This window comes from Tripterygium wilfordii, chromosome 23, assembly GCF_013401445.1.
Source record: "Tripterygium wilfordii isolate XIE 37 chromosome 23, ASM1340144v1, whole genome shotgun sequence".
NCBI lineage: Eukaryota > Viridiplantae > Streptophyta > Magnoliopsida > Celastrales > Celastraceae > Tripterygium > Tripterygium wilfordii.
The window spans coordinates 8,917,100-8,989,188 of NC_052254.1; the positions used below are offsets into that span (position 1 = coordinate 8,917,100).

The window sequence follows — 72,089 nt, forward strand, 5'->3', positions numbered from 1 at the left end:
ATATTCAAATAGTGATAAAGATAATAACTTAAAATATGGTTAAGGATTAGATTTTTAAATACAATTATTATCTTTGTTAAATTAATACAATCAATCATTAAATAATTACAAGATTATTTATCTAGTGATAAAAAATAATTTTAGATAATTGCTAGAGGTTCTATCAAATGGTTTTTAATTAATTATAGAAACTTATACATTTATTTATGGTTATGGACCAAAAATGAAGACATGACAAAAGGATGCAAAAAATTCAAATATTTTTTACAATTCATGTAAGGCCATCTTAATTTAATATTATCCATATTAATTTAAATCGTGACCAAAAAATCATCAAATTACTAAATTATTATTTAAATAGTGAAAAAATATAATCAAACTATTTATTTAGCTTCTTTGAAACTACCACCAAGAGTTGGTGGTCTATTAGTCAGTTAATCTTCTTCATTATATGCTAATATCAAATACATATTGATTGATTTTGTAGCTTATAAATAAGGTTTCATGTAATAGTTTTAAAATAGAAAAGCATCTAAAATCTATAAATTAAGATGACCTTAGATGAAAATATTCTTAGTTAAATAATTTGTTAACCAAGTTCTATTTGAACTTGGTTAAGTTGTCATGTGTGTATAATTTAAACTTATTTATAAGACTATTTCAGTTACACATCGAAGCCATGTGTGTGTATAAGGTTAACAAATTATACGAATTATAATATTTATGTTGTAGATATGTGGGTGTTTATGGTATACTACGAACTGAAATGTACAGTAAGGAAATAATATAATTTAAGTATAAAAGAATTATCACGTCTCCAACACCATCAGCTTTGGCGGAAGAAGCGTTTCCCATGTATAGATTCTTATTCACTATGTGACGGTATGGGGAGAACATCTCCTTGCTACACACATGGCGAGTAGCTCTAGTATCCACCCATGATACAAAGAACATATTTGGTGTTCGTTAACTGCTATTTGATACATGGCAAAAAAAATATCAAAAAAATAAGAATGGTTATGTATTCGTAACTTTGATTCTTACCTTGATACTCATTAACTTTATATTAGGCCCTTGAATGCTTGCAGACATATTCGAGTTAAACTCTTCAACAAACTCATCCCACAACATACAAATCAGTTGATTTTTCCTATAACAAATGATGTAAAGGGCATGTTAAAGAATTTAATAATAGAATTAAAAAAAGTTTATAATTATGTGTTTATTATGTTATACTTACTCCAAGTCTTCCAAGACAATCTCCAATCACTTAATAATTTTTTCATTATTGTCTTGTACATTTGAATTTTTCATTATTGTACCCAACTATAAAATTGGTCATAGCGTAGTCATAACCTTCAATCAATATATCCTTGAACCTTCCAAGTCAAAATATTTTTTTAGAGGCATGAATTCTTCCACCCTATTAAGAATAACCAAATCAAATATCAAAATGATTATTAATTTGTAATAAATTAAAAGATTTGGACAGAGACTACCTTTTCATCCATAAGAATCGTCTCAATTGTGTTTGTTTGATCAGGTCTCGTAAAGTTTGGGACCATCCACAACCGTATAATGCGAACCTTCAATTTCCAATCATACCTATCATGAGTGATATCATCAATCAAGTCAAACCTTTGAGTCATTCCTAACATACAATACATAAGAAATGAAAGAAAATAGAGACAATGAGGAGATGTTTAATGAATGTGTATACCTCACAATTTAAAGAAAATATTATCATATTCAAAATTTAAAAGAAAATATTATCATAAGATTTTTAAATATTTTAAAATTTAGATTGGAAAAATTATTTAAAAGACAATATTATCTACGCATTAAATTAACATCACAAAAAATATTTCATCAAATTTATATAAATTTTCAAAATATCTATGATTTGATTATTATTAGTTTGGACATGATTTGAACTCTTCAATATCAATATCAAAATACTTTAATACTAATATTTTAAATTTCAAAAATATTTTGATATTAATGAAAATTATGTTCAAATATGGATAGAGTGATAAGGGTAATAACTAAAAAATATAATTTAGTATTAAAATTTCAAAAATATATTTTTTTGGTTTATATTATCTATGAATGCAATGGATTATATAAAAAATTGAAATGTCTTCTACTTTTATATGTTGTATTTATATTTAATCTTAATTAAAAAGAATTTGTGAGTTATGTCGAATTTGGATATGATTTGAACTTTTCAATATAAATATTTAAAATACTTTACTAACTAATATTTAAAATTTGAGGTGAAAATTTTTTATAGAGATAAAGATAATCATAAAGGTTATTTTGTAGAATTTAAAAAATAACTATTATAATGAACGATGAAAATATGATTAAGTATTAAAATACTAAACATGTGAGATTAAAAAGTTGGAAGTTAGGAATATTTCTCCTGAAATTCCACATCACTCATTTACAAAATAATTTTGTTGACTTTTTAATGTCACGAAAGCATTTTTACTGCCCGAAAGTTGGCAAATCTGCTCAAGTTATTAGATTGGAAAAAATTTGAACAACCAGGTTACGTTTGGTTGGCATAGGGAATGTGAATGGTAATGAGAATGAGAATGAGAGTGACCATTGCAATGATACATTTGATTGTATCAAGGAATGATGAATTACAACGTTTTGTATGCAAAATATTTGTTGGAATGGAATAGGAATGAATTATGTTTTGACTGAACTACCCTTATCTCTTCATAAATTTTAAAATATTATATGATTAAAAAATTTATATTATATCATATTATATTTTAAAATATAAATATATATAATAATATTTTAAAACATAATATTAAATTATTTTTTTAATATATATTCTAATAAGTATAATTATAATATTATTTTCGGTATGTAACATATATGTGAGAATGGAATGACAATGAAATATTTGTTGACCATAATACCCTTATGTTTTAGTGAGATGTTTTATTAATGGGGGTATAATAATAAAATTACAATGGTTGACCATTCTCATGGGAATGAGAATGACCATTCATAGGGGAGGTGCGAATGACAATTACCATCGACAAGAGAATGATCATTCCCATGGAATGACCATTAGAATGCTCCAAAAACCAACCAAACATATGGGTGGTAATAAAGTGGTGTAATGTCCATTACCATTCCTTGGTCAAAGGGGCAATCAAACATAAACTCACTTAAGAGCAACCACAATGATAAAATTTGTTGGGCCAACAAAAATGTATTAAATTTTGTGTTTTGTTGATTTGATTGTATTGGAAGATGTGTTTTGCTGATGTGGCTGTATTGAGAGATGCGTTTTTGCTCATGTGGTTGTATTGAGATTATGTGCTTTGGTGTAATTTGTTCGGGACAACATGGAGGAATGAAATGTTATTGGCCTCTATGTTGGGTGAGAAGGGATAATGTATAAAAATTTATGTTTTGCTGATGTGACTATATTGAAAGATGTGTTTTGTTGATGTGGCTGTATTGTGATACGTGTTTGGCTTGATTTTTTGTATACTAGAGATACAATTTTTGATGGCCCAGTAAATATACCCTATTACATTTGCTCTTAGAGCAATTGCAATGATATTTTTTGCTGGGGCCAACAAAATGTATTGAGATATGAGTTTTGTTGATGTGGTTGGGCCAATAAAATGTATTGGTACAATGATGTAATTTTGATGGTCCATAAAGTATATTTTTTTACAATACTTTTAGTAAAGAGAGGATGAGATTGGTAGAGAGAGAATGAAATTGGTAGAGAGAATGTGTAAAGTGAGTCCCAAATATGATAAAAGGAAGCCAGCATATGGGCAAGACAAGTTCCATGCTACACCACTTGGCCCAACAAAAATAACCCAATAAAATGTCACTATTGTATCCATTTATTCATCTATGCCCCAGCAAATTTCCCTTTTTCTCCATCCATTCCCTAGCTAATTGCTACTGTTGCAATTGTTGCTCTTAGAGCAATTGCAATGGTAAAAATTTAGGGGGGCGTGGATGCTCAAAAAATAACATTTGATGGGCATGGATAAATTGATGAATACAATAATGAGATTTTGCTAGTTTATTTTTGTTGTGGCATGTCGAGAGGAGGGGACATTGGTTTGACCACATGTTTGGTCTCCATGTGGGTCCTGCCACTAACACACTCACATTTTTACACAAAATCAATATTGGGTTATACCTCTATTAGAGCACTTGCAATGGTTGCCCATTTTTGGGGACAAAAAAAGACCTTGGGACATGTGCATTTGTGATGTGATAAGGGAATGAAATTGAAACTCTACAATGGTTTGTATCTAGTGGCTTCATTTATGCCCATATCTTGGAGGCAAAATTAACTGTCAAAGTTGTTAACAAGATAAACCATATACAAGCCTTTTGTTTTATTTGGCACAATACACTCCAAAATGATACATGCCAAAAACCATTGCTGTCAATTTTTTTTTTATTTTTTTATGGCACAAGCCGATAGTGTTTTATACATGTGTATCACATGTACACAGTATATACTTTATAACTCTATATTTATATAACTCTCATGCATGAATCACATGTACACAATAGTGTTATACAATTATATATTTTTTGACTAACATTATTCATCAATGCATATGTAAGTTTATGAGCTGTAGGTTCATGGGAGAATCAACTGAATACAATTATATGCACGGACCCGTATATATGTATACACATATACAAACTCATGTTCATGTTTAGCAACTTTTTTTAACACACCAAACTCTCACACTTCCCTTCATTTAACAAAAAAATGGCGAACAACTCCTCTAGGAGACGATTTCGACTAGCCCAGTGGAGACGCAAGGACCAAGACGTCGATGAAAGTGATGAAGGATTGGAAGTGTTGCATGAACATGTGCTTCAAGTTCATCAACATATCAGCGAAATGCTTCCCGCACTTATGGTTGCCGCAACAATTCAACCTAGGTCACGCATCACAATCCACAGAAATTGTGAAACATCTCACGAAGATCTTGTGCATGATTACTTTGCACCTGATGAAAATTATCCACCACATTATTTTAGGTGAAGATTGCCTATGCGTCGGGAGTAATTTCTAAGGATTGAAGCTGATCTAGCAAGAAATGATACATATTTTCAGCGTCTACCTTATTGCATAGGACGACTTGATTTTTCAACCATTCAGAAAATGACAACAACCTTTCGGTTATTGGCATACGATGGTCCAGTGGATAGAGGGGATGAATTCATAAAGATTGGGGAGTGCATTGCAAAAGAAACATTGATTAAATTTTGCAAGAACATTGTATAACTTTACACGAAGCAATATTTAAGAACACCAAATATGTATGACACTCAACGACTTATGAACGAAAATGCACAATGTAGTTTTTTAGGAATGCTGGGCTCCCTCGATTGCATGCACTGGGAATGGCGAGGATGCCCAGTAGGATGGCAAGGACAATTCATAGGTCAAGTTAGTACATCTACTTTGATTTTATAAGTTGTGGCCTCTTATGATTTACAGATTTGGCATGCTTTTTTTGATATGGCTGGATCACATAACGATCTAACTATTCTGCGTCATTCACATATTTTTAATTAATTCATCAGAGGCCGCATGCCCAACGTGCATTTCACAGTCAATGGCCATGTTCATCATACCTCTTACTATCTAATAGATGGAATATACCCACAATATATGACACTCATGCAATCTATTCCGGTTGGCATTGAAGGTGTGGATTGGACTTGAGAAGGGAATGTGGTGGGCTGACATTGATTACTAATTGGGGTAGGTGTTGGTGATGATTGTGCTACAATCGGGGGATTTAGAGAATATTGTTGATAGTGTAGCCAACTCTGTATCATGGATAAGTTGCTAGCAAACACCATTGGGTCTGTGCCCAATTGAACCATTTGGAAAATGGAATTCCAAATTGGGGTTGGGTCTGTTGCTGGCTGGTTTGGAGGAGTTTGAGAATTGGAATCCTTATTGTTGTTCATATTAAATCAAGAGAAGAATACTCAGGTCTTGGTTGACACAAGAAGGATGGAAAATTAAACCTAATTTGAAGGAGACTTACAGCAATTGAAGAAATAGTGTGATGAGCTTACTTGGCAAGGCAATGAAAATGGAAGAGCTGCGTGACCAGAACGGTGGATGGCAGTCGTTCTCTTGTTGATGTCAGATTCGTCGAAGCTGGAGAGCTATGGCGTCGTTTGGGGTGTTCGCGATTCAATGTTTGAGGAGAAGTAGTTCTAGGCTTGAAGCATGTGGGCCAGTTTTGATGAAAAGCAAGCCAACATGGGAGTAATCCAAACACCCTTCCCCCATGCTTGGCCCATCATATTTGAGACAACAAAAGCCTATTGTTGTATTGCAAGGTGAGTCCATGGCCCAACAAATTCCTAATATCTAGGATCCATGGGCCAATAAATCATGCCCATTGCATGTGCTCTTACACAAAAAGTAAAGCTAACAAATTTACACCATTATACCAATATATTTTGTTGGCCCAACCACATCAACAAAACACCTTTTTCAATACATTTTGTTAACAAAAAATTACCATTGTGATTGATCTTACTAAGTTATAACAACATTCCATTACTAATTTGAAATTTGAAAAATCTTTCAACGAGCAAAAAAGGTACTAATTCGGTAACCTACCAACTAGCGACCCCATCCAAAGGAACAAGAAAAAAAGCAAAAGAAAAGAAGTTATTGTGTGAGTGGTGACCTTTTTGTTTTTGTTTTTCTAGTAGTATATTGGGTGTAGTGTCCCTATGATGAATACCCGTCACACAGGACGAGGGCCCAAGTCTAGCATCACAAGTTTGAGCCTAACTCTATATTGAAAACCCAGGTTGATAATACGAGGTTTATCCTCACTTATAAGCTAGACTCCAAATCCACCATCTTTCAATGTGGGATTCTCATCAATCCTCCCCCTGAGAGTATGCACGTCCTCGTGCGTGGTTAGGGCTAGACCATTTCGACTGTCGACCCACTTATTGCCCCAAATCTGTGAGCCATGATCACATAGCCTTGCCAATAGTGGATTATGGCTTTCCAATTTATTTGAATTTTTCTCTTTTCCAACCCGCCCATAATGGATTTGACCCATTGTCTGCTAACCCAACTCGATAAGGAATGGGCTCTGGGCTAGGCCCGCCTACGATAGTATGAGCCCACGGGCCTACACGCAAGCAAATGCACTCTCAATGAAAGCACCAATGATGAATACCCACCATGTGGGATGGGTGTCCAAGTCTAACATCACAAAGATAACAATATGAGGTTTTTCCTCCCTTAAGGCATCTCCAACAGAGGTCGTAAACCAGTTCGTAAATGGGTAACGGACGATATGCATACCCATTTCGCCATTTTCGTCAAGCCAACAGAGGTCGCAAACCGATTCGGAAATTTGCGACCCCATTTCTGGTTCCCATATTTACGACTCTGGCAAGGAGAGCGACGAAGGTCGTAAACCAGCGTGGGTGTTGATAACCGTTGAGCAACGACTATGAATAGTGCCAAAAACCAGGTATAAATGTTAACATCTAAGTTATGATCGCTATTCGTCACCCACACTACCATTTCTCTCGCTCCCACTTCGCTAACCTTTTATCTAGTAAGCTCATTTTTTGTTCGTATGAAGCTAGGGTTCAATTTTGAGACTGTGGATTTTGTTATTCTCTTATTTTTTTTTTCCAAATTCGCGAAGGAATAGTTTGAAATTTGGGTAATTTTATTGTGTCATGTACTTGTGTGTGTTTACTTTAGATTCTGAAAGTTAATTTCTGTTTATTTCATAACATTGTTGATTTTGATTCTGTGTTTATAAATTATGTAGCTGATGACATTAGTTTTCGGTTGAACTACTTCTGTTGATGGATTGGTTCAACTCAAAACTTAAGAGATAGTGGGTGTGACCTAATATTTGATTGTTTAGTAGCTTTAAGAATTAGGGCTCTGAACGTAGTTTGGGTTCTATAGATGAATATTAGTCCGTTTAATATTTTTGATGGGTAATTGTTGTGATGCTTCAAAGCTTGGGTTCATCTTTTTGTGGTAAGCGTAAGAATTCTATAGATGATGTGCATGCTAGTTTGGTAGTTCGGGTTCTATACCGAATCAGTGCATGAATTTTGTTTTGTAAGCGCAAAACTTTCCCAATGTGTAATTGTTGATCTTCTCATTGAATGTAAAAGCCATTATTTTATGTAATATTCAAACTTATTTTATTTATTTGAATAAAATATATTTAGCATTTAAAATCGGAAAAGACATATTGGCATCAGTGTCTTTTATTCTATATAGTATATGAATTGGTGTGTAGAGTCTACGCTTGCACACGGAAGATCAATTCATAAGTTCCTATCGAATATAAGTAAGCGATCACAGCTAAGACGAAATTGGATAAACCGTCGGCTTGGCTGTGGTATAGTATTTCAGTATACCTATCTTGGTTACAGAGAGCGGCAAAGCTTGAACTTACTATACCAGTACACTCGGAGTGTATTGATCGGGACTCTTGATTGATTTGATTTCCTATTTTAACTATGTCTCCTATTTTAATTGCATGTATGATTGTAATTAAATGTCATGCTATATTAGGATTCCTATTTATTTACGGATGTTATCTAAACATGGAAATTAAAATATTAATCACCTGAAAATAAAATATTAAGTGCGAGAAGGGTTACACATCACCATACGGTCTCTATCATTGGTTCAAAGAAAGATATGTAATAATAAAATTCGGAAAGTTGAGATATTAAATGTGACTATGGTATTATTTTGGGAAAATCCGTTTTTAACTTAAGATTTTTTTTCGGAACCAAAGTGTGTAATTCCGACCCATGCATTTAAGTATTCTAATTTATGATTAACAATGCAATGTCTAGAAAGTTCTGTCAAGGATTGATGTTACTTAATTGCGCGTTGTTTTTCATAAAGCCCCCTCTTTCCTGAGAACTACCTGGTTGTTAGATTTGTTAATTGTTAAATTGAAAACCTATGGTGCTACGATAACGGTTTCACTTCATGGAGAAAATCCGTAACGAATCTCTGTTTTGAGCGGTGATACCAAAATGTGTAAATTCCGGTCAAAACATTTTTTAAGATATCTCAATTCCAGGAGTTTTGGAATTATGGAAATATTTTTTAAGTTTGCATTATTGGTAAGAAAATTTAATGGAGATGTAATTGAAAATATGTGTTGGCTTAGGCCTTCCTCCCTAGGGGTGCTCACGGTCCGGTTAACCGGACCATTAGGGTCAAACCATAACCAATCCGGAAAGTATGGTTTTGTATTTTATGAATCCAAAACCAGACCAAAACCGTCAAAACCGTTAACTACGGTTAACCGAACTATCCGGATCGGTTTGGGTTCGGTTATGGATTTACGATAAGCAATTCTGACTCTTCACTTTGCAACCTGCTAATGAAGTTTTTTTCTTTCCATTCTAGCTATAAGAATCTGTTGTAACAATATCAAATCAATAATGAGGCACAATGGCACATGATCAATAATATGCAACCTGATCCAGCAGTCTGTATAACTAATTAACTATAATATTACTTACTATTACTAACTACAATATATCCCTGATCCTTACTTAACAATTCATGAAAATCTCAAAAAAAATATCTTGTCAATATATCCTAAGTTCCAGGCTATCATAATATATATTACATCATGCATTCCTGCCACAATACCATATAATATTATAATCCATCATGAACATCACATACTACATAGTAGTACATACCAAGTCCAAACTACAAAATCCAAACTTGAAGATTCAAAGAGACAAACATTGCCTCCCTCCACTGTCAGAATATTGGTAAGCCAATAACATAGCCATAGAGTTTGCCAAAGTTAAAGTTTAAAAATTGAAACATAACATATTAAGTACTATTAATAAAATAAAAAGTAAACAAAAGCAAGATAAATCTACTGCTACCAAGGATTGATTGCCTGATGCCTCCATGATTGCCAATACCAAACTTAACCAGCCATGCATGACCTGTCAACATGCAAGAAATGATGAAATAAAATAAGCTGGTTTTCTACAGCAAACAAAGGAAGTGTAGGTGTCAGATGCCAAAATCCAAATCAGAAGACATATTAATTATTATTCCATTATTCATTTTGAAGCACTTGTTGTTGGTGAAAGTGTGGTGCCACTAAAAATGCCTCCAGATATTTGCAATGCTTCCATTTCTATAAGTCCATAGCATTTTAAAAAGTTAGGAATACTGAGAATATATTTTTATAATTCATTGCATTACATTTTAGTACAACATTAGGAGATTAGAACAAACCTTTTTCTATTTGCTCGCACCATTCATATAATTCAATTGAATCTTCGGTGGGTTCCTTGTAAAAGTCGAAAGGTTCGCATCGGATCCAGTCATTGCAACAAATGAGTGCCTCCATTGTTTTTGGAGTCAAACAAGCCCGAAAAGGATTAACAACCCGCTTTCCAGCACTAAATGCCGATTCTGAAGGCACACTTGACATCGGAGCAACAAATATATCCCTAGCAATCTTGGATAGGATTGGATACCTTGGCTGGTTTTCTTTCCACCAATCCAACAAATTAAATCCAAGATTTTTAGGGTTCTCGGCCGCCTCCAACAAATACTTATCAACTTCATTTCTAATTTGAACCCCATCTCTCTCTTTTCTTCTTCTCATAAACAACTCCAAATTTGCATCTCCCTCCTCTTCATTTACATTCCCTTCATTCTCATTAGTAACCTCCATACTCCATTGAGCAACTCCCGGATTATCCTTTTTGTGATCTTCATACATGTTGAATAAGAGAGTTTTCACTCTAACCACCAATCCTTCAATCATAGCAGGTTCATCCACCAAAAATTCAAATCCCCATTGGACTAGGTCCATTTTGTAACGAGGACCAAGGACTATAGCCACAACCACAATGTAATATCCTGGTCTAATTTTACACTATTCATAGTATCTTCTCGTGGTGGTTGAGGTGGAGGGAACCTCTGTGTTGGTGAACCGGTATTTGAAGGAGTAAAAATTAAATTGTGATAAAATTATAAAAATATTTTAATACATGGGGAATTTTAAAAGAAAATTTTTAGAGTAAAAATTACTTAAATCGGATTTAAATTTGATTTGTTATGAATTTTTGAAGTTAATTGTAACAATTTAGTTGGGGGTGTTTTTGACAGGTGGGTGGTTTTGATAAGTCAAAGATATTATAAAAGAAAAATTAAAATAAAACAATTCTTACGCGTTTTTTTTTCTCTCTTCTTCCTTTTCTCTCTCCGTGCATTCTCTTTACTATTCATTTTCTGAGTCCGACTACGGTGAGCGACACCACCGGTATCAAAAGAAGCGTATTGACGAGATGAGTATAACCCAACTTGAATCACGTTGATCGGAGTTGTGGTTAGGGAGATATCGGAGTTTGAAGTTCCGATTTCCTCGGATTTCTTTTGGTCGATCCGGCCGATTCCGGCGACGGTTTGACGTGTTTCAGGTACCTATGAGTTTATCTCATCGAGTTCTTCAATTTGATATAAGATTTGACAGGTTTGGGTGGTCGGATCGCCGGCGATGGGGTTAAATGAGTTTCCGGCGAGTTGACCGAGTCAGGCCGAGTTGACTCGGTTGACCGGCGAGTTGACTCGGCTGGGTACTATTTGACCCGGTTGGGTACTATTTGACCCGGTTCGGTACTATTTGACCGGTTACTATTTGGCTGTTGACTTTGACCGTTACTATTTGGACGTTGACCATAGTTGACCGACCGTATTTTTACAATATTTTCATATATCATGTTTTTCGGTGTAGACGGTGGTCATGATTGAGATTCAAAGCGGGTTAACTTTTGGAGTTAGGGGTTTGTCAAGGACGCGTGCTTGGTTTTCGCACTCTGATTTCCAAGTAGGGGTTTCCTTACTCTTGCATGTGACTTTAGAGTTCCGGTTTACGGACTCTGGTGATATTATGGTTTTGTCGATTTCCGGGGGTGGAAATACGACCTGTTTGCATGTTGATTTATATTCCCTGTTATATATATCACTGTTGGTATGTTTTCTGAGAGTGAGGTGATTGGAGGTGTTGGATGTGGATGTGGCTGTGGATGTGGATGTGGATGTGGATGTGGATGTGGATGTGGATGTGGATGTGGATTGTGGGCCCATATAGGAGCTCAAATGATCAGATATGGTTTTCTGATGGATGATATATGTACATATACAGACCGGATATATATACCGGTGGACCGTCTGAGATGGGGTGCATCACAGGGGACGCCCTCTGGTGTAGGCTATGCTATCGGGATACCCGATCCTCATCCAGTTTCGGTGTGGACCTGGACTGGGAGACACCCTACGGGGATTAGGGTGGGTCCAGGGGTGTGATGGATTATTGGAGATTGATGTGGTGGTTACAGTGTTGGATAGCCTTATCGGCTACCATTTCACTTGATTGGATTGGTGTATGGATTTCTGGAGACCAGTGTGGGTGGTTCCAGTGTTGTTTAGCCTTATCGGCTATTGTGCTATTTTGTTGACTTACTGATGGATGTATATTTACTGTATTGCATACTATGCACTATATTTTTTGGATTTATTATTATTATTTATGGATATTGGCGTTTCCTCTCTACGCCCTACTAAGCTTTGTGGCTCACCCCTCTTCTTTATCCCCTTTCAGGTGAGTTGGATGTAGGTGATGGCGGTCAGCAGCGGGATGCGTGAGCTTGTGTGTAGCCTTGGGCTGACTCTTTAGTGGGTGTGGGAACTTTTTGTATTGTATTTGTATATACTATACGATTTGGTATCAGGTAGATATATTTTATTATTCTGCTGTTGTATATGTACATAGGTGGATGTACTTTGTGGATATTATGGTAGTTCTTATTATTATTATTATTATTATGTCTGTTGGGTTTAGTTGTAGATTTGGGATCTGGTTGGGATTTGGTTCGGGGGATGGGGTGTCCCCTGCCGGTCACGTTCCTGTGGTATAGGTATACTTCGGTATATCTTAGGAGAGAGGGGCGTGACAGTTTGGTATCGGAGCTGTAGGTTTAGAAACTTACAGTGGTTAGGTTACCTAGGTTATCTTGTTGGCTACACATCATGCGCTTCCCGGCTGACCTGGTGAGTTTTTACATTTTGGTGTTTCCTGCTTTAGATTTATGTATAAGTGTGTTATATTTTCCAGATATGGTTGACACATGTAGTACTCGGGTGTGAGGGTATGGACGGGGGTAGAGAAGAACTTGAGGCGGATGAGCCTCAGGGAGTAGATGAGGTGGGTATGCCTGAGGTGGCTCCATTAGAGTGGGGGCGAGGACGGAGAGGTAGGGGTGCGAGACGTGGTAGGGGTGGAAGACGTGGGAGAAGTAGGGGCAGGCGGCGAGTGAATATAGATCCAGTAGATGATATTGGGGAGGATCAGGAGGGATATCTAGCACCACAAGGGGTAGAGGCTGTAGTTACTACTTTATGACAGGAGGTTTGGGATGTTACTGAGTTGGTACGAGCTCTTGGGCAGACTGTTACAAGACTTGTGACACAGATTACTGCTCCAGTCCCAACTGCATTACAGGCTCCTGTTGAGGTTCCAGAGCAGGTTCTGACTTTGGGTGAGTTACAGGAGGGTGTAGGACGGATTGTGGAGGCACAAGTAGCTCCTTTGGCGATTGATACGTCGATCAAAGAGCTAGCCGAGTTACGGAAGACGAATCCTCTGGTATATAGGGGAGTGATAGATCCAGTGGCAGTAGAGGAGTGGGTTCGCCAGTTACGCAGGAAGATGACTTCCTTACGGATTCCTGAGGAGAGGAGGGCTTTATTAGCTGCTGAGTTTCTGGAGGGGGAGGCTTTTACATGGTGGGAGGTGATGACAGTTAGTCGGGGCAGAGAGGGCATGCCCTGGGCAGAGTTTGAGACTGCTTTTCTGGCACAGTATGTACCACAGACAGTGCGCGTTGCTAAAGCTAAAGAGTTTATTGAGTTGATTCAGTCTCCGGATATGACAGTGACACAGTATCAGGCTCGTTTTGAGGAGTTAGGGCGATATGGGGAGGAGTATATTTGCACAGAGGAAAAGAAGATACTGAGATTTAGGAGAGGGTTGTCACCAAAGATTTCACCTCATTTGGCGGCCTAGACTATCACCACCTATCGCGAGTGTATTGATAAAGCACTCGGAGTGGAGAGGACTCTAGTGGAGATTAAGGATTACTGGGAGATTCACAAGAGGAAGCTTGAGAGTTCTGCATCTGCTTCTGGCGAGAGCAGTCAGCATAGACAGAGGATTGAGACTCGGGGGCAGCAGCAGAGTCGGGGGGCAACAGCAGAGCCAGGGGCAGGGTTATCAGAGTCGGGGACAGGGTTATTTGGGACCTAGGTAGGGTCCTAGACAGGTTCAGCAGTGGCAGAGACCAGTTCAGCAGGGGCAGAGACAGGGTCAGCAGAGGCAGAGATTGGATCAGCAGGGTCAGGTTACGAGACGGTATCAGCAGTCCCAGCATTGTTATGCTTATGGTCAGGTGGGCCATATGAGTTGGGATTGTCCTAGGGTAAACAATCTGTTATGTTTCCAGTGTGGATTGCCAGGACATATCAGGAGAGATTGTCCACAGGGTGGAGGATTTACACCGCCAGTATCTGGAGGTCAGAGAGCTCCAGCTCCAGCACCAGTTCCTATACAGAGGGGTCCTGCAGGACGGGGTAGGCCACTAGTTCTGCAGCAGCAGCAGCAGGTTCAGAGAGGTGGAGTGTATGCACTTAGGCCTGATGTGGTTCCAGCAGAGCGAGATCACTTGGGAGGTAGGTTTCTCTTATTCAGTTCTTGGGCACGTGTTTTGTTTGACACTGGTGCTACACATTCATTTATTTCTGCATCATTTGCTGAGACATTGGGTTTGGAGATTACGGGAGTGGCGAGGAGATTTATAGTTGATTCACCACTAGGACCAGGTACCGTGATTAGTGGTATCTGTAGGGACTGTGTATTTAGCTTCTCAGACCATAAGTTTAGAGCGGATCTGTTTGTGATGTCATTTACTGATTTTGATGTTATTCTTGGATTGGATTGGTTGACTGAGTATGAGACGATTATAGAGTGTGCTGAGAGGAGGATTACACTGACCACACCTACGGGGAGGGTTAGATTTCGTGGGACGAGATTGCTTCCGTGTCCACATTTTCTAGATAATCCTCAGTACACCGATTGTGTTATAGCGGGTTTGATTACTTCAGTGTCTAAGGAGGATTCTTCGAACCCTATACCGGTTGTGGAGATTATATGGATGTTTTTCCCGATGATTTACCAGGGTTGCCACCGCAGAGGGAGATTGAGTTTGTGATTGAGTTGTACCCGGGTACAGATCCGATTTCTATACCACCGTATAGGATGGCACCAGCAGAGCTGAAGGAGTTAGACACTTAGTTGACAGATTTACAGAAGTGGGGTTGTATCGGACCCAGCATTTCACCTTGGGGAGCACCTGTTTTGTTTGTGAAAAAGAAGGATGGTACGATGCGTATGTGTGTGGACTACCGACAGTTGAACAGGGTGACTGTAAAGAACAAATATCCATTGTCGAGTATTAATGATTTGTTTGATCAGTTGAGAGGTAGTCATTATTACTCCAAGATTGATCTCAGATCGGGGTACCATCAGTTGAGGATCAGAGAGGAGGATATTTCAAAGACAGCATTTCGCACACGGTTTGGCCATTATGAGTACTTGGTTATGCCATTTGGGTTAACCAATGCACCTGCAGCGTTTATGGATTTGATGCACAGGGTGTTTAGACCGTATCTGGATCAGTTTGTGATTGTGTTCATTGATGATATATTGGTTTATTCAGCCACTGAGGAGGATCACATTAGACACTTGGAGATTGTGTTGCGGACGCTCAGAGAGCATAGATTGTATGCCAAGCTGAGTAAATGTGAATTTTGGGTGACTCAGGTGAGATTTTTAGGGCATGTGATTTCTCAGGAGGGTATAGCGGTGGATCCAGTGAAAGTAGAGGCAGTGGTGGCATGGAGGAGACCGAAGAATGTAGGAGAGATTCGTAGTTTCCTGGGATTAGCAGGTTACTATCGGCGTTTTATTGAGGAGTTCTCACGGATTGCAGCACCGATGACACAGTTGACTCGGAAGGATACTCCATTTGTGTGGACAGATGTGTGTGAGCAGGCTTTCCAGGAGTTGAAGACTCGACTCACTTCACCTCCAGTGTTGGTGATACCTGACAGGGGTATTGGTTATCAGGTATATTGTGATGCTTCAGGAGTTGGTTTGGGTTGTGTGTTGATGCAGCAGGAGGGAGTGGTTGAGTATGCTTCACGTTTGTTGAAGCCGCACGAGAGGAATTATCCTGTGCATGATTTGGAGTTGGCTGCAGTAGTGTTCGCATTTAAGCAGTGGAGATATTATCTTTATGGAGAGAGGTTTGAGGTATTCTCGGATCACAGGAGTCTTCGGTACTTGTTTACTCAGAGAGATTTAAACCAAAGACAGCGTAGATGGATGGAGTATCTTGAGGACTTTGATTTTACCTTACAGTATCATCCAGGCAAGGCCAATGTGGTGGCTAACGCCTTGAGTAGGAGATTGATTGCAGCTCGGTTGGCTATTCAGGAGTTTGGGTTGGTGGATAAACTTAGTCAGTATCGACTAGATGTGGAGGAGCGTAGAGATGTACTGAGTTTACGGAGTTTGATTGCTCGTCCGACCCTGGTACAGAGGGTGTTGGATGCATAGTTGGGGGATGCATTATTTGATGACATTGAGGATATGGAGGGATGGGTTAGAGGCACTGATGGTGGAGTCAGATTCAGGGGCAGATTAGTGGTTCTAGAGGACACTGAGTTACGCGAGGAGATACTTCAGGAGGCACATTACTCACGATTTGCGATGCATCCTGGTGAGTTTGATTGCTCGTCCGACCCTGGTACAGAGGGTGTTGGATGCATAGTTGGGGGATGCATTATTTGATGACATTAAGGATATGGAGGGATGGGTTAGAGGCACTGATGGTGGAGTCAGATTCAGGGGCAGATTAGTGGTTCCAGAGGACACTGAGTTACGCGAGGAGATACTTCAGAGGCACATTACTCACGATTTGCGATGCATCCTGGTGCTACTAAGATGTATCGAGATTTACGGAGGCAGTATTGGTGGAGTGGCATGAAGAGAGATGTGGCACAGACTGTGACTCGATGTCTTACCTGTCAGCAGGTAAAGGCAGAGCATCGATGACCTGCTGGATTATTGCAACCGCTTCCATTACCTGAATGGAAGTGGGAGCATATCACTATGGATTTTGTGATGGGTTTACCTATGACTCCGCGGAGACATGATGCGGTTTGGGTTGTTGTGGATCGGTTGACAAAGACAGCTCATTTTATGCCTATATGTACGAGAGATAGTCCGATTGCATGGGGTACCGTTGAGTATTGTATCTGATCGAGATCCCAGATTTACTTCACGGTTTTGGGGCAGTTTTCAGGATACTCTGGGGACGAAACTGAACTTCGGTACAGCTTTTCATCCTCAGACGGATGGGCAGAGTGAGCAGACTATTCAGATTCTGGAGGATATGCTTCGGGCTTGTGCGATAGACTTTCGAGGAGATTGGGAGACTCATATTTCTTTAGTGGAGTTTGTGTACAACAATAGCTATCAAAGTAGTATTCAGATGGCACCGTTTGAGGCATTATATGGGAGACCTTGTAGATCACCGTTGTGTTGGTCAGAGGTTGGAGATAGACCATTATTGGGTCCAGAGATGGTGCAGCAGACTACTGAGGTGGTGACAGTGATTCGACAGCGGCTTCTGACAGCTCAGTCACGTCAGAAGAGTTACGCGGATAGGAGACGTAGACCTCTAGAGTTTCAGGTGGGGGATCATGTTTTCCTGAGGGTTAGTCCTCGTAGAGGAGTACAGAGGTTTGGGAGAGCGGGGAAGTTAGCCCCTAGATTTATAGGGCCATTTGAGATTTTGGAAAGGGTGGGGACGGTAGCTTATCGATTAGCATTACCCCCACAGTTGTCAGGAGTACATGGGTATTTCATGTGTCTATCTTACGGAGGTACCATAGGGACCCTTCTCATATATTAGATTGGTCTACCTTGGAGATTGGTGAGGACGCTACTTTTGAGACACGTCCTATTAGGATTGCGGATAGACAGGAGAGGCGACTACGGTCGAAGACCATACCCTTGGTTAAGGTGATATGGCAACATTATGGAGTGGAGGAGACGACTTGGGAGTTGGAGTCGGATATGCAGACTAGATTTCCGGATTTATTTACTACCTACGTATGATTTAATTTCGGGGACGAAATTTTCTTAAGGGGGGAAGGATGTAATATCCTGGTCTAATTTTACACTATTCATAGTATCTTCTCGTGGTGGTTGAGGTGGAGGGAACCTCTGTGTTGGTGAACCGGTATTTGAAGGAGTAAAAATTAAATTGTGATAAAATTATAAAAATATTTTAATACATGGGGAATTTTAAAAGAAAATTTTTAGAGTAAAAATTACTTAAATCGGATTTAAATTTGATTTGTTATGAATTTTTGAAGTTAATTGTAACAATTTAGTTGGGGGTGTTTTTGACAGGTGGATGGTTTTGGTAAGTCAAAGATATTATAAAAGAAAAATTAAAATAAAACAATTCTTACGCGTTTTTTTTTCTCTCTTCTTCCTTTTCTCTCTCCGTGCATTCTCTTTACTATTCATTTTCTGAATCCGACTACGGTGAGCGACACCACCGGTATCAAAAGAAGCGTATTGACGAGACGAGTATAACCCAACTTGAATCACGTTGATCGGAGTTGTGGTTAGGGAGATATCGGAGTTTGAAGTTCCGATTTCCTCGGATTTCTTTTGGTCGATCCGGCCGATTCCGGCGACGGTTTGACGTGTTTCAGGTACCTATGAGTTTATCTCATCGAGTTCTTCAATTTGATATAAGATTTGACAGGTTTGGGTGGTCGGATCGCCGGCGATGGGGTTAAATGGGTTTCCGGCGAGTTGACCGAGTCAAGCCGAGTTGACTCGGTTGACCGGTGAGTTGACTCGGTTGGGTACTATTTGACCCGGTTCGGTACTATTTGACCCGGTTAATATTTGGAAGTTGACTTTGACCGTTACTATTTGGACGTTGACCATAGTTGACTGACCGTATTTTTACAGTATTTTCATATATCGTGTTTTTTGGTGTAGACGATGGTCACGATTGAGATTCGAAGCGGGTTAACTTTTGGAGTTAGGGGTTTGTCAAGGACGCGTGCTTGGTTTTAGCACTCTGATTTCCAGGTAGGGGTTTCCTTACTCTTGCATGTGACTTTAGAGTTCCGGTTTACGGACTCTGGTGATATTATGGTTTTGTCGGTTTCCGGGGGTGGAAATACGACCTGTTTGCATGTTGATTTATATTCCCTGTTATATATATCACTGTTGGTATGTTTTCTGAGAGTGAGGTGATTGGAGGTGTTGGATGTGGATGTGGTTGTGGCTGTGGATGTGGATATGGATGTGGATGTGGATGTGGATGTGGATTGTGGGCCCATATAGGAGCTCAAATGATCAGATATGGTTTTCTGATGGATGATATATGTACATATACAGACCGGATATATATACCGGTGGACCGTCTGAGATGGGGTGCATCACAGGGGACGCCCTCTGGTGTAGGCTATGCTATCGGGATACCCGATCCTCATCCAGTTTCGGTGTGGACTTGGACTGGGAGACACCCTACGGGGATTAGGGTGGGTCCAGGGGTGTGATGGATTATTGGAGATTGATGTGGTGGTTACAGTGTTGGATAGCCTTATCGGCTACCATTTCACTTGATTGGATTGGTGTATGGATTTCTGGAGACCAGTGTGGGTGGTTCCAGTGTTGTTTAGCCTTATCGGCTATTGTGCTATTTTGTTGACTTACTGATGGATGTATATTTACTGTATTGCATACTATGCATTACATTTTTTGGATTTATTATTATTATTTATGGATATTGGCGTTTCCTCTCTACGCCCTACTGAGCTTTGTGGCTCACCCCTCTTCTTTATCCCCTTTCAGGTGAGTTGGATGTAGGTGATGGCGGTCAGCAGCGGGATGCGTGAGCTGGTGTGTAGCCTTGGGCTGACTCTTTAGTGGGTGTGGGAACTTTTTGTATTGTATTTGTATATACTATACGGTTTGGTATCGGGTAGATATATTTTATTATTCTGCTGTTGTATATGTACATAGGTGGATGTACTTTGTGGATATTATGGTAGTTCTTATTATTATTATTATTATGTCTGTTGGGTTTAGTTGTAGATTTGGGATCTGGTTCGGGGGATGGGGTGTCCCCTGCCGGTCACGTTCCTGTGGTATAGGTATACTTCGGTATATCTTAGGAGAGAGGGGCGTGACACATAACTTGGTTGACATCTTTGATATTACCCCAATACTTGTCAAACTTTGCTTTCATTGAAGTTGCAACCTTCTTTAAGAATTCATCTTCACTTCTCATTGCTTTTTTCAAAGCATCAGCCATCATATAAATTTCACGGAAAGCACATTAGCTGTCACCGTTTTGTAGGAACTAAGCTTTAAAGTTGCATCATAGAATTTTTTTAAGAACTTGACAAAAGCTCTAGCATAAGACCAATCCGAAGCACTAGGAGGCATTAGTTTCCTCCTTACATCATCAACCCTTCTTCTCTTACCAAGCTGATTCTCATCATCATTATCATTACTATCAAAATAACGCACATAATCAGTGGTCTCCTCCTCCAGTCTCTCAAATGCCCTTTGCACTTTTAAAGCTGCCTCTAACATCAGATAAATTGAATTCCACCTAGTTTTGCACTCTAAAGGCATAAGACCTTTGCTATCAATCTTCTCCAACACTAAACATTGTCGAAACTTTTCCAACCTAGAAGGAGAGGATCTTGTATACTTACAAGCCTTACGAATACTCTTAATTGAGCTATGCATCTCACTCAACCCATCGGAAACAATTAGATTGATGATATGTGCACAACACCTCATGTGTAAAAAATCCCCTTCAAATTGTAAAGTTTTCCAATGCCTCAATTGTCTTGTAACATACCTAATAGCACCGTCATTAGCCGATGCATTGTCAACCGTGATGGTGAACACTCTTTCTATACCCCAATCACTTAAACACCTCTCAATAAGTCTCCCAATGGCATCACCTTTGTGGTTGGTAATTTGACAAAAGTTTAGAATTCTTTTATGCAACTTCCAATCGTCATCAATGAAATGGGCCGTTAGAGCCATGTAATTGACGTTTTGAATGGAAGTCCATGTGTCAGTAGTCAGAGAGACTCTTTGGTTGTTAGCCGAAAGGATACTTTTGAAAGTAGCCTTACGATCTCGATAAACACTCCAAACTTTCCTAGCAACCGTCGAACGAGACGGTGGATCAAATCTAGGTTGGACCTCTTTCATAAATCGTGTAAACCCTATCCCTTCCACAAACCTAAACGGGAGCTCATCAATTATAATCATCTCCACACATGCTAGAATACTCCTCTCCTTGCTAAATGAATGTGCAACTAGGTTACCTTTACCCTCAAATGAAAGGGTTTTTTGGCTTTTGTCCTCTTTAATTGGAGAATTAGGACAATAATGAAGCAAATGAGTCCTCAAGGTGGAAGTCCCATTTACTATTGTGTTACATGCATAATCATGCTTACAATGATTGCAAACTGCCCTTTTCCCCTTCCCCTTTACCATCATTGTCTCAAAATGATCCCATACAATAGATTTTTTCTTACCAGGACGTGGAGAGAGTGTCCCTGCAGCTACAACTTCTCTTTCAGTTCCTGATAGTTCTGCTTGTGTTACTGCAGCTCCTGGTTCTGTTTGTGAACTAATCTCCTGATTCTCCTCCATACTAGTAATCATCAAACACTGCATAAAAGTATTTCAAACACTATATAAACTACTGCCTGTTGATGTAAATTATCGACAATCGAATTGTGGAGAATGAATGGGCAAATACAAGACAAAACAGAGAAATTTTATGTGGTTCGACTTTTAGCTTGGATCCACAGTGCAGAATGATATGGTATTTTTATTTATCACTTGTGAATACAATGCGAGTAAGAAATCCCCCTCCGAATCTGAATCCCCTTCCACCCTCCTAATGAACTCCTTTTATGCTTTTCTTGAGCAGTTACCAGCAGTTGTGGTAGTTAGAGAAGTTCATAGCAGTTTGGAGGAGTTTACGGTAGTTTGGAGTAGTTTGTAGCAGTTTCGGCTGTCATCATTTAACGAAGAACTGCCTTATCTTCGGCTTCGTCCCTTAGTTATTGGTTCGGCCTTATTTGCATTGGCTTTGTACTGCCTTGATAAGACCAAGTCCTTTTTGGACTGTAAGTTCTGGTCTGTTTTATTATTGTTGGGCTTCAGGGCCCTAGCCTCTGTTGGGCTTTTATTATTGTTGGGCTTCGGGGCCCTAGCCTCTATTGGGCTTTTATTATTGTTGTTGGGTTGAACATGACCCATATAATTTGTTGAGGTTGACTTTGACCCCTACACTTTGCCCCCTATTTTTAAGTTTGATTTAAACTTAAAAATATTTTGCTTGGGGTTGTGTCTTCTTCATAGCCCTTCGTCTCATCATCTCTGTTTGTAGTTTTTGCATTTTTTGTCTGTTGAAGTATTTCTGCAATTGCAATTTCAGAGCAATGAGATTAACAATAAGAATATCTTTGTCAAAATAAAACATAAATACTTCATACATGGGAATAAATATGCAATGGTATAACTCTTAACGAGCCCAGGTACGAATAACATCATTTATGATATTCATTGCATTCCCAACATGGGCCGCAAGATCTAAAAGAGATTCTTGTAATCGATAAATGTTTTGATTTCGAGAATGACCCCAAGCGTTATCGCGAACTCTGTTCAGCGCATCTCTGGCCACTCGAAGCACATCCGTATAAGATTGGTTTCGTTCATACTCGTTTTGCAGATTCCTTTCGGCTTCTTCAAGAAGTCCTCTTAATCCTTCGATGGAGTTTTGAGGATTTTCTTTGTACAATTCTTCAGATACTACAAATATTTCAACGACTGAATCGTCTGGTTCGTCGTTGTTTCAAGATGTGGAACCTTCTACCTTTTTTGAAGATGAAGGGTTTTCGTTTCTTGCCTGTTTTGAAGGAATGAGATTCTCTTTCTCATCCAATACTCTTTTTGCAGAAGTGGGGTCAGAAGAACTCATCTTGCTGAGTGTTTGAGATATTTTTGGAAGGAAACAGGAATGTCTTCTCCTTCTTATCGTCGTGTATTTAAAGATGAAAGGTTCACGTTCAAAGAAGCGTTATTCCTGAAAAACGTGGGGAAGCTAAACGGTTGCACCGTTTTTTAGAGACCATGGTGTCTTTTCGTATTTCGAAATAAACAATTCAAATATCCCGCCTTGGAAATAAAATGGAATTTCGTAGAAATTTTCCTGAAATAAAATTTGGAAAAAAGGAAAATGGACAGGAATTTTATTCTAGGGTATAAAGAACACTGTCTATTCCATCTACAGCAGAACCAAGTTGTACTGTGATCTCAGTGATTGCTTCGTGCAATTTATCTGGATCATGACTACTTGCTTGTCGGCCCCATGACATGTATCGAACGCCTTGTATGGCGTATTTTGAGACCATAAGTTGTCTTCTGTAGTCTTGAACTTTGTCAGTTGCTTTCTTAAGTCTCCTTTTGGTTTCCGTCAGAGCTTTTTGTAGAGATTCGATGGTTTTCTGGTGATCGTCCTCATATACATCTTCTCTTATAGGGGAGAGGTTGAATCTAGGATCATTTCCATCTTCATCTTCTTTAGAAGTAGAACCCTCATTGGTTCTAGATCTTTTTGCAGGTGGAGAGTTAGGAGTATCCATCCTTGAAGATTTCTTGAGGAAAATATTGGTTTCTGCTGATTCTTTCTTTTGAATATTTATACGAATGGAATATGAAGGAAGTTACCCTTTCCTTGGAAGTTGTAACAGATAACGGGGAAATGGACAGTTGCGACATTACTCCACGTCTTTTCTTGAGGAGTTGGAACGCCTTTTGGTTTGCTCGAGGGTTAACTGATCAGAATTGATATTTATTGGAGTTGAATTATTTTTGGAATTTTTGGGAAGCTTCGTCTTCCTCTAATAAAGCTTCGACTTTTACCGGTAAGATTTTTGCTTCACCTAAAGGTTTCATCTTTGACAGAAATTGAATATTTGGAATGTAAAGAGGAGATTCTTGGTTTGTCTAAGAACTTTATCTTTGGCAGAGATAAACATGGAATAGTATTTATAAATAGTTAAAATTGCTCAAGCTTTTAAGGTCTTGGCCATAAGGCATGATGCATTCTAACTAGATTATTCTTCATAAAATGATTGATGTTTTGTAAAGCTTGTCGTAGCTTTTCAGGATTATCTTCCATAGCAGCATTTTCTGACATGTCTCGAAGCCGATAAAGTGACCTCCCACCCAATTTGTAGGCTCGGGTAAGCTCTATTATCCTTCTTTCTGCTTCATGGAGATCTTTATCCAAAAGTATCAGCAGATCTTACAGATCGGAGACGTGTTGATAAGGATCATACCCGTCTGGGTATAGCTTCAACTGTTTAAATTCTTCTGCCACTTCAGATGGTCCTTCATCTGACTTGGTTGGTTTGGACATTACTTTTCGGTACTTAGGCTCGATAGGAAGCTTGGAGGAACTCATGACTGTAGAGGTTTTTTGTTTTGAAAGTGGTGTTTCTTTGGGTTTTCTCTAGTATATTTATAGGAAAAAGAGCGCAACTTTAGAAGTTGAATCGTATTTCGATTCTAACAAGCCTTTTAGTGATATGATGTAGCGCCGCCATTTTCGCCACTTATCGAGAAGTTACTTTTGATCGAACGACTTTGATTAATTCGTGGAAGAACGATTTCCGAGGAGTTTTAACTTTTGAATTTCGAATTTACTATTTAGTCCTTGGGGGTTTTTTAATGGGTTTACTGTAACCACCCACTATCTTAAAACTTCCAAGACACGGTTTGACTTTCGGTATGTTTCTTGACTTTTTCTTTTTCGAATTTTCGATTATGGCTTGGCTTGGTTCCTCTGAAGAATTCATCGATAGATTTGAGTGAGAGAATGAAAGAGACGAATCTAATTTCGGTCCTTCAATCATTCCAAATGAAAGTCCGGCTGTTATAGATACTCAGGATGAGTTTCCTGAAGGTGATATACCAGAAAAAGAACTAGGAGATCAATCCACTAATCTTAGGGTTTCGTCTTACTCTGAATCTGAAGGAGTATCGGGTCAAAGGATGATTAGTTCATCTAAGGTTAGCTTTTTACCAACTACTCGTTCAAACAGTAAGACTCAAAAAGTTTTGGAGGATGAGGTTATTGTAGACAAGGATCCTGCTTCTGTATTAACGGAAGAGGATTTAGATAGTATTAGGGTTGAATTCAAAATTCCACAGGAAATAGAAATGCGAATTCCTGGTTCTAGCGAATCAGCTTCTTATGAATTTCCTGGATGGACTGTAGTATATGCTATATCATTAAGGTGTGGATTAAGGTTTCCTTTAGGACCTTTAGTTAAGTCTGTGTTAAAATTTTTTGGAGCTGCCCCCTGTCAACTTATGCCTAATTCTTGGCGTATTTTGCCATCTCTAGAAGCTTTAAGTGCAAAATACGGTCTTACTTTTGGTCTTCACGAATTTCTTACTGCTTACTCTTGGCAAGAAAACAAAAAGGATGTAGGTAGATATATGTTGTCGAAGAAGGATAAGGAAAATTAGATTGTTGGGACGACGTCCAGTGATCATAACTGGCAAAAGAGATATTTCTTGGTAAAAAAGGAAATTCTTTTGGAAGATGACGATGCTATTCCTAGTTCTTGTACAATTCACGGTATACCTAAGATAACTATTACTAAGGAGGCTCAGAGGAATTGCCAGTTATTTTTAAAGTCAGTTCCTCGTTCTGAAAGAGATTGGAAATTCGTTTCCGCAAAGTATCTTTTTGAAAGTAAGTTGATGAAATATTTACGATTTTGATTTTGTTTCTTATTCCTTCTAATTTCTTTTCAATTTTTCATAGGACCCCATATGGCTCCAAGAGTAATCGTTCCTTTGAGTCTTAAGGAGATTGCTGAAAAGAAGAAAGTCCAGAAAAGTTCTAAGGAGAAGAGGACGAAGAGAAAACATGAATCTATCTTGGGACTTCACAGTGAGTTAGGAACAATTGCTGAAGTAACTGAGACTTCTGAAGTTCCTGAGGGTGACATAGATGATGATTCCACACTTATAAGGAAAAAGAAAATCAGGGTATCGTCTCCTTCTCCAGTAGGTGAAAGTGCAGGATTGAGCAAGGAGGCCAATGACATCATTCAGGTTCCTGATGATGAAGTGAGAGAGGAGACCGTGAGAAGAGAAGGAAAAGATCTTGTTCATCCGGTTTCACCTCTGAGAGCTCTAATTGAAAAGGAGTTGAGATTATCGGGTGCTGATCTTCCATTTGATCTCCCGGCGAGGAGTTTCGAAATGTCGATCCCTAACATCCCCCTTCATTCGAGGTCTGCCGAGTTATTTCATGATTTACACAAATTGGCTTATCCCCTTAGTTTCACTCCTCCTAAGTTGAATCATGAGGATGCTTCTCTTTATAGCATTTCTCATGCTTTTCAGGTATTTTCAAAATTCAATCTCTTTGTATTTCTATGTTAGCTTAAAAGTAATCTTCGTCTTCTTCTTTCAGGCTTTGTCAGTTCAGCTTTACATTGATAAAGAAGTCAAAAAGTTAAGTGAGGAAGTAAAGAGTCTTCGACTTTCCAGTGGATTATTACAAGCCGATATTAAAAAATTTTCGGAGGCCGAAGGGCAGGAGAAAAAATTAAGGATGGAGGCCGAAGCTCAATTGGAAAAAACGAAGAATGCTGCTGCTGAAGCTTTAAAGAAAGCTGAAGATAAATTTGATGAATTGGATAGAAGGCACATTGCTTTGAAAACTAACTTTACAGATCAGGGTAGACAATTGTCCAACATAATGCAGCAACAAAAAGATACGGAGGAGGAACTTTCAGCTTTCAAGATCAAATTTCAAGAAAATGAGATATTATTGAAGGATTTGCAAGAAGTTGATTCTAAGCTGAAAGATTGTGAAATTGAGCTAAGTGCTTCTATCGAGAAAGCAAATCGGCTATCGGATGAACTGACAGAATCAAAGGAAGATGTCGATTTCTACAAGGGAGAATGTGCTCTTGCTGCTGGAAAGGAAAGAATCAAAGCTTTGGGAGAAGTAATGATGCACTACAAGGCTGGAACTTTAAATGAGGAAGAAGTTGATCGAATGATCAAAGAATATGAAGACTTCAAAGTTATCGATGCAACGCAAACTTGTGCCTCTGAAGCCGAAGACGACGTTTAAGCTTATATTTCAACTTTTGTAATCCTTTATCTTCCCTGTTAGTCTTAAATACGATCTTAACTCTTTTGTATTTCTTATTAATTGAGATTAATTGAAATTTTAACTATCTGCTTAAAATTTTAACTATGATGCAAACAAAATGCAAATAAAATTGTGCTTAAATAAAGAGTTAAATGTACATGACCTCTTAGGAGATTAGAGGGCATCAATCTTCTTCGCTTTGACCTTCGTCCAAACTCTGACAATCTATCCAATATGCTGATAGATCTTGCACCATTGTCGACGATCTCTATGACTCTGTACGGTCCTTCCCACGTGGCCCCCAGTTTTCCAGAATTCAATTGCTGTGTGTTCTGGAAAACTTTGCGTGAAACCCAGTCACCAATATCAAAAGCTCGTGAGTTGACTGTTTTGTTGTAATATTTTGCGATCCGATGCTTGTAAGCTGCTGTTCTAACAGATGAAAGATTTCGTCGTTCCTCAAGCATATCTAATTCTTCAATGAGAACGATTTTATTTTCTTCATCTTTATTCCATTCAAATCGTGCTGTGGGAAGGCCAACTTCAACTGGTAGCACTGCTTCAGTTCCATAAGTGAAAGAAAATGGAGTTTCACCTGTTGAAGTTCTCACTGTCGTTCGATATGACCACAAAACTCCTGGAAGTTCATCTGCCCATGCTCCCTTTGCGTTTTCCAGTCTCTTCTTCAAAGTGTTGACTATCGTTTTGTTTGTAGCTTCCGCTTGGCCATTGTTGGGTCTAAATTAACCTTACTAGCAAGTGTACTAGTCGGCGACTACAGCACAATGATGAGCAAGGGTCGAATCCACAGGGACGGTGTTATATCTAATCCAAATGTATATTTGTATGTACGTATGGACAATGCAAACAAAAGTAAAGTTCAACTCAAGATTGTTTGGTTGGGTAATTAAACTAAGACAAGCAAATAGCAAAGTGTTTTTGGTATTTTCTTAGAATAAAGATGCAACTAATGCAAGTGAGATGAATGAGATGAACACCAAGGCTTTGGAATCCCCCTTGGGAAATGACTTGCAATGACACAAATTCACACACATATTTGCTAATTCGGGCATAACGAATCCGTACCTAAGTCGGTTTTAGCGCACTTAAGCCAAATCTCCCTAAAATCGATTACTAGCCATCTTATTGGTCTAGGTCGGATATTCCTAAATACATTCTAGCCATCTTATTGGTCTAAACATGCATAGGAATTCATGGAGTTCTATGGAGATTAGAATTCATACAAATTGTCACCTAATTAAAGGGAGACACATTCCTAATCAAATGTTTCAAGAAGCATAATCTACTTGACATATTATTGTCTAAGCAAATTCTCCAAACAATTTCATCCAAAAACCTAAAGTGTTGGCCAAACACTACAAGCATGAAGAAATTGCAATCAAACATAGAAACACAAGATTTATACCCAAATCAACTCATATATATGTAAATCAAGTCATAAACAAAGTCATCAAACCCAAGGCTTCAACCTAGCCTTGGCAAAAGAAGTTTAGTTACACATAATGAGAGAAAAACACAAGAGGAGAGATGAGAAAATCATGAATAAACCCAATTAGTTGAGTAAATCCAAGTTGAGCTGAAGAATCTCTCCTCCTAGCTCCAAGAGTCGCCTTCCCCCTCTGGTTTCGCTCTCCAGAAAATCAGTTTTAGGTAAAAAAGTCCCCGCAGCTCGGACAAATCGCGACTTAAAACACCCCAGAAAATTGCTTTTTGCGCCTAGGCGCGTTGTTTTCACGCCTAGGCGTACCACGCCTAGGCACACGCCTAGGCACACGCCTAGGCGTACGCCTAGGCGCAATCCTAGGCGTGCACAACTTCAAATTCAAGTCCAACTCTCTGGCTGGGCGTGCAGGAGTGATCCTGGGCGTGCACAATTTGTGCGCCTAGGCGCGCCACGCCTAGGCGCGTTACCCCTAGGCACATGATTCAAATGACCATAACTTCTCCATATGACCTCCGATTTGCATGATTTTAGATTCTACGGAAAGCTTGAGATGTCTAGTTTCCAATGACTTGTTTTGCGCTCGATTCCAATAACGTGACAGAAAGTTATGACTATTTGAACACACGAAGGTCGGTGGACATTTTCTTCAATTCAGCCCTTTTTCCGTCGCTTTTCATCCAAACCGCAATCAACCTATCAAAATACAAATCAACACATAAATACACTCATTATTTATCAAAAGAAAGCTTAAGAGGGGGATATTTCTACCAAAAACAATAGGTATTATCATACCTATCAGCCATTCGATTGTGGATGCCTTGGTGATACGAAGCAAAGCTTTATCTTCCACGTGTTACAAAAATCTTGAAGTTTATGGCTTATGAACTGAGATCCATTGTCACAAACGATTTCATAAGGAATTCCAAATCTGCAAATGATGTTTCTCCAAATGAAGCTTTTAACTTCTTTATCCCTAACTTGTTTATAAGCTTCTGCTTCCACCCATTTTGTGAAGTAGTCTGTTAAAATTAATAAGAACACTCTTTGTCCCGATGCTGGAGGAAGCTTTCCAACGATATCCATTCCCCATCTCATGAATGGCCATGCTGATGAAATTGGGACCAGCTTCGTTGGTGGTTGATGCGAAATTTGTGAAAATCTCTAACATTTATCACATTTCACCACATATTTGGCTGCATCGCCACGGAGCATAGGCCAATAATAACCTGTTTGCATGACTTTACTAGCTAAGCTTCGGCCACCTGAATGGTTTCCGCAGACACCTTCATGTAATTCTGCTAAGGCATATTGTGCTTCTTCCTGAGATAAACATCGTAGCAATACTCCTTGGTATGATCTTTTGTAAAGAATGCCATTAGCTATCGTGTAACGTGATGCTTTTCGTTGTAGGGCTCTGGCCTCATTCTTGTCTTGTGGTAACACATCATCCTGTAGATATTGTATGAATGCTGTCCTCCAGTCATCATTGTCTTCAGTAATAGCAAATGATTGTTCCACCGTGGAAGTTTTGCTTATTGCCGATGATTCCAAATAAATCAATAGGACATTCTGAGTTATTTGCACTTGACTTGCTGATCCCAGATTTGCCAATGCATCTGCTTGTTGGTTTTCTTCTCTGGGAATTTGATGAATCCGGAATTCTTTGAATTCAAGTTGCAACTTCCGCACTATTTCCAGATAATCGTTCATTCTTTCATCTTTTGCTTGATATTCTCCATTTAATTGATTGACGATCAACTGGGAATCTGAAGTCACGTGAACACATTGAACTTTTAATTCTTTTGCTAGTTTCAGTCCCTCAATCAGAGCTTCATATTCTGCTTCGTTGTTTGTCGCATGAAATCCGCAATGTACAGCTTGAGGGAATTGATCTCCTTGTGGTGAGATTAAGATGATACCTAGGCCGCTTCCCTTTGCATTACTTGAACCATCAACAAATAATTGCCAAATAGCGTCATCGTCTTCTTTGTTTTGATGCAATTCTTTGTAAACACCATCCATCATTCCCGGACTAAATTCAGTAATGAAGTCTGCGAGAATTTGGGCTTTGATTGCTGTTCGAGGTTGATATTCGATATCATGTTCGGTCAATTCAATTGCCCACTTCGTTAAACGTCCGGATAATTTTGGTTTATGGAGCATCGTTTTGATCGGGAAGCTCGTCACCACCGTGATAGGATGACTTTGAAAATAAGGACGAAGCTTTCTTGCTGCAGTGATGAGTGCTAAAAAAGCTTTTCCATTAAAGGATACCTTGTTTCAGCATCTAGCAAACTTCGACTAACATAATATACCGGATGCCGCTGGCTGTTTTCTTCTCTTAGCAGTATTGCACTAATCGCAAATTCAGAAACTGCTAAATAAAGATAGAGTATCTCACCGGTTTTTGGCTTCGCAAGAATTGGAGGATTGGTCAGATATTCCTTCAATTTCTTTAATGTCGTCTCACATTCACCTGTCCACTCGAAGCTAGCTGATTTTTCCAAAGCCGTGAATAGATGATGACATCTTTCAGATGATTTGGTGATGAATCTGTTTAACGCTGCAATCTTTCCCGCTAGCCGTTGTACGTCTCGTATTTTTGTGGGAGAAGGAATATCAAGTATCGCCTGGATTTGATCAGGATTTGCTTCAATACCTCCTTGTGTAACAATGAATCTCAGAAATTTTCCTGCTTTGACCCCAAAAACGCACTTGAGAGGATTTAACTTCATCTGATGAACATCAAGAATTTCAAATGCTTGTTTGAGGTGTTCAACATGATCTTCGGCCTTCAGAGTCTTTACTAACATATCATCGATGTATACCTCCATCGTTTTTCCAAGTAGGCTTGCGAACATACGATTGACCAGCCGTTGATATGTCGCTCCTGCGTTTTTCAATCGAAATGGCATCACTTTATAACAATACATACCACGTTCGGTTATGAATGCAGTTTTCTCTTGATCTCCTGGATGCATCAAGATTTGAATATATCCGGAGAATGCATCCATAAAGCTGAGTAGTTCATGCCCTGTTGTCGCATCCACAAGCACATCGATATGAGGAAGTGGAAAAAATCTTTCAAACAAGCTTTATTCAGATCTGTGAAGTCGATACAGACTCTCCACTCTCCACTCTTCTTTTTTACCACAACCACATTTGCTAGCCAGTCTGGGTACTGAACTTCGCGGACGAATCCAATATCTAGCAGCTTTTGAATTTCCTCATTGATGACTTAATTTCTTTCTGGAGCTAATCTTCGTCTTTTCTGCCTTACTGGAAGGAAATTATCATCGACCTGCAATTGATGAGTGATGATATTCGGATCGATTCCAATCATATCTGCATGTGTCCAAGCGAAAGTATGTTTATGATTTTGCAGGAATCGGATCAAATTTTCTCGCAGTTGATGATCCAAGTTGGCTCCAATCTGAATCTTCTGATCTGGATAATCCGGATGAATGATGACTTCTTCTATCTCCTTATGAGCCAGCTCTTCTTGATTACTTAGAATCGGCCCTCGCTGTAATTGCTATAAAGCTTTGGTTTTTCCTTTCAATGCTTGTTCATAGCAACTTCTTGCTTGACGTTGATCCCCATATATTTCTTGTATTCCATCTCTTGTTGGGAATCGTATCACTTGATGATAAGTTGATGGCACAGCCCTCATTGCATGAATCCAAGGTCGTCCAAGTATCGCATTATATGGAGATTGACAATCTAATATATTAAATCGAACCTGGAGATTTATTCCCTTGGCATATACTTGCAATGGAATAGAGCCGATGGTGTATTGTTGTTCCCCGCTGAAGCCGATGAGTGGTACAGGACCTCTGATTATATCTGCTTCTGAAAGTCTCATTGCTTGGAGTGTGGACATGAACAGTAAATTTGCTGAACTGCCATCATCAATCATGATTCTTTATACTTCACAATTGGCAATTTGCAAAGTTACTACCAGGGCATCATCATGTGGATTGAGTAGCTTCGTTATCTCATCATCTGTGAAGCTGATAACTTGTCTCGTGAATTGTATCATCGGCTTATCATTCCATACCTCAGAATTTTCTGCCTGCTTGACATGTTTCTTTGCCGATGAATGTGTAATTCCGCTAATCTCCGATCCACCAAATATTACGTTAATCGTCTTCTCTGGTGGTAGTGGCTTTTGTTCCTCTTCTCGTTTTTCAGCTTGGGACATCGCCGCTTTTCCTCTTTCGGATAGTAAATCCCAAAGATAACCTTTCTTAAGCAATTGAGTTACTTCTTTTTTGAGGGTGAAACAGTCGTCTGTTGTATGCCCGTAATCGTTATGAAACTCACACCATTTGGAAGTATCCCTTTGATCTAGCGGTTTACGTAATTTGTCGGGCCATCTAACAGCATCTCCCATTTTCTTCAGCACTGATAGGATTTCATTTGGTGGAATTACCAAATTGTATTCAGGAGATCGAGGTTTCTTCTTAAAATCGATCGGTTTAAGATCTTTACGAGGATATCGCGGAGCTTCTGATCTTGTTTGCTTTTGCTCAGATTTCTTCGACTGCTCTGTTAGTCGCTCTGGAAGCCTTCCTTCATCTTCTTCCCATTTAATTTGAACGCTTGCTCTTGCCTGAACTTCTTGAAAAGACTTACATGGATAACGGGTAAACTTTTCGTATAATTTGCTTCCAGGAAGAAGAGCCATGCGAAATGCATTGATCGCAATTTCATCTAAGCATCCTGGAATTTCTAGTTTTTCTTTATTGAATCTCGTCAAGAATAACCGTAGAGATTCTCCTTGCTTTTGTCGCAGTCGATATAGATCATCTGATGTTGGAATTATTTTCCTACTGCTTGCAAATTGTTCAACAAATGCATCGGCCAATTGTGCGAATGAAGCGATCTGGAAGATTAAGATACCACTTCAAAGGAGGTCCCACCAAGGTTGAACTAAATCCTCGGCACATGCATGCTTCATGCTTGTTGAATGGGTATGATACCAGAGTCAATCGTTGACTATACTGATCCACATGATCTTCTGGATCAGTGGTACCATCATAAGGTTTAATATGTGGTATGATGAATTTCTTTGGGAGCTCTTCCATGGCAATGGCATGAACAAAGGGAGATTTGAGGAAAGTATGATTTTTCTTTATAGGTGGTGGCATGCCCGGTATCCCGAAGAAGGCTGATTCCATTTCTTCTAGTCTTTTATCGACACTTCACTGCGTTTCAATTTCTGGCAATGTTGTAGTTATGTTTGACCAAGCACCAATTGTTGGGACAGCCGAAGATGACGTTGGTATAGGAAACAGTGGTGCCATGGATCGTGTCGTTGGCCTCAGAAATTGAGTTGATGTCTATGCCAATGATGATTCTGTCTGATGCACAAATCCTGGCAAGGGAACACTTGCGTTGGGAATTTGCGTTGTTTGTCCATCATTGAGTCGAACAGAAGTACTTGGGACAGTACTTGCAGGGACGGTTCTGGTTACATGTGGACTTGAAGGTTGATTCATAAGATCAAGTAGCTTTTGATTTTCTCTTCGAACAATCAAGTTTTCTTGCTCCAACTGTTGGACCCTTCTTTCATGTTCGTCGAAGCGTTGAATCAAAGCTTTCATCTTCTCGCTTACAGCATCATCTCGTGAATCTTCTGCGTTTGTCATTGTGATGATACTAGTTGCCCCCTATCTGGCGCGCCAAATTGTTGATGTAAATTATCGACAATCGAATTGTGGAGAATGAATGGGCAAATACAAGACAAAACAGAGAAATTTTACGTGGTTCAGCTTTTAGCCTAGGTCCACGGTGCAGAATGATATGGTATTTTTATTTATCACTTGTGAATACAGTGTGAGTAAGAAATCCCCCTCCGAATTCGAATCCCCTTCCACCCTCCTAATGAACTCCTTTTATGCTTTTCTTGAGCAGTTACCAGCAGTTGTGGCAGTTAGAGAAGTTCATAGCAGTTTGGAGGAGTTTACGGTAGTTTGGAGTAGTTTGCAGTAGTTTCGGCTGTCACCATTTAACGAGGAACTGCCTTATCTTCGGCTTCGTCCCTTAGTTATTGGTTCGGCCTTATTTGCATCGGCTTTGTACTGCCTTGATAAGACCAAGTCCTTTTTGGACTGTAAGTTCTGGTCTGTTTTATTATTGTTGGGCTTCGGGGCCCTAGCCTCTGTTGGGCTTTTATTATTGTTGTTGGGTTGAACATGACCCATATAATTTGTTGAGGTTGACTTTGACCCCTACACTGCCACTGCATGAAAATATTTCAAACACTGCATAACACTACCGAAGTACTGGCAGTGCATAAAATACTACATAATAAAACTATTGCCAATGCAACAAAGCATTTCAAACACTGTATAAAAGTACTACTAGTGCCATCCATAAAAGTATAAATAAAACACTGCATCAAATATCAAAATATTGGCAAGGAATTATACATTCTCAAAAGTCAAAATACCTCCAGCAATAATGATTGCTAATACTAATAAGTAGTAAGCATCAAATGCAAGGAAGTACTGCTAATACATTTCATGTTTATAAAGCAGACTTTCAAAAAAATAATCTAAGTACTCAACCATAAAAGCATCTAGTGTCAACTACTGACTGCCTAAAAGGCCAAAACTCAAAACATGATATAAAATATTGTACATATCCTACTTTTACAATGAAAATTTTATACCAGCTCAAAAGCAAATTCAACATTCTTTTGCTCCAACCAGAATAGCAAAATAGCTTGACTGATTAGTGACTACCTATATTTTTTTCTCTTGAAACCACCAATAAAAATGAACTAATATATGATATGATTAGGAAAGAAAACCAAGCACTAGTCTGCAGCATTGAACATTCAAACACTAAGAAAATGAAATAGCACCCAGAAAACCCAGTCAAACACCAACAAAGGCACTCTGAAATTAGAATCAAGCAAATCTAAGCCTAAGGTTCGAAATCAACACCAATAAGAGATTAAGAGTACCATACCTGATTACTGGAGAGGGAGAGGTTGGAGACTCAGAACTTCGAAGTCAAAACACGGGCTTAAGAGTGTAGAGATTGTAGAAGGGCAGCTCGGATGGAAGACTCGAAGACGACAATCCTGCAAAAAACCCAGTCAAAGACCAACAAAAGCACTCTGAAATTAGAATTAAGCAAATCTAACCCTAAGGCTCGAAATCAACACCAATAAGAGATTAAGAGTACCATACCTGATTGCTGGAGAGGGAGAGGTCGGAGACTCAGAACTTCGAAGTCAAAACAAGGGCTTAAGAGTGTAGAGATTGTAGAAGGGAAATCCGAATGGAAGACTCAAAGACGGCAGTCATGCACTCCTACGGGGCTGCGATAAACTAGGTTTGAGACTTTGAGTGAGTGGGTCTCTTGCGGGGGCGCAGGGCTGCGAAGTCTGAGTCATCTCTGTCTCTCTGAGACTTGAGTTGAAATTAGGGTTGCTGAGTGAGATTGAAAATGTGAAATCCAGGACCAGAAGACGAAATGACGAATAAGATTTTGAGTTATGTTTTAAGTGTTTAATCTAATGGTGGAAATGGAATATTGCATCTGATAACTATTCAAATCAACGGTTTATAAGTGATATTAATAATAGAAATTAGAAATTAATAGACATATATATTAAATATTAGACCCTATATAATTAATAATTATAATATTATATATTTATCCGGTCCGGTCCGGTTAACCTCTGGTTATGAATTTCTCAAACCATAGACCAGACCGTAAAAACTCGGTTAGAAACGGTTATTTAAACCGTTTGACTAAATAAGTCAATTAACCGAACCAAACCAGAATGACCGGTCCGGTTTTCAGTTTTGGTCCGGATTCTGGTTTCATTTGCACAGCCCTATTCCTCCCTATCTGAAATTTTCGATTACAGATATCTCAGATTATTAATTTTCTTGATGGTCATAATGGGTAGTCATTTATTATAAAATTATTTCCCCATCGGAATAAATTTGATGAAGATGGTGAGATTATGATCAAGTGATGGTTATACACTTAACTATAAATTATGGAAATATTTCCCATCGAAATCAATACCATTATTTATAGGACAAAGCAAGTTAACTGATTAAATTTACATTTGACACGGCGTATTGTCTAGACAATGAAATTTAATGTGAACTAAATTGCATGGAATTTACTCTCCCATCGAGATAGGATATTTCATGCTAAAGTGTTTTGATTGTTAACGAATTATATGATTGATTATGGGTGCAATCTTAGATAATTCGAATCCTGTATGCCATAAATTAATTTCTGAATATGTCATTTTTCAGTTTTTCAAAATGCCTTCATTCAACCCATTATCTGTTATACTTAAAGACCATAAGTTGGATGGAACAAACTATGTCAACTGGAAAAGAAATTTGGATATTGTGCTCACCTCTGAAAAGTATTAATTTGTGTTGACTGAAGTATGCCCTGAATTGCCTGAGGAGGGTACCACTGATGAGCAAATCAGTGCTCACAAGAAGTGGAAGAAGGCTGATGAAATGGCTAAATGCTACATGTTACCGTCAATGTCAGACGTGTTGCAAATACAACACCAGAATATGACAAGTGTCTATGACATCATTTATAGCCTAAAGGAGATGTTTGGTGATCAAGGTAGAGCCGCAAGGCAGACTGCCATGAAAACACTCCTAAACACCCAGATGAAGGAAGGAGCCAATGTAAGTGAGCACACTCTTAAGATGATGAGTCTTTTGAATGAGCTCGAAGTACTTGGTGTTGATATTGATGGTGAAAGCCAGATCGATATCATACTTCAATCTCTTCCTGATAGCTATGAGAATTTTTGACTGAATTATAACATGAACAAAAGCCTTTATACCTTGTCGAAACTTCTCAATGAGCTTAAAGGAGCAGAGAAACTTCAACCTAAGTAAGCTAAGGTCAATCTGAATGAGAAAGGATCTTCTACTAAACCGAAAGGTAAGAAGAAGAAAAAGACTCAAAAGAATAATAAATCAGTCGACTCCAAAGGTATTCAAGGTGGAGTGAAAAACCGAAAGGCAAGTGTTTTCACTGTGGCCAGAAGGGACATTGGAAAAAGCAATGTCAGACATGGCTAAGCAAGAATACTCAAGTTAACTTTTTTTTATTTATTGTCGAAACACAATTAGCGGTTGTGTCTACTGGATCTTGGTGTGTAGATACTGGAGCCACTAATCATGTTTGTAATTCATTGCAGGGGTTCAAGGAAACCAGACGACCAAATAAAGAAGAGAGTTACGTGCTTTTGGAAGATGAAACAAGACTAAGAGTAGAAGCAATAGGCGTCTTTCATTTGAGTTTTAGTAGTGATAAGACTTTAATTTTGAACGATTGTCTTTACCTACCAGCTATGAGACGAAATTTACTTTCAGTTCCATCTTTAGCTTTGAATGGATATTGTTTTAAGTATAACTCTATTGTTATCAGGTACAATAAACGTTTTATCTGTTCTGGTACTTTGGTAGATAATCTTTACATTATAAGTCCAAATTCTACTATATGTAATGAATTGAATAACTCAACAATTTTGCCATCCAAGAGAAAGGAACCTTCGAACCAAATCAAACTTATCTTTGGCATCTACGCTTAGGTCATATAAATCTAAACAGGATTACTAGACTGGTACGAGATGGACCTTTGAGTTCATTAGAAGTTGAGGAACTTCCAGTCTGTGAATCATGTTTGGAAGGTAAGATGACTAAGATGCCATTTTTGGCCAAGGGGTATAGAGCCAAAGAATGTTTGGAGTTGGTACATTCTGATGTGTGTGGTCCAATGACTATCCAAGCAAGGGAGGTTATGAGTACTTCGTCACTTTCATGGACGATTACTCAAGGTATGGATACATTTTTCTAATGCACCGTAAGTCTGAAACTTTTGAGATGTTCAAAAGCTATAAGGCAGTTTCGGAGAAGCGTTTAGGAAAGAGTATCAAAACACTACGATCTGATCGTGGTGGCGAATACCTCTCGGGAGAGTTTATGGAATACTTAAACGCAGAGGGGATTCATTGTAAAATCCCAGACTTTTGTAAGTGGTAATTGAAATTTCTTTAAAACAAGGAGGGGTTAAAATGGAAAAGAGAATAAAATGGAGGGTTGAAAGTTGAATTAAAGGAAATCTCATATTAAACCTATTATAAACTCTCTTTCCTAGGTAAGCGTGAAGATAAAAAAAAACCCTAATTTCTTTTCCTTTCTTTCCTCTTTCTTCTTCCTGTCATGTTTCACCATGGGCAAACATGACAAGTCGGCCGTCCAGCCATTTTTGGCGCCACCACTGGTCCCAAACGAAGCATCAAACTGGTGATAACATAGTCCCATCATCCACCACCATTAACGGCCTCTACTTTCATTGGAATTGCAACTTGAAGCCACGGACAACCTACACTTTGGGAGCCTGATCCGGCCACCTCCGACATCTTCTTGGCAAACAAACTCCGCCAATGGACTCACTGGAGCAAGGAGCACGTAGGCCAGCCAAGTTCCGGTAGAAACAATCACCGAAAGTTGCCAACCCTCGTTTGACACGGTTTTTTCCGACTCGTTGACCTGGTACACACTTGATTTTGTTATATATAGATCAGGATGTTAGGAAGTAATACTTTCTATTGCCAGTAGCTCGCGCTGCCACCAATGTGGCAGCCAAATAGCAACGTCAAGGCCACCTTGACAGTTGAGTCACGAACATGGACTCGGGTGTCACCAATTCTGCCATAGCAGACTCTTGAAGGAGAAACAGATAAATGGGCTGGGAAAATTTCAATTTTGTCTAGTTAGAAATAATTGATCTACCTAATGGTGGGACTCCATTAAGTCAAACAAAGTTTGATTTTAATAAGCCAATGAATTGGGTCAATGAAAAGTGTCCATAATTGGTCCACTAAAATTTAAAGTGGCCGATGTATGGATGGGTGACAATTCGACTATTTGAGCCGTGTAATACATTGACCTAAGATGTAAATTTGGGCAATCATTTGACTTGGACACTTTAGTAATTTACTTTAAATTATTTAGTAACCAACTATATGTCGGTATGTTTTTAGGAGATTGAGGAGTCGAAGTAGACGTTATAGATGTGCATTTGATTTGCACTGCAATCGAGGTAGGGGTTCTGATTCACCTTGCCTTCTAAATACCTGACTTTTCGATTCAGTTTAAATTCTGGGATATTATTCCCCTTGTTATATGCTTGTTCATTGAATTCCTTAATGTCATATACATTAGGAATTATGTGTATTCTGCTATATCTGATTTGGATTTGTGTAGAGCTCGTTCCTTGTATTGTTAGTTTGATCGCTGTCACGGCATGTAGGGGTTCTTCATTTATTGGCCTTTATTACCCGATACTTCGTGTCCTACAATTTTCTGTGTTTTGTTGCGTGTTAAATACCTGCCTTTTGAATCGTTCTTTGTTGTCTTCATTGGTTCGCATTTCTCCGTGCTTGACTATAATCTTTCAGCATGTAGATAGGCATGTGTAATTTTGGCTATGGGAAACTGTTTGATTTGATTAGGACTCTTCGTAGAGCTTTGTGTCCTATTTTCTAAGAAAGTAAAATATTTTCTTAACGATTTTGGAAATGGGTTTTGGGTGCATGGAAAACCTTATTGTAATACATGCATCATGATATATGTTGACTGTGTGTTTGGATTGTGGATTTGTGGAGATGGGTGGATGTGATAGCCTTGTTGTTGTTGTCTGGCTCTGGTTTGTGCGGTGGTTGTGACTCGCGACACAGCACTTTGAGACGTGATCACTGTCTGGGATTTATTCCCCTTTATCTGTTCCCACATGATTATTCGGGGATTTGATTGTCGCGGCCTCCGAGGGGAAATCCGGACTGCCGTGCGACGTGATTATATGGGGATTTGATTGCCGCGGCCTCCGAGGGAAAATCCGGACTGCCGAGTTGATTGTTGTATATGTAAACTAGTTCTACTCTCTTTTCTTTTTCACATCGTTGTGACTTGACCCCTCTCGGTATCCGCATTTTGGATATATGAGTCCTTATCGGGTATTTTACCCCTACTGGGCTATTTAGCTCAACCTCTATTTTTTTTTCCTTCCTTTTGAGGCAAGTACGAAGATGGCGGCCAGTTTTCGAGGCGTGAGCGGTTTTCCATGGATACAGTCGAGGTTATGGGTAGTGTAGGGTTGATATTATAAAGACTTCCACTTTGTTAAATTTTAAAGACTTATTAATTATGTCTTAATGGATTTCTAAATGCATTTTATTCATTTTTTGGGATTATATTAAATAATTTTGGAGGATTTGCTTGGATAGTTTATGCTTTGGACAAATTGGTAATTCCGCAGACCCCCCCTTCCGGGACGGGTCGTTACTTTCATCCCAGCTGACTGTGCCAGACACACCATAACAAAATGGTATGGCAGAAAGGAGGAATAGGACTCTTATGGAAATGGTAAGATCAATGATGAGTTTTTCTGAGTTGCCTAATTTCTTCTGGGGCTATGCCCTGGAAACAGCTGCCTACATTCTGAACTTAGTTCCTTCTAAGTCAGTACCAACTACTCTTATTGAATTATGGATAAGGCGAAAGCCCAGCTTGGCCCATATACGGATATGGGGTAGTCCGACCTGTGTGCTGATAGGGAACACTGGGAAGTTGGAATCAAGAACAGAAGTATGTTTTTTCGTTGGATACCCTCGAGGTATCAAAGGTGGCTTGTTTTATAATCCTAAGGATCAGAAGGTCATTGTCAGCACTAATGCCCGATTCTTAGAAGAAGACTATATGATGAATCACAAACCCAAAAGTAAGATTGTTCTTGAAGAATTAAGAGGGGAAACACAAGGAAACCAAACAACTCAAGAAACACCAGTTGAGGATAACGATCCAATACCATATAACAGTGGGAGGATTGTGGAATCCCAAATTGATTCTGTTCAGAGGGATGATCAGGACATGCTGGGGAATCAACCAGATCAACGTGAAGATCCTGATACAAATCGAACAGAATCATCACACCAAAATACTCCAAACGAACAAATAGAGCCTCATCGTAGTGGGAGGGTAACTAAATTACCTAGTCAGTATGCTCTATTGGGTGAAGTGTATGAAACAATCCCAACTGAACAAGATACTGATCCCAGTAACTACAAAGAAGCTCTCCAAGATAAAGATACAAAATCTTGGAAGAAAGCTATGAAATTTGAGATGGAGTCCATGTACTCAAATCAGGTCTGGGAACTTGTAGAACCACCGAATGGTGTAAAACCCATTGGTTGCAAGTGGATCTACAAGAAAAAGAAGGGGGTGGATGTGAAGGTTGAAACCTTCAAAGCTAGGCTTGTTGCGAAAGGGTACATTCAGAAAAAAGGAATCGATTATGAGGAAACTTTTTCGCCGATAGCCATGCTTAAATCTATCCAAATACTTTTATCCATTGCAACATATTATGATGACGAAATATGGTAAATGGATGTCAAGACAGCTTTCCTAAATGGAAGTCTTGACGAAAGCATTTATATGGTGCAACCAGATGGATTTGTAGCAGAAACCAGGAGCACCTATTGTGCAAGCTTAAGAAATCCATTTATGGACTCAAGCAGGCATCCAGGTCTTGGAATATAAGATTCAACCAGGCCATGAAATCCTATGGATTTGAGCAATGTCCTGATGAACCTTGTGTATATCGGAGGAGCAAGGGAAGTGTGGTAGTATTCTTAGTACTTTATGTAGATGATATATTACTCATTGGAAACGATGTAGCTATATTATCTACTATTAAGGTCTGGTTGAGTAGTCAGTTGAAATGAAAGATTTGGGAGAAATCGGCCACATTCTTGGGATCAAACTATTAAGACATCAGAAACAAAGAATGTTGAGCCTCTCTCAGGGAGTCTACATTGACACCATCCTGGTAAGATTCGGCATGAAAGATTCCAAGAAAGGATTTCTTCTTTACAGATATAGAGTCACTTTATCTCGAGATCAGTGTCCTAAGGATGCTGATGAGATAAAGAAAATGAGTCAAGTACCATATGCTTCGGTAGTGGGAAGCCTCCTGTATGCCATGATGTGTACTAGACCGGACATATGTTATATGGTTGGTCTAGTTAGCAGATATCAGTCTAATCGAGGTATGGAACATTGGATTGCTGTAAAGCATATACTCAAGTACCTAAGAAGAATGAGAGATTATGTGCTGGTTTACAAATCTGATGAGCTTATACCCACTGGGTATACAGATTCAGATTTTCAGTCAGACAAAGATTCCAGGAAATCAACTTCAGGGTATGTTTTCACATTGGGAGGTGGACCCATTAGTTGTGACACAATCTTGTATTGTTGACTCCACTATGGAAGCTGAATATGTAGCAACCTGTAAGGCAGTTAAAGAATCAGTGTGGCTCCGGAACTTTCTCATAGACTTGAATGTGATGCATACAACTCTATCGCCTATTACACGTTACTGTGATAATAGCGGAGCAGTTGAAAATTCAGAGGAACTAAGAGCTCATTCAAAAGGAAAACATATTGAACGCAAGTATCACTTGATACTAATTAGGAGAGGGAGAGGCTTAGGGTCGGCCCACCTAGGGACAAAACCCTAGGTGTGGCCGACTCTATAAATACACACATAGTGTGTGTTTTGAAAACACAAGTTTTGAGACACCAGATGGCCTCTCTACTCTCTATTCATTTCTACGTGTTTTGGTTTGTGTTCTTTAGGTTCTTGGAGAAAAGAGACCACCCTCTCAATCCAAGTTTGGAAATTGGTGCATAAGGTGGAAGATCCGCAGGTTTGAGCTTAGTATCAAACTCGCTAACTCCATCATTCGTTCCTGATTATTAGAGATCAAATCAGAGAGATCTCAAGGTAAATAATCTATGCAATTAATTGATATATGGTTTATGCTATGGTGATTAGTATTTGATAAGAAATTTTTGAAACTTGTCTAGTTATCGTTTATGTCTATGAGGTCCTTATACGCTTCCGCGAGTTACATGTTTCCAACATATCCATGATGGAGAAGTTGAGTGGTAATCTTTGCGTGTGAATGGATTGGTTTAACTTCAACATATATATAGATTATAAATAACTTCTCAGAGTAGAACCAGCTTGATGAATTCATACGTGATTTTGGGAAAGCTCTGAATTGGTTATATAGGCGTATTATCTATATTGTTGAATTGTTTCTTCAATTTGATAAGATATGGATTCCCTGTACAATTCATACGCATCATTGCTCATGAGTGATGAATTAGACGATGATCATCATATTGATCAATTGGAGTCACAAATTCCATGTGGGGTTGTGCCTTTAACAAGAACTAGTCGAAGAAGCCAGAATTTCTCAATTGACGATGATAAACTCCTTGTGTCCACTTGGCTAAATACCAGCAAAGATTCAATTCAAGGGAATGCTCAAAATTCTAACAGATATTGGCAAAGAATTAATGAATTCTTCAACACCCATGGAGGTCCCCATACCCAAGCATCTCTAAAACAAAGGTGGAATGACCAGCGGAGATATATTCAATCTGCGAGATAATATCCCATATTGTAATGATGTCCATCAATCATGTAAATTGCTTCAGGCGCACTACCATTAGCTAGTGCGGCGAATACAGGAGATCTTTGAAGCACATTGATATCATTTAGAGACCCTTACATTCCAAAAAAAGCATGTCAAATCCACAGATCACGCGATGCTACAGCTTCCAAAATAATGGTGAGCGAATGACAATGTCCAGTATACATCCCTTGCCAGGCAGTTGGGCAATTCCTCAATTGCTAGTGCATACAATCAATACTTCCAAGCATAATAGGAAAACCACGTTCTTCATTCTGTGCTAATAAACGTTGAACATCGTTTTGATCGGGTGCCCTTAGGTACCTTTCTCAAAATACTGTAACAACTCCTCTAATAAATCTTCTTAAACTTGCAATTGCAGTACTCTCACTGATCTGTATATGCTCATCCAAAGAGTCTGCTGGACTTCCATATGCGAGGATCCTAACCACTGTGGTGATCTTTTGAAGAGCAGAGAGCCCTAGAACTCCAGCTGCATTCCATCTTTGGATAAAATATGCATCATTTGCTACCACAACATTTGCAATATGGAGAAAAATATTTCAACTCATTCGAAATCTTCTCCTGAATAGACCTTCGTGGTAAACAGGATCTGGCTTGAAATAGTCATTCCACAATCTGGAGTGACTGTCAACATGATTGCATTGAACAATTCTATGGCCTGGAATGGAACCACGGTGGCCAGTTCGTCTCCTCCCATTTGCTTCTTGATTATCTGTCTCTCGTGCATTAAAAAGCTGCTCCAACTTATCTTTAGAGTCGGACTCGAAGGCAAGGAATTCCCTCAAAATCTCAGAACTAACATTTGGGTGATCCATGGAGAAGTTTCAAGTTTGTGATAAGATTTCTATGTAAAATACACATTGATTTGACACAAAGTGATGAATGAAGGCTACACATATTTATAGAATAATTAAAAAAATAAAAAATAGTGATAAATTAAATGGAAACTAATTTTACATATTCATTGTTGGAATGAGATTCCATTAAAATACGCATATGGGTTTGTATAGCAATATTAAAGTATGCTAATACCCATTTTTATAACTCTTGTTGTACAAGCCCTTGTAATCTAGAATCCAAATCTCTTCCCATGTGGATTCTCATCACCCTATGTGAGCGCGTCGACTACAAACTTCAGCCCAGCCCGCATCAAGTTTTTGATTCAAATTGTCACTGACACCGATTCACTACTGCATCATCTTCCGCAATGGCTGATGAAGCTACCAGAACCGTGAGTAACAACTCTATTTCTCCTCCCTCCCTCAGTCACGGCATGAATCTTCCACGGTGCTTTGGATAGTGGGTCTGAGGGGTTTTTTGTTAATGACAGGCATTTTTTGAGATCCAAGGTCGCATGATCGAAGCCACTAGCAAGCTGAAACAGGTTTATTGATTATAATAATTGTCTCTCATTAATGTTCTTCTTACCTGCTCGTTGAGTTATAATTTCTGCTTCTTGTTGTCCCTGTTCTTGTTTGTGTAGGTTAATTTTTATGTGTTTTGTTGTGTAATATACTAATATGCATAGTCATATAAAATAAATTCCTTGTTGTGGATACTTATATTCCTTAGTTTGTAGCAGTTGGAGTTCTTGCAATTATCTTGCTGTGGTTCTGTCTGTGAGATTGGAATTAATTTGTATTCTAAATTGTTAATGCAGCTGAAAATTTATATTTTAAACTATGAAAAGGTGACTATTCATACGAAAAAAAAAAGTAATCGTATGTTCACAGTTTGGGGTAGCCTTTTATCATGCAAACACCCTGAAGAGTATAAGCATATGCTTCCAGTATTCATGATCTATGTTTGCAACTTTCTAATCTTTAACAGCTTCTATTTAGACAGGATTTGTAACGGCGAGGCCCCTTGTTGCAGAATTTGTATGGGGCCAATCTTTGGTCGATTCACATAATATTTGTGTAGGTGCTTACACTTATGCTTTTATTTAAATGGCCAGATCTAGACATGTAGTTTCCTTGTTCTTTCATTTGTAGGAGCATGCCCAAGATAAGCAACACGAAGTTTCAAAGTTATCTAAATTTGCTTAGGTGAATGAGAATTTGTCTCATAGAAGGGCAAATTAAGTGCGTGAATGACTGCAAATTTTAGAATAAATTGAATTTCTTTCCTTAAAGATCAATTCAACAAAATTATGGTTGAATCACTTGCCAACCTAACATGAATATCATCATCGTCAGACCCTTTGTGTCAAACAGTTTGGGGTTACTTGGCAACCATAATTGAATGCATACTCTAAAACCCTTTTATTGCTAGACCTTCCTAGGACCTTACATAGGTTTTGCAGTTCCCAGCATATTTATTATTGGGGTTGTGAAGCTGTTGAATCGCTAAAAGGTTTTAGAATAGTTGATTGAATACATATATGCTTAGTCTACCATACTGTAAAGAAGAGTAGAACTTCGGTTCAGGATGATTCATAAGTTGAATTGTTCTCTGACAAAAGCTGAAAGCAGGTTGTATGCTCTGCGAGGCAAAGTTTGTTGAAAGGCAAAAAAAAACTAAGAAGGGGAAATTAAGTAGTGCTCTTGGCCTATCTCTTGTTTTTAAGAGCTCCTGTGAATAGTTGCCATTTTAGAGATCAGGCAAGCATCAGTTGTTGGCAATGTCTATTCACTAACAATGAGAGTTTTGGTTGCGTGTAGGTCAGCAGTGGCAAATGAAGTTTGGAGTTGGACTGTGCATCAAACTATTGGCTATTGAGGAAAATTAGCTGTGGATCCATTAGTTTGCTGATTGAAAGATCTCTCAGACTGACAATAATCTTGTTTTTGATTTTGTATCCATTTTGGTTCATCTAATGATAATTGGAAGCAGTTTTTCTATTGACGCTGCAAGTATTTGCATGTTAGCACTCCCGGAACCCTTTGAACATTTTCATGCTGTGAGGCATTGCTGACAAGCTTGTCTCTTAATCCTAACAGTAAGTACCATAAATGACCTGCATGGATATTGGATAATGAACCTCTAGAGTTCACCATTTAACTTAAGGGTATCCTTATGTCACAAAATCCGATATGCTTCGTACACTTCATTCAACTACCTCTCATCCTCTGGCATACATCCTCCTCAATCCCTCTTGGAATTCCTGACCGAAGATATTTGAAACATTTGAATCTTTCGGTAACTCTTTCCTCTTATCTTCTCCCACGTTTGCTAGACTTACATTTCATAGACGCTGGTTTTGAGTCATTATTATAAAGCTTCTTGATTCTAAGGCATGTCTTGGTGTTTTCAAATTTGAGCTAACTCCTAACATAGTCTCATACTCTCATCTATGAAAATACTAATTGCAAGCAACATATACCAAGGGATTTTGCCTTGAATAGGTCTTATAAGCTCATCTAGCTCTATAGAAAACAAGAACTTCATTTCAATATCACTTCCCTATTGACCTTATGATAGGCCTTCTTTAACCATACACCAACTAAGCATCAGTAAAAGGGTAGGGATGGGAGGGCTTTTGTCAAGGTGAAGTAGAGCAGTGGGTGTAGAGAATTAGCCTTGGACATTTGAACTTAACTGTAAGGAAGAAGCTCTACTAGTATGCCAATATATGATGAATTCGAATGACGAGTCATCATGAGGACCAAGGCACTGTCCCAATGAATAGATGTTTTTTCGATTAAATACCTGTGTTGGACCAAGATATCTTAGTTTTTAACCGAACTGAACATGATTACAAAAAAAAAAAAACATAATTTGGCATGAGATGTGCTTCATGAATGTAGTCTGGGTATTTTCTTCTACACGTCTTTGAAGAATGAATAGAAAGTTATAATTAGCTAATTTTCATAAATACTCTCAACATGAAATATGTTTCAATATTTTAGTGTTTCCTAATTGCCTTTGATGTGTCACATGATTTGCACTGCTCCATAAGTGAATGATCAGACTTGCCAACTCTCTACTTGTCCATGCCCAGAAATCTTAGATGAGATGGATCTGACTTTATTCACATATGCTACAAAATTCAAACCTGAGTTTTGGCGGTGTCCTACAAGCTGGTGCTACCTTCTCTTGTCATGTTAGATTAGTTGTATAAAACTTTTTTTCCTGTAGTAATTAACTCTCGACATTAGGCTCTCTTGTTTTTGTAGTAAATGCTTATATCAGCAATGTATACTCTCTATATACTGAATGTGCCTATGCATAGATATTTATCAGACAATATGAACTGACATGAGCAATGCTATGGCTTTCAGGTGCTGAACCAGATGCGGAGCAAAGAGGGAGAGAAGAAGCGTGCTTTCTTAACCTTGGAGGAATTATGCCAGTTACCTGAAGACACAAATACATAAAGCTAGTGGTACGTATGCACTATGCAGACATTAGTGACTGCACCTTTGATCTTTAGGAAAATAGATCCCTCAGCTCCTTGTTGTTTAGCAATGTTTTTCTATCACCGTTTATTCCAAACAGCATATGCATTGGCACTTTGCTTCTTAATGTTTGTGGCTAAGTTGGAAAACAAGTCCTTGATCTGACATTATTCTCTTTGTTGTTTTCCAGGGAGAACGTAAGTATTGCAAGACTCTTGTGCATTTCGCTGGACTGAATTGGATATTAAAGGAAGAGTAATGCCGCATCCACCCAAAATAAGACCCCCATTTTACCCCCAAATCTATATGGCATTGAAATAGCCATTGATTACAAATACACATTTAGGGTCCACTTAACATCCAACACGCCACATTAATTGGGGATCAAATGTGGGTCACATTTTGGGGGTCTCAAGTATTATTCTTAAAGGAATACCTAGAATAATGGAATGCAAATGGCATAGTAAAATGAATCTCTCTCTCCCTCTCTTGTTGACCAGGTTTGTTTTGGAGCCCAAGTCGGTTTTAATTGGCGAACAAGAGCCGAAACTCAACGATAGTGAAGCTGCATTGGCCTCGTTGCAGGTATATCTCTTCTTCTCTATTGTTGCACAAATTTTGTTGCAGTTGATTCATTTATATGTTTACATTGTGAATATTGTACTGCAATACATTCTTCTGATACATTTTGTTAGTAAGCCATGTCGTACTGTATGTTCTGATATATTACTTTATATTTATGGCTATTTTCATAATTTTGTGAAAAATGATGATATATTTAAATATTTTGTTAAGTTGATGGAAAGTATGAGGGAAACTATTTCTCTAAATTCTTCTTCTAGTAAATGTATAAGATGAGCTTTAATGAATTGTTTTTAAGAATTATTGGTATGAATTTTATTAATAATTGCTAGATTGGTACTGTAACAGTTTCAATTGTTAATGTATGTTGGACATATACCAAATACCAATAATGCTGTTACTTTTTGGGAGTTTGTTTAGGTGATTCAAGGATGGAAGTGTTAGATCTAGGTGTCGAAATAACTTGCTTTTCTGATACTAAGAAAATAGAACTGTTAGCAACATTCACACAATAAACATATATGAATCGAGTACAAAAACCAAGAACGAAAAACAAACCAAGTTGAGGTGATTTCATCGTTGACCTTAAAGTGATAGTTGCCCTGACTCTTGTGCTTGCAGTTCTAACAATTTCACCCCCAGGTCTCCTTGATAACAGATTAACAGAAGCACACACTGATAACGTAACGACGAACCAAGAATTGAGACGAACAAGGAAAAGAAGGACCAAGAAGAAGGTTAGAATCCGAATGATATAAAGGAAAGAAGAAAAACTTTTTTAAGTACCTGACTAGTATTAACAACTAACACCCGAATTCCTTATTAAAACGAAGAACCTCTTTATTGCCCAAAGAATCGGGCTTGTAGGTGAGATTTTTTGGGTTTAGTTACATTTCTTCTAACTCCCATGATGTCCATGATTTACCCAAAATCATGGATAAAGATTGACTTGGTATGAGCAAGTTTAATTGGACCATGATCTCAAGTTTGTCAAATGCATTTGGTCAAACATTTACCCAAAAAGTTAACAGGCCAACCCAAGCCCCAAGCTCACGTAAGATTTTGGCCCAACCGATTTCCTTAGCCCATGTAAGGTTCTCTTGATATTGATTTTTCATTTTTGTAATACAAATGTCCTACGTTCGGAGATGTATGTACTCAATCACGGACCCATCTTAAACGATGTGTGGGTCCTACATTTAATTGTGTCTAAAGCAGGCCCATTACAAACCAATATCCAACAATCCACCACATGAATGGAAATTGTCTAATTAGATTAAACTGCGGAATAGACACAGATGATAGAGAGAAAGTAATAGTGAAAAGTTACTGTATCAAGATAGGTAGCTTTTGGCTTTGAATCTTCCCTAGTAAGATCTATCGGATTCACTCAGCTAACCTGTGAACATAATGTCTTGAACTGTTCAACCTTTTGTGTGAACCATGACAATAGGAATCACACAGTTCCTTTTCGACAAAGTCTCAGTTCTTACGGTTGTGTTTATTTTGGCTCCGAACACGTCCTGGTTTCGGAGAGTGCTCTAGAGAATCTAGCCTTTATCAATTCACGTGGAAGTGGTCCCGTTTCACACTCACATAGGTGATTCTTATAAAGACTATCCTGCAATACCCCACTTGAATATTTTCAAGCTATGAGAATCATTAAAAGATTTGCTTAACCTGAATTCGGTGTAGGTAGCACTATTTCATCATAGGAATGGAGAGAGTAAGAGTATTTAGCTCTTTAATGCCATCATGGTAACTCTTTAAACCCCATCCCCTTCGATGATTTATCAACTTGCTCTCTTGGTAGGCTTTTTGTAAGCAGATCCGCAATGTTATCCTTTGACTTTTTGGGTCAGTGTTTGACCAAGCCCATTTGACCAACTTATGATCATGGTCCAATTAAATTTGCTTGTACCAAGTCAAGTCTTTATCCATGATTTTTGGTAAATCATGGAGATCATTGGAGTTACAATATATGTAACTAAACCCAAAAAATCTCAATTACAAGCCTGATTCTTTGGGCACTAAGTGGGTTATTTCGACACCCGAATCTAACAATCTTAAAGTTATTAACTTGATATTGATCCAGTTTGTCGATTAATACATGGTTGTTGTTTATTTTGCTTATCACTGCTACTTAGTAATCTTATAATTGCTGGTTGGTAATCTGTCTTAGTTCTGCTTCCGTGCCATAAACTGTTAGCATTGTGAAAACCGAATGCATTAGCTTTTGTCATTGTATAGCTGCTTTGTGAATGAACAATCACTGATATTACAAGAGCTAATCATTAGTGTCAATAAAAAGCTTTAACCGGTGTTAAAAATCTGTGCAGTTTTTAATATATGAAAAGGATTTTCAATCATTAAAATCTTGTCATAAAAATGCATGACAAATACTGGTGCATTCAATTGAAAGGTGTTCATGAAAAATTATTAATCTTAAATTGTCACCTTTAATTGTTGATAAAATTAACAGTTTAGTTGACTTGTAAAGTGATTTTGTTTCACATAACTGGTACCTCTATTTCAGTAAAATCAGTTGTTGTGATATTATTAGCATAATCACTACTCAATAATTGGTGCTTTGATTGATACATGATTACAAGGCCATTAATTGCTGAATGACTAGTTGCCATTTTGCTTGACTTATAGATACCTTTAAAACAAATAAGTGTATTGTTAAATGCAGTGTTTAATTTGTTGAAATTGTCACACTTAATTGAGGTCGAAATCAGTACCCAGTTTTGATAACTGAAAATTCCTTCATAAACAAAACTGTGCATGAGAGACTTGTTTGAGTTAAACATTTAATCTGATTGTTCAAAACTTATTTGAGTCAAACTACATTTATTTATAGTGTACCCAGTTTTGAAAAATCATTGCCATAATCTTTTGAAAAAGTCATTGTGTTTGCACTGACTTGGTTCATTGGTTTGTATGCACAGAATTTGTTAATTGAGTATGATCTGTCAAGCGCTTAAACTCTGATAAAATACTCTTATATAGCTATTGCAGCGTTTGATCTTAATTTATCAGCGGGTAACTTCCACTTGTACAGGAAATTATAGATATACATCTGAATACAACATATTAATCTGGTGCACTGGTTTATTCATTGCTACTAAAAGTATGTATTCATTTCATCTGTGATAATTATTGTGGTCATTTGTGACAAAATTATTTAGTTGATCCTGTTATTTATAACAAATGACTATTGTTGAGAACACTAATCTGTTAGGTGCACCGATAGTCCCGGTTGCCCCGTAGTGTGCTGGTAGCCCAGTTGACTATCCCGATTCTTTTACATGCTATATTGCTATGCATGGGGAAAAGCCCGAGAAGAGGACAAATGTCCATTATGTGGTGGCTAAGGCCAATATGGTGGAACACGATCATAAGGATTGTAACAGGAAGCAAATTGGAAAAGTTTCTTCCCAGGGTTCTAATGCTGGTGGTGCTGGTGGCAACAAGAAGTTCAATAGGACTTGCCTTGTATGCAATAAGCTAGAATACCGAGCCATAGATTGTTGTCATCTCCAAAAGAAGAATGCACATGCCAACGTTGTTGAGAACGTTGATGAGGAAGCTATAGAGCTTACCTCTGTTGTGTCAAAAGTAAACATGGTGTACAACCCAAAAGAGTGGTGGGTTGATATAGGCGTCACTTGTCGTGTTTTTTCTGACATGAAGAGCTACTCTGAATTTGAAGCAACTGATGATGAAAACAGTTGTTCATGAGAAACTCTTTTGTGCGCAAAAATCTAAACTATGGGGTAATTGTGCAGTTGGTTTTATCGATTCACTTAGGGTGGATGTATGACGTTAAGGCCAGAGAAAAGCAGGTTATTTTGACACCCGGATCTAATAGGAAGATGGTTAGGAATTCAGGGTTTCTATTAAGTAAAAATTACGCAAATTTTGAACATGGAATAAAGTGAGAAAATTGGAAATTTTTTAATGGTAACCGTTGAATAGTAACTTAATAGATTTTAGATATGCAGTTGGTAGGGCTAAATCTAGGTTGTGGGATGATTTGGACTTCTTAATCCAAGAAATTTGGGACTTCAAATAGCATAATCAGAATCAAAAAGTGGTTAATTTACTATGACATCTGCATATAATATGCAAATAAATCGTTCTCTATATCGATGGCTGGGATTGAGTCGGTTTTATCGGTCATTATCGGTCAACCGACCCATTATCAGCCGATCGATAATCAACCATCAACCGACCCACGGAGTTGAGCCCATAATACCTTCCGATCCATGCACATGTGGGCCGGTTGATGGTTTTTAAAATACTCAAATATCGGATGGCCAATATTATCGGCCAACTGACTGTTACATAAAATTGGGAGTTTTAACGGCCAACCGATTATTACATAAAATTGGGCCAAAACTCATAAGCTGACCCAACTATTAAACTACATACATATTTACTTAGTCTACATTGTGCCGAAGCCAAAAGCCCATTCAACTTTGACTATTCGAAAACACAAAGTCAAAAACCCTAGTAACTCAACATCTCAAGCGACTCTCACTTCTATCGACTCAGTCTTGTCTCACTTCCCTCTGTCTGAGATCATTTTTCACTATACAAAAATCCCTAGATCGTCTCTCACTCTCTAATGTCGCGATTCCGTGAATATGTTGGTGAGAGGTAACTAGAAATCTAGTTTGGGAAAGCTAGGTGTTCTTGATTTTAGGAAAGTTGTACTGGGTTTGCCTAAAATGGTTGTTTTTTGGTTTTTGATTTGTTAGGTTTACTTGGAATCTAGGAAAGAGTTCCCCTCCTATTTTTTTTTCCAAAAGGTTGAGGTTTAATTGTCTATTATTTACATGTTTTCTAGCTCTTGTTCCTTTTATTCTTTGTTTTGGTGCTCAAAATCTGAGAAATCGAAATTGAAAAATGGAGTATTTTTGTTTACCTTTTTTTTCTTTTTTTTTCCTTGAAAAATGGAGTATTTGTCATATGAGATAGTATTTACAAACTTGTAAATTTTGTTGTAACTGAGAATGTGGATGAAAGTCGATTATTACCAACAACCGACCCGTTAGACAATCGAAAAAGTCGGTTGTCAACCATTATCCGACCCATAAAGGTTGGGCCGATAATGGTTTTAGAATCAGTGCAAAGTTGGTTGGTTGGACGGGTCGGGTCGATAATTGTCCGATAACCAACAACCCGACCAATTCCCAGCCCTATCTATATCTATTCTATTCTTTTCAAACCTAGATTGCAAGAATTTTTTGAAAATACAAGTGCAAGGTAGATTGAAATTCATGCTTTGGAGAGCAATCAATGTTGCTTTCCTCCTAAAGCAATGGTATCTAGGCTGATGTATCTTAATACTGAGGCATTGTCATGCGCTCTTTGTCATGCGACTATGGAGAGTATTGGTCATCTTTTCCGTGATTGTAAAGTTGCTCGAATTTTATGGCGTTCTAGCCCCAAGCCTTTGCTTTTTCAGGTTTTGGCTCAACTATCATTTGAAGGTTGGGCAAAGGCCATCATATACCCGGATCATATTCTTGGAATTCCTATGGAGAGTTGTCATGAATTTCACTTATTTCCCCTTCTTCTATGGATTTTCTTTGGATGGAAAGAAATAAAGTCGGCCATGAACATATAGATGTGCAACCAGAGAAGCTAGTAAGGCAAATTGAGCAGGCTGGCTAGAACACATATGCCCGGGAGCAAATTTGTGTTAAGATGGGGCTAAGTGAGTTATAGGTTTGTCGTCTTGTAGGGAAGATAAAGGTGATTTTTGATGTTGTAGTTCAGCAACAATTTTCTACCATTGCAACGGTGGGGAGAGTCGTGTTTGCTATTTTTGAAGTGGTTTTAATAACATATCCCACCATGGGACAGACATTGGTGGCGCAGCTGGTGGTTGAGGAAGCTTGGGCTAATGGAGTTAAAAGATTTGATTATGGATGGCTCTGATGACAGTTACAGCAATTAAGGAACCATGTTTAGTGGAGAATTGGACTATACAAACTCTAGTGGAGAGCATTTAAATGGGACTCACGTGGTTTGATCGAAGCAATGCTCAGAAAACTCATTGATCAGGCGATTGTGTAGCTCACACTCACAGTCTTGCTAGATGGGTAGCGGAGGTTCAATGGTTTGTCCGCGTTCCAATGAATTGGTAAAATCTAATTGGATTGACTCAAATAAGTTATATTCTAACACAAAATGAAGAAGGCACCTCAGACACCCTTGTTTTGCCTCTTCATTTGTTTTTTTTGCTTGTTAAGTTTTTACTTGCAGTCCTATTTTGGTTCATCTACTACAATTTCCATGTTTTTTTTGCGTTAGTTAAGTGAAAACATACTAACATTTTATGCCCTCGATTGACCTCAAATCAATATGTGGAAAAGTGGAAAGCAGAGGTCAAAAACAACTTGAGGGAGCTTTTGCAACAAGATTTCTTAATCCAAGAAATTTGGGACTTGAAATAGCATAATTAGAATCAAAAAGTGGTTAATCTACTATGAATTCTGCATATAATATGCAGAAAAATCGTTCTCTATATCTAGGGTTGGGACTGAGTTGGTTTTATCGGCCATTATCGATCAACCGACCCATTATCAGCCTACCGATAATCAACCATCAACCGACCCACGGAGTCGGGCCGATAATCCACCCGACCCATGCACATGTGGGCCGGTTGATGATTTTTAAAATAACCAAATGTCGGTTGGCTGATATTATCGGCCAACCGACTATTACATAAAATTTTGAGTTTTATCGGCCAACCGACTATTACATAAAATTGGGTCAAAACTCGTAAGTTGGCGCAACTATTAAACTACATACATATTTACTTAGTCTACATTGTGCCAAAACCAAAAGCCCACATTCAACTTTGAGTGTTCGACAACACAAAGTCAAAAACCCTAGAAACTCAACATCTCAAGCGACTCACTTCTATCGACTCAGTCTTGTATCACTTCTCTCTATCTTAGATCATTTTTCACTATACAAAAATCCCTAGATCGTCTCTCACTCTCTCTCAGATGGTCTTTCTATATCACAATCCATAGATCGACTCTCACTCTTTCTCAAATCGGCTCTCACTCTCTAATGTTGTGATTCCATGAATATGTTGGTGGGAGTTAACTAGAAATCTAGTTTGGGAAAGCTGGGTGTTCTTGATTTTAGGAAAGTTGTACTGGGTTTGCCTAAAATGGTTGTTTTTGGGTTTTTGATTTGCTAGGTTTACTTGGAAACTAGGAAAGAGTTCCCCTCCTACTTTTTTTTTCCAAAAGGTTGAGGTTTAATTGTCTAGTATTTACATGTTTTCTTGCTCCTGTTCCTTTTATTCTTTGCTTTGGTGCTCAAAATCTGAGAAATCGAAATTGAAAAATGGAGTATTTGTAATCTAAGAAAGTATTTACAAACTTCTAAATTTTGTTGTAACTGAGAATGTGGGATGAAAGTCGGTTGTTACGAACAGCCGACCCGTTGGCGTTTTAGCCCCAGGCCTTTGCTTTATCGGGTTTTGGCTCAACTATCATTTGAAGGTTGGGCAAAGGTCATCATATACCCGGATCGTATTCTTGGAATTCCTATGGAGAGTTGTCATAAATTTCACTTATTTCCCCTTCTTTTATGGATTTTCTTTGGATGGTAAGAAATAAAGTCGTCCATGAACATATAGATGTGCAACCAGAGAAGCTAGTAAGGCAAATTGAGCAGGCTGGTTGGAACACAGATGCCCGGGAGCGAATTTGTGTTAAAGATGAGGCTAAGTGAGTTGTAGGTTTGTCCTCCTATAGGGAAGATAAAGGTGATTTTTGATGTTGTAGTTCGACAACAATTTTCTGCCATGGCATCGGTGGGGAGAGTCGTGTTTTCTATTTTTGAAGTGGTTTCGATAACAGATCCCACCATGGGAGAGACATTGGTGGCGTAGCTGGTGGTTGAGGAAGCTTGGACTAATGGAGTTAAAAGATTTGATTATGGAGGGCTCAGGTGACAGTTGCAGCAATTAAGGAACCATGTTTAGTGGAGAATTGGACTATACAAGCTCTGGTGGAGAACATTAAAATGGGACTCACATGGTTTGATCAAAGCGATGCTCATAAAACTCATTGATCAGGCAATTGTGTAGCACACACTCACAGTCATGCTGGATGGGCAGCGGAGGTTCAATGGTCTGGTGGCGTTCCAATGAATTGGTAAAATATAATTGGATTGACTCAAATAAGCTATATTCTAACACAAAACAAAGAAGGCACCTCAGACATCCTTGTTTTGCCTCTTCGTTTGTTTTTTTTGCTTGTTAAGTTTTTACTTGCAATCCTAGTTTGGTTCATCTACTACAATTTCCATGTGTTTTTTTTTTTTTTTTTTTTTGCGTTGGTTAAGTGAAACATACTAACATTGTATACCCTCGATCGACCTCAAAGCAATACGTGGAAAAGCATACACGGTTCAATTCTCGCATGTCAGACACGGTTCCATGGGATGGTGATTATTGCTTCTGCATTGACACGGTTGATCATATTCTAGCTAGCACCTATGTTATGAACTCTTGCAAGGATCCTCTTGAAAGTTGTTTAACGCATGAAGATGCATTGAGTTGTGATGATGAAGAGGTGGTGGAGCGTATGGGTTATTTTGAGTCTATGAAGGATCCTAAACCAAGGCGGTTCTAGAAATTTGAATCTCTTGGTGTCATGCCTTTTAAACCTCAACCAAATATAGTTAAAGCTCCAACCTTGAATTTGAAGAATCTTCCTTCCCATCTTAGATATGCCTATTTGGGAGCTTCTGACACTTTGTCGATTATTATTTCTGCTGATTTGAGTAAAAAGGAGGAATAAAAGCTTCTAAGAGTGTTGTGGGAACACAAGATGGCCATGGATGGGCCATAGCGGATATAAGGGGAATTAGCCCTTCCACGTGTATGCATCGCATCTTGATGGAAGACAATTACAAATCTTACGTGGAGCATCAAGTGGTGATTCCACGTGGATGCATGGCTTGATGCAGGGATTATCTATCATTTTTCTGATAGTAGTTGAGTGAGTCCAATTCAAGTGGTGCCAAAGAAGGGAGGGATCACATTTGTGAAAAATGAAAAGAATGAGTTGATTCCTACTCGTATTACTACCGGATTGCGAGTTTATATTGATTATAAGATGCTCAACAGTGCCACCCGGAAAGATCACTTCCCTTTACTCTTTATCGATCAAATGTTGGAGTGACTTACAGGGCATTCTTATTATTGCTTTCTTGATGGTTACTTGGGCTACAATCAAATTCCTATTGCTCCAGAAGATCAAGAGAATACCATTTTCACATGTCTTTTTGGTACATTTCCTTACAAGAGGGTACCATTTGGGTTGTGTAATGCCCCGGTTACTTTTTAGCGGTGCATGATGAGTATATTCTCCAACATGGTAGAGCACACTATTGAGGTATTCATGGATGATTTCTTTGTTTTCATTCTTTTTTGACTCTTGCTTGAAGAATTTGTCTATGGTACTCCAAAGATGTGAGGAGACCAATCTTGTTCTTAAATGGGAGAAATGTCATTTTATGGTGCAAGAGGGGATTGTATTGGGGCATCGTATTTCCAAAGAAGGGTATTGAGGTGGATAGGGAAAAAATTTAAACTATTGAGAAGCTTCCACCACCCACTTCGGTCAAAGAAGTCATAAATTTCTTGGGGCATGTGAGGTTCTATAGAAGATTTATCAAAGACTTCTCCAAAATCACCATGTATTTGTGTTGTTTATTGTTAAAAGATGTTGAATTTAAATTCACAAAGGAATGCTTGGATCCTACTCAACTCTCAAGGAGAGACTCACCATGACACCAATTATTACTTCTCCGGATTGGGATCTTCCTTTTGAATTCATGTGTGATGCAAGTGACTATGCTATGGGGCCGGTTTTGGGCCAATGCAAGAACAAAATTATTCATGTTATTTATGCAAGCCGCACCTTAAATGATGCTCCATCGAAATATACCATCACGGGGAAGGAGCTTCTTGCGGTGGTCTTTGCTCTTGACAAGTTTCGCTCTTACTTGATTGGCTCTAAGGTAATTGTCTTTACTGATCATGTTGCTTTGAGATATTTATTGTTCAAGAAAGAAGCAAAGCCGTGGTTGGTTCGTTGGGTACCACTTTTGTAAGAATTTGACCTTGAGATTAGAGATAAGAAGGGATCTGAAAATGTTGTGGTGGAGCACTTGTTTAGATTGCTTGAAGGCCATGAGGGGTCAATTATTCCCATCAAGGAAACATTTTTCGGATGAGAAATTATTTGCCATTCAAACATTTTCTATTCCTTCGTATGCTGATTTTGTGAATTACTTGGCCAAAGACATTCTTCCTCTAAATTTATTTTCTCACCAAAAGAATCCGTTCCTCGATCTTGTCCAGTTTTATTATTGGGATGAATCCTTCTTATGGAAACATTGCTCGGATGAAGTTATTAGAAGGTGTGTTCCGAAAGTGGAGATGCAAGCGGCTCTAAGGTAATTGTCTTTACTGATCATGTTGCTTTGAGATATTTATTGTTCAAGAAAGAAGCAAAGCCGTGGTTGGTTCGTTGGGTACCACTTTTGTAAGAATTTGACCTTGAGATTAGAGATAAGAAGGGATCTGAAAATGTTGTGGTGGATCACTTGTTTAGATTGCTTGAAGGCCATGAGGGGTCAATTATTCCCATCAAGGAAACATTTTTCGGATGAGAAATTATTTGCCATTCAAACATTTTCTATTCCTTCGTATGCTGATTTTGTGAATTACTTGGCCAAAGACATTCTTCCTCTAAATTTATTTTCTCACCAAAAGAATCAGTTCCTCGATCTTGTCCAGTTTTATTATTGGGATGAATCCTTCTTATGGAAACATTGCTCGGATGAAGTTATTAGAAGGTGTGTTCCGAAAGTGGAGATGGTGAGTATCTTGAGGTATTGCCATTCTCTACCATGTGGTGGTCATTTTGGGGGAAACAAGATCGCTTCTAAGGTTTTGCAATTCAGATTCTATTGCCCACTCCTTTGTGCTAGCTTGTGATGATTGTCAACGGACGATAAATATTTTCAATCAAAATCAAATGTTGTTGACCAATATTCTTAATGTTGAGCAATTCGATGTTTGTGGTATTAAATTCATGAGACCCTTCCCAAAGTCCTTGAACAATCAATCTTGTTGCAGTGGACTATGTCTCTAAATGGGCGGAAGCAATTACCTTGCCTACTAATGACTCAAAAAGAGTGCTCAAGTTCTTGAAAAGAAATATTTCACAAGGTTCAGGACTCCCCGAGCCATTATTAGTGATGGAGGCACTCACTTTTGCAACCGGCAATTTAACTCTTTGCTTGCCAAGTGTGGGATCACTCACAAGGTTAACACCCCTTATCACCCCCAAACTAGTGGGCAAGTAGAGATTTCCAATAGGGAGTTAAAGAAAATTCTTGAAAAGACGGTTGGCATCTCAAGGAAAGATTGGACTCTGAAATTGGATGATGTCTTGTGGGCCTATCATGCGGGATTTAAAACTCCTATTGGGATGTCTCCATTCCGATTAGTCTTTGGAAAAGCTTGCCATATTACGGTTGCATTGGAGCAGAAAGCCTTTTGGGCGGTTAAATTCTTGAATTTTGATATGGCATCCATGGCGGAAAAAACGTGCTCTACAATTGAATAGTTAGAAGAATTGCGCCTTAAAGCCTATGAGAATGCCAAAATTTATAAAGAAAAGACAAAGAGATGGCATGATAGCCGCATTGTGCGTAAAGACTTCAAAGTTGGATAAAAGGTGTTTCTTTTCAACTCTAGACGTTGTTTGTTCCCTGAGAAATTGAAGTCAAGGTGGTCGGGACACTTTATTTTGACCACAATCTTCCCACATGGAGTTATTGAAATCAAACATGGTGAGCAAGAAGTCAGGTCATCGACTATAAACTAGGCGTTTGTTGGAAGGCAACCCAATCAGGGTAACTTCGTCCCTTTCTATGTTTTCTTTTCTTCATTTTCATGTATATATGTGTTTTTACTTGTTTGGATACCGCTTGGGTTGATTTTCTGCTGAATTGTGCTAGTGAGCAGACTTTGAAAATTCCTCATGTGTACATGAAAATGAAGAAAATAAAACATAGAAAGGGACGAAGTTATCTCTATTGGGTTGCCCCCCAACAAGCGCGTAGTTTATAGTCGATAGCCCAACTTCCTACTCACTCATGGTGAGTCATGGAGAGGAAGGGAGACCTTCCCAGCAAAAAATCAGCTTCATAATAGGACTTCAACCTTTGCCCATTCACCTTGAAAGTAGTGCCCAATCCACCATGTTTGATTTCAACGGCTCCATGAGGGAAGATCCCGATGATAATAAAGTGTCCCGACCACATTGACTTCAATTTCCCAGGGAACAAACGGAGTCTAGAGTTGAAAAGAAGCACTTTTTGCCCTTTACGCACAATGCGATTATCATGCCACCTCTTTGCCTTTTCTTTTGTAAAATTCTTCCAACTCATCTAGCTTCATAGCCCCATCTTTCCTTGAGGTGTCAAATGTCTTTTCAAAAAATTTCTTCAACTCTCTATTGGAAATCTCTACTTGCCCACTAGTTTGGGGATGTAACAGGTGGCAACCTTGTGAGTGATCCCATCCTGGGCAAGCAAAGTGTTAGATTGTCGATTGCAAAAGTGAATGCCTCTAGCACTAATAATGGCTCGGGGAGTCCCAAACCTTGAGCATTCCTTTCGAGTTATTAGTAGGCAAGGCAATTGCTTCCACCCATTTAGAGACAGTCCACCACAACAAGAATATATTGATTGTTTCAGGACTTTGAGAATGATCTCATGAAGTCAATACCCCAAACATCAAATGGCTTAACTTCAAGAATATTGGTCAACGACGTTTGATTCTGATTGGAAATATTTCTCGTCCATTGACAATCATCACAAGCTAGCATAAAGGAGTGGGCATCCTTGAATAAAGTGGACCAGTAGAATCTATATTGCTAAACCTTAGAAGCAGTCTTGTTTCCCTCAAAATGACCTCCACATGGTAGGGAATGACAATGCCTCAAAATACTCACCATCTTCTCTTCTGGAACACCCATTCTAATAACTTGATCCGAGCAATGTTTCCATAGGAAGGGTTCATCCCAATAATAAAACCGAACAAGATAGAGGGACCGCAACCAGAGGCATTCAACAGGAAAATAAAATCAATTTTGGCCCTCAAGAAGAGGATTTCGGTATTTTATTAACAAGAAAACAACTGTAATTAGGCGAAACAGAATAGAATCGCACACACAGAGCATAATTCCAAGATTCAAATGCAAAAACAGAAGAGAATTGTACCTTCAAAATGTGAGGGAAGGTCCTATAAATCTCGGTCACGGATTATTCGTCTATTATGCTTGTCATTCCAAAGCTCAATGATCAAAGATTCAGCATAATTCCTGCCCTTAGGTCCACTCCGTGACTTAATTTTGTGGAGTCTACAGCAACTAGACAAGGTTTTTTAAAATCACTTTTTACAAAACCTAATTGTTTAGGACACAATTCAGGCATATGATAAACTAAATTATTGAAAGAAAGAAGAATTGTTCTGGACAAGAAAAGATTTTGCTGTCCAATAAACTGTTGGGGCAAAAAGTTTGCACCCAGCTTTTGATAGGGCCGCCACTCAACCTACAATACCATATGAATGGATTTAAGGACCTTGCATCCTTAGACGTTAGGCCCTTAAGAAAACGTCGGTTTGGTTCTCTCAATTTCTTTTGAATTGAATTCTTATGTTTCCATTCCGTCGTGATTGATCTAACATTTTGTTAAATTTGAAGATTCGAGAACTTCGACAAGTTGTTAAACAAGGATGGTCCGCTAACTTCCCTTAGTTTTTTTGAGATTGAGTTCTCATATGATCAGGAGCAAAGCTAGGACTTTACATGAGGGGATCGTAGTGATGGACAGAGGATTTTATGCCATGGCAGACAAAGCGAAGCGGAGGTCCGAGGGCAGCGCCCCCAGAATTTTTTTGGGGTTATCTATTAATTATACCTTCGGAGTACAAAAAGTACTACTAAAAATAAAAATTTTATAAAATATGATAAGTAATATTTGTCTCATGTCTTATTGTTTCAACCATGAACATGATTTTTTACAATAAGGGGGTCTAAATTGAAAATTCAGGAGGGGTCTAAATTGAAATTAGTATATAATTAGTTTCACTCCCCTCTCTCCTAAGGTACACCGAAGTGTACCTACACCCACAAGGACGTGACCGACAGGGGACACCCCATCCCCCGAACCGATTCCTAACCCAATAAATAAGCCAAATGAAATAAATATAGTAGTAACTCCTTAAACATAACGTTGAAACAGTTTTGTCTCTAGAATACCATTTACATAACCACCGAAACCATCAGAGTATAAACACAATAACGGAATAATAAAACATATTTACCTAATATCAGACTGAGTAATAAAGTGGTACAGACAAGGTCCAATACAAAAACCCCACACCCTACTAAGTGAGTCGACTCGAGGCTACACATCAACTCATGCATCCTGTCACCAACCGCCATCACCTGCGTCTAACTCACCTGAAAGGGAATAAAGAAGAGGGGGTGAGCCATAAAGCTCAATAGGATATAGAAGGGGAGCATCAATATCGAACATAGAATCAAGGAACAATACGTGAATAAGAAGTATAATACGAATGTCAACAAACAGTAATCCACCCTAATCCCCATAGGGTGTTTCCCAGTCCAGGTCCACACCAAAACTGGATGAGGATCGGGAATCCCGATAGCATAGCCTACACCAGAGGGTGTCCCCAGTGATGCACCTCACCTCAGACAGTCTACAGGTAAGTACCCGGTCTATAGTATTATCCATCATAATCCAATATATTGGACTCCTATGTGGGCCTTGTCTACATAAACCACCCCAAATAACCTCACTCTTGACAAGAAACACATACACGTGAAGTGAAACCTACCACGAAAGGTGGCCCCACGAAAGGTGGCCCCACGAAAGACTAAGCCCATGAAGGCGTGACTAGTCCAAAACACAAGCCATAAAACAATATCGACAACAAGAAGCATTTAAGCAATGATACTCAACATGGAATGTTTAAAGTGTTCAAACAAGTCGTATTTCCAACCTCAGAAATTGATAGAACCACAACATTACCAGAGTCTGAGAGACTGAAACTCTCAAATCATATACAAGAAAGTAGAAGAACCCCTACTTGGAAATCAGGACGCAAATGCAACATACGCGTCTCCTAACTCCGAACGTCTACATCGAAAAACACGACATACGAAAATACAGTTAAAATACATTCAGTCAACTACGGTCAACAATCAAACAATGGAAAATCGGGTCAACTGTGTCAAATCGGTCAAACATTAGTCAACCAGTCAACTCGCCCGGACTCAGTTGAACTCGGCCAACGGTGTTACCAACGATCCAACCACCAAATCATACACCAAATTGAAGAGTTTGAAGAGACAAACTCATACGTACCAAAATCGGTTCACACCGTCGTCGGAATCGGCCAAATCGACGAAGGGAACCCACGGTTGCCGCGAACTTCGATCTTTGATTGCTCCTCCATCGCAACTCCGATCAACATGCTTTCACCTGGGTTATGCTCGCCTCAGCCCTGTGCTCCATTTGGTACCACCCGTGATCACTACCGTCGTCGAAATAGAAGAATCATCAGTGACCCACGTGTAAGAGAGAGAAAACTCGAGTGAGAGAGAAGATTGTGAAAGAGAGGGTGTTTTTGCAAATATTGAAAAATCTGTGTATTTAATTAATTAAAACTTTTCACTGTAGCCCCTGTGGTTTTACAAAAATGCCACTCTCAAAATTTGAAAATCCTTTAAACTTGAAAAGTCACAATAAATCCAATTTAAATCCAATTTGTGTAATTCTTGCACCAAAAATTTCTTTACAAAATCCTCCATTCATGAAAACTATTTCCAGATTTTTATCTTAATTTAATTTTTATTATTCCCAAATCCCAGTTCACGATCATCGAGGTCACTCTACCTCAATCGATGCATCAACATACTATGCACAGTGTATAATCGGGTCAGGATATTATAATTACTATTATTATTATTTTTTTGAGGGGGGTCAGCTTATGACACCCATTCGGGATATGACGTTTATTGAGTGCATGATTGTGAGGCTCTAGGAATTAATTGGCTAAATCCCGTCAGATTTTAAGGCATAAGGCCATTATGGGCTTCCAGGGTACGGTTTAGGTTTTGGGCTCCATTTGGAAGGGTGTATAGGATAGTATAAAAAATAGTCCTCTGTATAAGTTAATTATTGTATAAGTTTATGCATAATTTAATCATATTCTGTGTTTGGAATGAATTTATTATTAATATACAATGTTTGGTTTGTTATTAGACAAAATAATGCTATAGTATATGTGATAATATATTCTAATATTTCCATGCACTCTCCTTAGGCCTACTTAGGGATACAGTGGTATGGGCCTTAGGCCTATTTAGGAGTCTAGGGCTTTAAGTGTTAAGCAAAAGAGCTTGATTATCAATATCGATAAATGATCTTTTTAAGCAATGTTATGGAAGTTAAAAACCTACTAACTATCGTTGTTGATAAAGATTGTGTTTTAGATAACAAGGTTATCGGGCCCATTTAGGGCCTAATGGGCCACAAGTCTAGTATGGTACGAAGTCTTGCTCTCGGAACCATGGGTTAAGTGAAACTGAAATGAAACCCTAGCCTTTGTCGACCACCACTATCACCATTGTGCTTCACCTCTTTCCTTCTTTGCCTATCGTGACTCGCGTCGCCTCTGTCACTATCTAAGTCTGATTGTATCTCACCTCTTGCTCTCGCTCTCGCTCTGTCGACCACCATCACCATTGCCCTCCCCGCCTCTCGTCTTCTCGCTCTCTCTCTCTCTCTCTCTCTCTCTATTTGTGAGTCTGTCTCGAAGACTTTGACCAGTGACCTCCAAGCTTTCAGTAGTAGCCATAGGCCCACAACAGTTAGGAGGTTTGTACTACTTATTTCATCTATGATCTATCTATGATTTCTTCCTTCTCTTATTTCTACACTTCCTCTCTGATTAACTGATTTGAGTGATTTCTCTCACTTGTATGATTCCGGTTTCAGTATTTAAAACATTGTGCATAATGCTTTGGCTTTGGCTTTTTGTAGATTGTCAATGGCTCAAAGAGACTACAATGACAGACAAATAATTGTAATTATTTACTTTAAGATTTTCATTTCATTTTACTTTTTTCGCTACTTCCATATTTTTGGCAAAAATTGCTACTCTTTTCGATGGAAAAGGCAACAGACAATCAGTTTGTGTCACACGAATGGAAACCTAAGAGCATCCACATCAACTTACCTAAACATGGATCTGTCTATAAAATAGGGAACAATTATAGAGAATTTGTCAAAATAGAGCTCTACATAATATTATCTAGAGGTTTCATATTTTACAGAATATGTCCCACTCCTCACTTTTTTCTCTCCTCCTCTCTCTCTCTGACAACATATCTTCTTCCCCAAATCATGAAATCAAGCCAAAAAAATAGTTAAACTTATCCAATTTTTAATAACATTAATTTATTATTTTAAGTAACATTAATTATTTAATATTAAATATAATTAATCTATTGTTTTAAATGGAATTAATTTCTTATTTTAAATAGAAGTAGTTTATATTAATAGAATAAACAAAGGAAAGGGAAAGAAATATTATTTTAATATAGTAGAGAATATGATAGATAATCTGACGCTGTGTTGGTCAGAAAGGGAATCTAAAAAATAGGGGAAATTGATATTTTTTTGTATTTTAAGGAATCTGTTAAAGGAAACTGATGCAAGTGATCTAATGATAGAATTGTTGAAAAGCTAAAGGACACATGCTTTGAGCCATTTTTACGGCTGACCCAGGCAAAGCACGATATAGGTCTTTTAGACGCTATATCGTCATTTTACAATCCTTTGCATAGATACTTTGTTTTGAACAAAAATGTTAAACTTGTTTTAACTTTGGAGGATGTTCTTTACCTGACCGGGTGGTCAATAGATGGCAAACCTGTCACTGGTAAAGATGAGAAAGGAAAATATATTCTTCCTCTATATCTTGGATTCTCATAAGCAGAGTCAGGAGATGAAAATGAGCTTGATCTTTATGTTCGAGCTTTTCTACTTTATGTGATAGGCACTGTTGTTCTGCCTAGCTCAAAATCATTAGCTTCCCCTGTGTTGTATCTTCAGCCACTTGATAAAATAGATGAGGTAGGAACGTATGCGTGGGGTGCTGCCATGCTTGCACACCTTCACAGTTGTTTAGGAAAATATTGCAGTAACAAAAAAGAAGAATTTAGGTGGTGCCAATTGAAGAATTTCGATGTCTGAACGGGGATGAGGGGGGCTGTAATGTACATTGTAGCTCTTAATTGAAATTGTTCTAATCTTGACTACAACTTTCATCCAACGGTCTTCAATAAATAAAGGTAAAAAAAACAAATTTAGATGCAAATCCCGTTGTAGCCTCCATCTCCCTTGTTTCCTCTTTTTCCTCTTCCTTTTCATTCTATTCCATCTCACTCCGCCCCCTTTCCTCTTCGTTGATATCAGCAGAGCCACGACCGGAGAGCGATTCTCCTCATGGGCGACCACTCTCAAGTCGCTTGCTCTCCTTCCATCAGTTCGAACTTGTGAGTCGCCTGTTCTCCTTCCATCAGTTCATCTCCGACGACTCTACCTTCCGGCGGAAATTGATTTTTTTAGGGTTTCAATATTTTCTAGTTTGAGATTTCTTTTGACAGTTGATTGCGAGTACTGGATGAGTTTTAATTTTTTCCTGTTTTTTCTACTATTTTTTATCAATAATATGGAGTTGATTGAACATTTAGAATTGAATTAGTTTGCATCTACCAATTGCCAAATTTTGGTTGCTATGATCGCAGAGGTCAGAAGTATAGTTGATTCTTTAGCTTTGTTGGTTTACAAGCATATTTCTTCTGAAAATAAAACTTTGAAGCTGTAGTTCATAATGAAGACCCAAATGACAACAAACCGATATTGAGTAGTAACTTATACTGTACTGGTTTTCGTGGAAAGTGACATTAGAAGCAAACTGACATTGAATGTCATAGCAGCTACGGTAGTACTAGCCTTGAGTGAAAGCACCTTTCTGGCATTCATCAGATAAGGCTCAAACTAATTTAAGATTGAAGCAGACCAGACATTTGATTCAATTGATAAAACTGAATTTCTCAAAGTTATGTTCAATCACCACTAAAGTTCATTTATCAAAAATAATTAACATTTGTTCAATAGATAAGCACTCAAAATAAAGTCATCACTGCCATACCATAGTACCCTTCAACTAACAAGGTACAAATTTAAACTCTCAGAAAAATGATGAAAATGACAACATCCCCAAAATAACTATAATCAACAATCATTCTTGCATCAGCCCAAAAGATATCAGTAATTTGCTCTTCATTATCTAATTGAACCACATAATGAAATGATGGATCTTTAATTTGCTCGTCTTGAAAGTATCTTAAAATGCAGCCAGCCTCCCCATATTTCATAGCTTTTTCTCGTCTTGTTCTGAGATAAGTTTTCTGATCACTTGCGATGTATCCAGGGCTATCCCTCCCACCAGCCTCTCTACTCATCAACTCATGTGTGTCCTTAGGCTTGATTCCAACACTATGTACTAAATCAATGGCATGAGCCTGTACTTCAGATATTTTTCTTTGCGATCTCATCATATATGTGGTTTGTGGAAGATGAAGTTGATGATTATGTTCAACGACAAAATCATATACTACATACTTTCCACTTTCTTGCATTAATCGAACAAATAACCTTGCATGACACTTTGTTCTTGTCTCATCTCTATGGTTGCTATGAACTCTACGCTTGTCTACTTGACAGGCACCCTCTTTAGAACATACAAATCCTCTTGATGTTAGTTGTCCATCTAGCTTGTTTTTATTTAAAAAACTCTTCCTTGTCGAGAACCCAACTTGTTTTCCTTAACGACACCAATGCTCCCAAGCCTCATCAAGCGAATCAAATGTCATGTTCATGTGAGGGGTTCAATCTTTATCATTATCGATCATGTTCACAACTTGAAAAATAAAAAATAACTCGGCTCCTAATCATCACAAACTGTAATATCACTAAAAAAAATCTGTAAGATCAGTATCGACCATGTTAATAATCCATTATCGACAGTATATTTATTCGTATTAACCAACTTTATGATTCAAACATAACTGATTGTAGACCCAACTCTTCAAGAAGTTGAAAAAAATTCGTAGTAACCATCATTAAGTACAAGTTCTCAAGTTTTACTTTTAATTTTTTTTTGATAAATCGATTAAATCTATTGGATAGAAGCAATCAGGTAATCATTCGATTACATCACAATGATAATTTAGAGAACAAAAAAAAAACACATCAGAAAGAGCAGGCCTTCAGGTACCTAAGAGGGAAAGAAGGCGGCGAAGAAGGCGTCTGAAGTCTTTCATCAGTGGGATGGGTCTGTTGAGGGTGCCAAGCCAAGGATTTCAGTGAATTGAAAGGAATAAGGAAGAGATAAACGGGAAGGGGGAGCGGGAAGAGAGCACAGGGAACTCATGCGTCTATTTGCGAGGGAAGAGGCGAGAGGGGTAGCAGGATTTGAGTCTAATTTTTTTTTTATAAGTTTTGTTTACCCTTATTTATTGAAGACCATTGGATGAAAGGTGTGGTCAAGATTAGAATAATTTCAATTAAGAGCTACAATGTACATTACAGCCCCCCTCATCCCATTTGAACGATGGGTCTTGTATTGATAATTGTTCTCAATGTGCCACGCTCTCACAGCATGAATTAGTTTCGCCTTATTCTCAAACACTTGATTCACCGCTAAGTCGCCTTCTGCCCCATGATTAAACTGATCTCAGTCCATGTATACTACATCATCCGCATAACTAATATCTCCAAATTTAAGTATTGGTGACACCACGAGAGTTTGGAGCCCAATATTTTTTTTTTCAGTGTTGAAATCAGCATCAACATCGACATCAACCTAAACTTCACTATCATTAGAATCTATGTAACATTCATCATCTTCAACCTTAACATTGTTGTTCGCAATCGCATACTCAAAATGGTCGTTGTCTCCCCTACCACACTTTTGGAATTAACATCATATTAACATCTGCTAGTTCAAGCTAAGAAAAAGAACTTCCAAAAGTTATTTGGGTATAATTCGCCGAAGGAGTCGATTGACTATAATCGTACTCATATTCGTAGGAAAAATCTTGATTTCTTCGTGATGTCATTATCACCTACTTATTATAATAACAATATTAAAAAATTAAAACAATTCTCTTATACCAAATAAACTAATGACATCATTATTAAAAAATTTAAACAATTCTCATATACCAATTAGACAAATCAAGTCAACATTAAAAAATTAAAACAATTCTCATATACCAATTAAACTAATCAAGTCAATATTAAAAAATTAAAACAATTCTCATATATTAATTAAACTAATCAAATCGATATTAAAAAATTAAAACAATCCTCATATACCAATTAAACTAATGACGATAATGTTAACAAATTTAAATAATTCTCATATACCAATTAAACTAGTGACGTCAATATTAACAAATTTTAACAATTCTCATACAAATTAAACTAATCAAGTCAATAGTAACAAATATGAATGATATACAAGGTAAGGCACATACTTGACGTGCATATAATTGGACACACTTTTGTCCATATTTTCCATATTAGTTCTCGATATTTTTTATGGAATTGGGTGGTATTACATGATTTTATTTGGTGTTTTTGTTGTAGGATGACTCGCACAGAACATAGAACGAGAAGACAAGTATTGGATCGAATCTGTGCAGTCAGAATACAAGAAGGCCGCTCAAGTGCACAATACCACTTAAGCAGAGGAAGAATGACTTGTTGAAGTAGCAAACTTGTTGAAGGCCGTTCAAGTGGTATACACAGCTCGAGCAAACCCGATTGAAGCTGCGGGAATAGAAGACTTGTTGAAGGCCGCTCAAGTAGTATATACCGCTCGATCGGACCTGATTATTGCTACAGTAGCAGGAAGTAGGTTTTTGGCCGCTCGATCGAACCCTGAATTTAGCAGAATTTAGTTTTATTGGTTGTAAAAGTTGAGTATAAAATGGGTTCATGATTTTAGGGTTAGACACACTTTTTCTTGGGTTTTTCAACCAGCAAAACTTAGTTTCTTCAAGCTTTTGCAAGATTCAAGGAATTGAGGCTTCCTATCCACCCACCATTCCATCAAATTAAGGGTTTTTCTTCAACTCTTTCTTCTATGCTTTCTCTCTCTAGACTTGATTTTGTTACTTGTATGCTGAATTGTAACTAAATTTCTTTGCTAGGGTTTGGTGTAGCCTAGTATGACTATTGCAAATATTTCAATTCAATGAATGCATAATTTTGGTTCATGATTCTTGTCTTTAATTTCCATGTTCATAGTCGTTTGTTTGTTTGATTGATTGGCCACCAATTGAATGCTCAATTAGACTCATCTAGTTCGGACTAAGAAACAAACTGAATTCACATGTCTTAGTGGAAT

General features: G+C 38.3%; 4 protein-coding genes across 4 annotated transcripts; 2 read left to right on the forward strand and 2 right to left on the reverse strand.

Annotated features, from left to right (window-relative positions):
- Positions 1-20,570: 20,570 nt before the first annotated feature.
- LOC119992761 (zinc finger BED domain-containing protein RICESLEEPER 2-like) lies at positions 20,571-21,938 on the reverse strand. Its single transcript, XM_038839552.1, has one exon. The coding sequence runs from the start codon at positions 21,936-21,938 to the stop codon at positions 20,571-20,573; it is 1,368 nt and encodes a 455-aa protein (XP_038695480.1).
- Positions 21,939-38,977: 17,039 nt separating this feature from the next.
- LOC119992763 lies at positions 38,978-55,920 on the forward strand. Its single transcript, XM_038839554.1, has 7 exons — positions 38,978-39,513; positions 40,005-40,063; positions 44,887-45,759; positions 45,859-45,912; positions 48,752-48,846; positions 49,351-49,455; positions 55,818-55,920. The coding sequence occupies exons 3-7, from the start codon at positions 45,736-45,738 to the stop codon at positions 55,918-55,920; spliced, it is 381 nt and encodes a 126-aa protein (XP_038695482.1). The 5' UTR covers positions 38,978-39,513; positions 40,005-40,063; positions 44,887-45,735.
- LOC119992762 lies at positions 44,621-45,343 on the reverse strand. Its single transcript, XM_038839553.1, has 3 exons — positions 45,100-45,343; positions 44,843-45,033; positions 44,621-44,725 (listed from the first exon to the last, which is right to left on the reverse strand). The coding sequence occupies exons 1-3, from the start codon at positions 45,341-45,343 to the stop codon at positions 44,621-44,623; spliced, it is 540 nt and encodes a 179-aa protein (XP_038695481.1).
- On the forward strand, positions 52,515-53,310 carry LOC119993243. Its single transcript, XM_038840269.1, has 2 exons — positions 52,515-52,583; positions 52,695-53,310. The coding sequence occupies exon 2, from the start codon at positions 52,775-52,777 to the stop codon at positions 53,192-53,194; it is 420 nt and encodes a 139-aa protein (XP_038696197.1). The 5' UTR covers positions 52,515-52,583; positions 52,695-52,774; the 3' UTR covers positions 53,195-53,310.
- Positions 55,921-72,089: the final 16,169 nt, after the last annotated feature.

What these genes read in the sequence shown, in the direction of transcription:
- LOC119992761 (XM_038839552.1), bottom strand. Translation starts at nt 21,938, where the DNA reads ATGGAGGAGAATCAGGAGATTAGTTCACAAACAGAACCAGGAGCTGCA.
- LOC119992762 (XM_038839553.1), bottom strand. Translation starts at nt 45,343, where the DNA reads ATGGATCACCCAAATGTTAGTTCTGAGATTTTGAGGGAATTCCTTGCC. An exon ending in AGATCCTGTTTACCACGAAG is followed by an intron (nt 45,034 to 45,099) that starts GTCTATTCAGGA and finishes ATGTTGTGGTAG; the next exon opens with CAAATGATGCATATTTTATC. An exon ending in TTATTAGAGGAGTTGTTACA is followed by an intron (nt 44,726 to 44,842) that starts GTATTTTGAGAA and finishes TGTATGCACTAG; the next exon opens with CAATTGAGGAATTGCCCAAC.
- LOC119992763 (XM_038839554.1), top strand. Translation starts at nt 45,736, where the DNA reads ATGGCTGATGAAGCTACCAGAACC. An exon ending in CTGATGAAGCTACCAGAACC is followed by an intron (nt 45,760 to 45,858) that starts GTGAGTAACAAC and finishes TGTTAATGACAG; the next exon opens with GCATTTTTTGAGATCCAAGG. An exon ending in GCATTGGCCTCGTTGCAGGT is followed by an intron (nt 49,456 to 55,817) that starts ATATCTCTTCTT and finishes CCCTCGATTGAC; the next exon opens with CTCAAATCAATATGTGGAAA.
- LOC119993243 (XM_038840269.1), top strand. Translation starts at nt 52,775, where the DNA reads ATGCATGGGGAAAAGCCCGAGAAGAGGACAAATGTCCATTATGTGGTG.